Source organism: Mytilus trossulus, chromosome 10 (genome assembly GCF_036588685.1).
Source record: "Mytilus trossulus isolate FHL-02 chromosome 10, PNRI_Mtr1.1.1.hap1, whole genome shotgun sequence".
Taxonomy (NCBI): domain Eukaryota; kingdom Metazoa; phylum Mollusca; class Bivalvia; order Mytilida; family Mytilidae; genus Mytilus; species Mytilus trossulus.
In genome coordinates this window covers 76,695,648-76,767,736 of record NC_086382.1, presented here as the reverse complement: position 1 = coordinate 76,767,736, position 72,089 = coordinate 76,695,648, and the positions used below count along the sequence as shown (strand labels likewise).

Sequence of the window (72,089 nt, the reverse complement as noted above, 5' to 3'; positions counted from 1 at the left end):
TGGCATACAAAACTATAATCCTGGTACCTTGTATAACTATATATATTTTTAAAGTAATGAATAAAATTTGTAACGAAAAATAAATGTTTTATTTTTTTCTAAAATTGTTATACCCTCGAGCCTCCTTAAGCGATTTTTTTAAAGTTAAGTTGTTTGCATCCACGTTTTTTGTAAAGATAACTTCTGGATTTGGCTATTGGAAACTGCAACACCATATGGTTGCAATGACAAAATTGATGCTTTCGATATTGAATCTAGTCCTTCCTGCAGTTCGTCGGTGAATGATGAACATTTTCAACACTACTCCTTGACATAGAAAAAGATTAAAAGGACAAAAGATCCTTTTGTTCTCCATCAAAGGCCTTAATGCCATTGACTTGGGCTATATCATTCATCATTAATCAGCTCAAACGAAAATACCTCTCTATCTTAAAGATCAGCCTACCTTTTATTTCTTATACCTATGCCAAACAATTTCCAATTAAAAATTTCAATTACAAATATGTTTTACAGGATCTCAATATTGATGACTTCAAGTCTAAGCCTCCTGTTTGCACCTGTGCTAGTTCCCAACTTACATATATAACAACAAGATAGGTGCCACATGTGGAGCAGAATCTGCATACCCTTTCTAGAGTACCTGAGATCTCATCAATTTTTTTTTTTTGGGGGGGGGGGGGTCGTGTCACTCAGTTTATGATTTTTAATGTTGTTAGTTCTATATTTTGGGACTTATGAGTGTGGATGTCATTTTTGTTGCCTTCGTCTCTCTCTTATCACTTTGGCAATAAAACCCCACACTTTAAAATTATCTCATTTTGACAGGTGCTCCACAGGGTGCAGCTTTATATGACAGCAGAGGCCGAACCCTAAACAGTTGGGCAAGTATGGATCCTCAATGCTCTTCAACTTTGTTCTTGTTTGGGTTTAAAAATATTTTTGATTTGAGCGTCACTGATGAGTCTTATGTAGACGAAACGCGCGTCTGGCGTACTAAATTATAATCCTGGTACCTTTGATAACTATTTACACCACTGGGTCGATGCCACTGCTGGTGGACGTTTCGTCCCCGAGGGTATCACCAGCCCAGTAGTCAACACTTCGGTGTTGACATGAATATCAATAATGTGGTCATTTTTATAAATTTTCTGTATACAAAACTTTGAACATTTTGAAAAACTAAGGATTTTCTTATCCCAGGCATAGATTACCTTAGCCGTATTTGACACAACTTTTTGGAATTTTGGATCCTCAATGCTCTTCAACTTTGTTCTTGTTTGGGTTTAAAAATATTTTTGATTTGAGCGTCACTGATGAGTCTTATGTAGACGAAACGCGCGTCTGGCGTACTAAATTATAATCCTGGTACCTTTGATAACTATTTACACCACTGGGTCGATGCCACTGCTGGTGGACGTTTCGTCCCCGAGGGTATCACCAGCCCAGTAGTCAACACTTCGGTGTTGACATGAATATCAATAATGTGGTCATTTTTATAAATTTTCTGTATACAAAACTTTGAACTTTTTGAAAAACTAAGGATTTTCTTATCCCAGGCATAGATTACCTTAGCCGTATTTGGCACAACTTTTGGAATTTTGGATCCTCAATGCTCTTCAACTTTGTTCTTGTTTGGGTTTAAAAATATTTTTGATTTGAGCGTCACTGATGAGTCTTATGTAGACGAAACGCGCATCTGGCGTACTAAATTATAATCCTGGTACCTTTGATAACTATTTGACATTTAGTTTTGTATCAGTTGTATCCTGATTAAATTAATAAGATCTTTCATCTTTTTATTTTTTTTTAAACACAGTGTACTTTGGAAGTGTCATATATATTGTATAATAATGAAAAAATGAAAGTATAATACTTTTTACAGCATTTAACAAATATTTAATGATAGCATACACACATATATCTTTATATGTATATATCCATGTAATGTTTTACATTTATATACAGTTAACATTTTACCTTTTATATCAATATTATAATTTGTATTTCATGATTATCTTGTTTTGTTTGATTTATAGTTACAGAATTTCTAAATTGTTTTGACAGCATAAGTTTAACATCCTATAATGTTCATTTTATACAGCTTTCCCGTGTCAGAACTTTTTATAAATGTCATATCACATCCTATATATAACACTGCAAAAGGTCCTTCCATTGTAATGACCAGGGATCTCGGATATGCTATACCTCTGTCTTTGGTATTGTAGGTGGTCAGTAGATGACCAGTGTTGTCCAGTATATGTAACGTATGATAGTTATAGTCAGCTACAATAATATTGTCCATTGGTGTGGTTATAACTGACAAAGGAGTGAACCTTCTTTGTCTGTTGATGGAAGGATGTCCAGTGTAATTATTGATGACATCTCCTTTACCTAACACAACTACTTTAAGATTAGAATATGGCTGGGCCACAAAAATATTACCGTTCAGGGTACTGGTTATAGACCATATAGTTGCATCAAATATTTGTTGATTGTTTTCATCCTCTTCATACCTTGTTAGATGTTTACCATCTGTATCCATAACAACAACCACATTATCTCCACCTACTATCACTAGGCCATCTTTTGTCACATGAACACTACAGAGACCGGATAGATCGTGTATATCTTCACAGTATATAGAATCAGTCACTTTATTAGATCCAGCCTTAATCTGCTTCAGTCTTCGTCCCCCTGTAGCCAGTAGGATATCATTTGTAGGACTAACAGCTATATCAAATACCTCAATGTTAAAGCTGGATATGACCTTCACCTTATCCCCTACAAGTTTAACATTCTGTAGTGCTGTATATGATTTAAAGAGATGGAAAATTTCCTCCTCATCTCCATCACCAATCCATAATGAACTATCTAGGGATACTGCCAAAAACCTGATGTTTACCATTTTGGTCTTGTATTCCTTAATGTTTATTAGTTCAACATTAGTTGGAGAACTGGGTTCTCCTGCTTGTTGGTGACCAGATATTTCTTTATCCTGTTGGTCTACACCCTTGATCATGTTGCTTTGCCGGCCTACATCCTTTATGTCAATGATTGTATGGTCTTTATCTGACTTGAATTTAGAATGTACTTTATCCTTACATTTACTACACATCAATAAGTCACAGTCGAGACACTTCCATTTTACTTTAGGGTCTCCTTCACACAACTGACATTGTATCGGACATTGTCCTTGTGGTAGGGACATTGCCATATTCAAAACAGAATATGCAGCTCCTTTTCTTAAACTGTTATTCAGTAATAACTTACAACATGTATGAGATTAGATAATTTATATTAGTGTAAACATTTGATAATTTATCATTTGAATAAAACTAGATGTGGGTTAATGTCACTAAGATTACATGGACAAAACATATTTATGAGATAAGACAGATATTTATTAAATGAATAAAACTTGAGGTTGGTTTAATGTCAATAAGACAGTAAATACATGCACAAAACTTATCAATGATGGAATTTAGCTGATAAGTGTTTTTACACTTTGAGTTTACCTTTAACAAGTTTTCCAGTGTATTTATATCGATCAGTTACCTAAAATAATTATAGAATCTTGAATTGTTTTAGTTATTGTTTTTATATAGTTCATAAGTACTGGGGGCTTAATAGACGATTCTCCTTTAAAACTAAAACCATAATTAGGTTCAGTTTGTGGTTAAAAAATTTCAGTCATCAATAACTGTCAAACCTTCAAGGAAATTTAGACAGAAGCTTGTATATGACCAAAATACAGTTTCCATTATTTCCATTATTTTCATTATTTCGTACTTTACTGATAGGAGGCCTTTTACTGATTAAGAGACATACAAGTGACAGAGTTGTCAAGTCACAACTGGAGAACTGATTTTTATCAGCTGGAGTTCGAGTCACATAAGTGAAGATTTTTTATTGATAAACCTACCGCTGAATTCTGTGTTCATTTTAAATAACTAATCAAAGAATTCAAAGATCAAAATATATTTAACTGGTGACCAAACAACACTGCTATTTAACTCATGCACTATGTGCGTTCGTGAATTAAAGTGTTGTTATGTCATCTGTTGAATATTTTTCTCTATTTGAAATCCTCAATTAGTTATTCTATAAATATTTCCTTTTTTGTTATGATGATTATCAATCTATTCTATCTGAATTGTTACTACTGTGGATTCATTATTATCTGTGGATACCAATTTTCGTGGAATTCGTGGGTACAAGTGAACCACGAGATTAAATGTTCAACAAATGACATACTTTCTACAGGATTGTACACATACTTCATCAAAACCATGAAATTAAATATCCTCAGACGTGCAAGTTTTGTGTAATCCACAAAAATTAGTACCCATGAAAATAAGAATCCACAGTATGTGAAATATTTGTCCATTTTCTTAACTTTAAAATCATAGTGTAAACATTTTGACTAATTTTGATATTAATATACAATGTAGATATAGGGAGATGTGGTATGAGTGCCAATGAGACAACTCTCCATCGAAGCAACAACTTATAAAAGTAAACTGTTATAGGTCTAGGTACGGCCTTCAGCACAGAGTCTTGGCTCACACCAAACATGCATGCATGGTTGCATGGTTGAAAAAGTTATTTGAATAGCATATTTACTCCAAAGAGGGGTGGTGTGTTTCATTCAATGTTGAGTATAGGTACATATACATTGGGATATACTGCAATCTGAACATAGTGAACTTGCTTTATACAATTAACAAGGATTCTTTATATACTTTAATATGTTCTCTAAAGGAAAATAACTCTGTGCTAACAAAAATCAGGCTTTCGCAAACCTATATCATGTCTGATACATGTGATCCTTTTTTCCAGGTAAGAGAAGGTTTTATAGGTCTGAATCATACTCTGGATGGACAGTGGCCATATGGATGCTGTCCAGACGTGAATGATTTATGTTATAGTCTGGGTAAACATTCAACAGCACCGTGTGATGAGCTCAAGTGTGCAGTAAAATGGTGTTACTTCCTGTCTGCCGAGTAAGTATCCATGGTAACAGATGTGAATGATTTATGTTATAGTCTAGGTAAACATTCAACAGCACCATATGATGAGCTCAAGTGTGCAGTAAAATGGTGTTACTTCCTGTCTGCTGAGTAAGTATCCATGGTAACAGATGTCAATGATTTATGTTATAGTCTAGGTAAACATTCAACAGCACCATGTGATGAGCTCAAGTGTGCTGTAAAATGGTGTTACTTCCTGTCTGCTGAGTAAGTATCCATGGTTACAGATGTCAATGATTTATGTTATAGTCTGGGTAAACATTCAACAGCACCATGTGATGAGCTCAAGTGTGCAGTAAAATGGTGTTACTTCCTATCTGCTGAGTAAGTATCCATGGTAACAGATGTCAATGATTTATGTTATAGTCTGGGTAAACATTCAACAGCACCGTGTGATGAGCTGAAGTGTGCAGTAAAATGGTGTAACTTCCTGTCTGCTGAGTAAGTATCCATGGTTACATATGTCAATGATTTATGTTATTGTCTGGGTAAACATTCAACAGCACTATGTGATGAGCTCAAGTGTGCAGTTAAATGGTGTTACTTCCTGTCTGCTGAGTAAGTATCCATGGTAACAGATGTCAATGATTTATGTTATAGTCTGGGTAAACATTCAACAGCACCATGTGATGAGCTCAAGTGTGCTGTAAAATGGTGTTACTTCCTGTCTGCTGAGTAAGTACCCATGGTAACAGATGTCAATGATTTATGTTATAGTCTGGGTAAACCTTCAACAGCACCATGTGATGAGCTCAAGTGTGCTGTAAAATGGTGTTACTTCTTGTCTGCTGAGTAAGTATCCATGGTAACAGACGTGAATGATTTATGTTATAGTCTGGGTAAACATTCAACAGCACCATGTGATGAGCTCAAGTGTGCTGTAAAATGGTGTTACTTCCTGTCTGCTGAGTAAGTATCCATGGTTACAGATGTCAATGATTTATGTTATAGTCTGGGTAAACATTCAACAGCACCATGTGATGAGCTCGAGTGTGCAGTAAAATGGTCTTACTTCCTGTCTGCTGAGTAAGTATCCATGGTAACAGATGTCAATGATTTATGTTATAGTCTAGGTAAACATTCAACAGCACCGTGTGATGAGCTGAAGTGTGCAGTAAAATGGTGTTACTTCCTGTCTGCTGAGTAAGTATCCATGGTTACAGATGTCAATGATTTATGTTATTGTCTGGGTAAACATTCAACAGCACCATGTGATGAGCTCAAGTGTGCAGTAAAATGGTGTTACTTCCTGAGTGCTGAGTAAGTATCCATGGTAACAGATGTCAATGATTTATGTTATAGTCTGGGTAAACATTCAACAGCACCATGTGAAGAGCTCACGTGTGCTGTAAAATGGTGTTACTTCCTGTCTGCTGAGTAAGTATCCATGGTAACAGATGTCAATGATTTATATTATTGTCTGGGTAAACATTCAACAGCACCATGTGATGAGCTGAAATGTGAGAAAAAATGGTGTTACTTCCTGTCTGCTGAGTAAGTATCCATGGTAACAGACGTGAATGATTTATGTTATAGTCTGGGTAAACATTCAACAGCACCATGTGATGAGCTGAAGTGTGCTGTAAAATGGTGTCACTTCCTGTCTGCTGAATAAGTATTCATGGTAACAGATGTGAATGCTTTATGTTATAGTCTAGGTAAACATTCAACAGCAGCATGTGATGAGGTCAAGTGTGCTGTAAAATGGTGTTACTTCCTGTCTGCTGAGTAAGTATCCATGGTAACAGATGTCAATGATTTATGTTATAGTCTGGGAAAACATTCAACAGCACCATGTGTTGAGCTCAAGTGTGCAGTGAAATGGTGTTACTTCCTGTCTGCTGAGTAAGTATCCATGGTAACAGATGTCAATGATTTATGTTATAGTCTGGGTAAACATTCAACAGCACCGTGTGATGAGCTGAAGTGTGCAGTAAAATGGTGTTACTTCCTGTCTGCTGAGTAAGTATCCATGCTTACAGATGTCAATGATTTATGTTATTGTCTGGGTAAACATTCAACAGCACCATGTGATGAGCTCAAGTGTGCAGTAAAATGGTGTTACTTCCTGTCTGCTGAGTAAGTATCCAACGTAACAGATGTGAATGATTTATGTTATAGTCTGGGTAAACATTCAACAGCACCATGTGATGAGCTCAAGTGTGCTGTAAAATGGTGTTACTTCCTGTCTTCTGAGTAAGTATCCATGGTAACATATGTCAATGATTTATGTTATAGTCTGGGTAAACATTCAACAGCACCATGTGATGATTTCAAGTGTGCAGTTAAATGGTGTTACTTCCTGTCTGCTGAGTAAGTATCCATGGTAACAGATTTCAATGATTTATGTTATTGTCTGGGTAAACATTCAACAGCACCATGTGTTGAGCTCAAGTGTGCAGTGAAATGGTGTTACTTCCTGTCTGCTGAGTAAGTATCCATGGTAACAGATGTCAATGATTTATGTTATAGTCTGGGTAAACATTCAACAGCACCATGTGATGAGCTCAAGTGTGCAGTGAAATGGTGTTACTTCCTGTCTGCTGAGTAAGTATCCATGGTAACAGATTTCAATGATTTATGTTATAGTCTGGGAAAACATTCAACAGCACCATGTGTTGAGCTCAAGTGTGCAGTGAAATGGTGTTACTTCCTGTCTGCTGAGTAAGTATCCATGGTAACAGATGTCAATGATTTATGTTATAGTCTGGGTAAACATTCAACAGCACCATGTGATGAGCTCAAGTGTGCTGTAAAATGGTGTTACTTCCTGTCTGCTGAGTAAGTATCCACGGTAACAGATGTCAATGATTTATGTTAAAGTCTGGGTAAACATTCAACAGCACCATGTGATGAGCTCAAGTGTGCTGTAAAATGGTTTTACTTCCTGTCTGCTGAGTAAGTATCCATGGTAACAGATGTCAATGATTTATGTTATAGTCTGGGTAAACATTCAACAGCACCATGTGATGAGCTCAAGTGTGCAGTAAAATGGTGTTACTTCCTGTCTGCAGAGTAAGCATCCATGGTAACAGCAACATATGGTAACTTAAAATATCAGCCATTATATAAAGTAAGTATCTCCCTGCTAAGTCAATTTCTATAACGGTCTGACTCATTTCATGAAAAATTTCATCAGAAAAAATATTCTCAAGTCATAAACATCTCAGTATTTCCAATCAATTTTAGAAGTTTTAAAAGATTATTTGTGAAGATTCTGTTGATGGGGTTAACAGTATACTGGATACTGGAAAAAGACTCAAAGAATAGAGAATAAAGGCATCTAAATTTGTTTTGGCTATAATTAAGAAAACCATAAACCCACATAAGGGAAAATAAAGAATCCACAGAAAGTATGGTTTTATGGCAACAATACCCTGGTAAAAGATGAACTGAGCTCTACATTAACTTATCAATAGCTTCATCTTATCAGCAGTGTCTCAATAAAACAAATTTTAATTGTAAGATTTCTTTCTTATTTGTGATTAAGATATATTTCATTTAAGGGATTTTCTGAACATTTTAATGACCAGGAGCTTATATTTTCTGACTCTGCCAATTTAAACTTTGTTGGCGAAAGAATGATTAGGGCTCCAGGAGGGTACTCCTTTAGGTAACAATTGAAAATTGCCTCAGGTCATCACACCTTTATTATGCAAATAAATCATTTTTGAATGTAATCAAAGGTTCTAGGTCCCTTCAAATGAGAAATTTGGTTGTAAAGTCAGTTTTGATCATGTTAGAGCCACATGATTGAAATATATTTTTTTCTGACCAGCCAAGAAGAGAGTTTGTATACAGAGCTCTGAAGAGATATTATGATACCCCTGTCATGTCAACTACTGCATTTCCTCCAAATCTTAAACCTCATAAGTTCTACAAGGTAAGATATATCTTATACAGAGGAGAGTTTATAAACATAGCTCTGAAGAGATATTATGATACCCTTGACATGTCAGGTACTGTATTTCTTCCAAATCGTCAACCTCATAAGTTTTACAAGGTATTTTTTATCATGCACAGCTGGTATCATTATACCCGTCTCAATTTTATATTAAGTATGTCAGGTATAATGTTTTTGACCTTTCCGTCTGTCAGTATGTAAGTCCCCACATTGGTGTTTTGTTCTCTTACTTTAGTTTGCCTCAACCAAATGTTATAAAACTTATACTCAATGCTTATTACCACAAAAAAACAAATCTAAGTACAAATTTGGGTCAAGTCAGTTTTAATGTTCTTCTGTTATGTCACTTTATAACTTTATAAGATATTCCAGGGCATCTGCTGTGTCCCATGGACACATTCCGCATTCATTGTAATAACTACAAATACTCAAGAGAGTAGAGAAGACGTAATTAAGTTGAAAAACTTGTGTCTATATATAAAAAAGAAGATGTGGTATGATTGCCAATGAGACAACTATCCACAAATGACCAAAATGACACTAATCCATTTTTCTTTTTTGGAACAATAATAAAATCAACGGTACCAATTTTGTTGCACCAGAATTTAAAATATGTTTAAACTAACCACAATTACAATGTACTACCAATCTTATTAAAGGGGCAAAAAATCTGGAATGCCTAAAATCCATGGAATTGTAATATATTAGAAACCTTTGATGATGATGCTGATAACAGCAGCAATAAGTCTCATACTTCCTTCAACAATGAGCAAACCAATACCTAGTATTGATTAATTGGTGTTTTAACACTATTGTGTTATTTTGTGGTGGTCAGTTTTTATTGGTGGAAGAAGCCAGAGTGCATGGAGATAACCACTGAACTTTAGTATGACTGACAATCTTAGTCAATTACCTGCCTTATGTCCAACTCAGAACTGTCAGTTTTGACCGTCTAGTGATATAATAGTTTGACTACTAAGATGACTCAGCCACTGAGGCCCCAAGTTCCTACTAAATAGTAAGTTAAAAACTTTTCTTTCTATGGTTTGACAGTTAGATGAACACTACAGAAGAGATCATGCTAAATATGGTGAAACCATGACAACCTTTGGTGACTTTGGCAACGTGTACATGATGGATCATTTAACAGTTATTAAAAAGGTTATTAAATAAAATGATCTGAATTAAAATTGTTCATAAAAATGGATATTTTAGCTAGAAAATAACAAGCATGCAGCTAATACAACCTCAGATGTATTTGCCATATAATATAGATTGATTTAAAAAAAAATTCTGTTCATACTATAGTTTGTTATTCCTCTGCCCAAACTTAGAGGGGGGATAGGAAGGGTCCTGATCCCGAAATCCCAGGCTTAAAAACATGAAATACTAAAATCCCGGGCTTAAAAATACGGAATCCAGAGTTCCCGAAATTCAAAAAAAAAAAATCCCCAGATCCCGAAAGTGTCAATCCCAAAGTAGATGTTGTTGTGTCCTGTTAAATTGTTATACGATGATGACTGATGTTCCCGTATTTTGACTATTTTATTGATTGTGACTGTTTATTTAACGCATCATGTAAATGTAACGGAATTTGATGATACTGTTATTAAAGTGAGAGGGTTAGCGCTATAGAACCAGGTTTAATCCACCATTTTCTACATTTGAAAATGCCTGTACCAAGTCAGGAATATGACAGTTCTTGTCCATTCGTTTTAGATGCGTTTTGTTTTTTGATTTTGCCATGTGATTATGGACTTTCCAAATTGATTATCCTCTGAGTTCAGTATTTTTGTGATTTTACTTTTTCCCAAGCTTAAAAACACCCGATCCCGGAGTCCCGATAAAGGTCCTATCCCCCCTCAACTAACAGATAAAATTTTACAGTCTTTTCAATCAACAGGTAGAATGATTTTCATAAAATGATTAAATCAAAACATAAAAAATTGAACTTATTTTGTAGGTAAAATTCCAGAACTATGATTTTGACATTGACAATACAGTATATAAGAAATTGTTCAACAGACAACATAAACACATTGTAGATCATATATGGGCAGCTGTCTACAATGATATAGAGGAAATTCATATCTGTACCACATTCTTTAGAGGTAGGCAACATATTGTCACATTCAGTGTACAGTTAGGAAGGACATATATACATTAAGTTTTAGTTTGGCAATATATCGACCACATTCTTTAGAACTAAGTGTTTTTTCATGTTCAATTCTCCAATTTTCGTTCAAAATTTGATTGTGTTTTAACATAATTATATTTGGGTCATCATTAAAGGCGTGAGGAAGTTAATTGATAATTGGATAATTTCAAACAAATGGAAACAAGTTGTTGATACATATAGAATGATAGCATTATCAGCAAGAAAATATCAAGCGAGCCCTTAAGAGTAGGCTGATATACAAGCTGATGAAGTCAGTATAAAAAATAAAATGCAATTATTCCATCAGCAATTTGTCTTGAAAAAGGTTGATTTTTTTTAAGAGGGGGTGGGTGTTGAGAGATTATGAAATAAAATATCAAGCAATTAAAAAAAACTATTTTACTCATCCAAAATGATGTGATAATTGTATATACACAGTTGTATGAATGTGTATAATTAATTATTGAACATATGTTATTGCCTAATATTGTTGAGTATCAATTCCTGTTTATAATCTTAACAAATATTAAGCATTTTGAAAAATCAAAGTAAAATTGGACAAATTGCTGATAAAGTTAAACATTACACTAAAAAAAATGTTAACAAATGTTTGTAATTAAGGTAAGAGATGATTAAGTAAAGCAAGACCTGATGGTAACTTAAACTGTGTTTCTATTACAGGAGGCACATTAGAAGATTTACTGCAGAGCAGAATGTTATTAAACCCTGTAATTGTACAAGAATACCTTCTACAAATACTAGATGCTGTTATTTATCTACATGATAAATGTGGAATTATCTATTTATATTGGACTAGTAAGTTATATGTAGGTCGCAGTGACTGTTATAGTACAAGAATACCTTCTACAAATACTAGATGCTGTAATTTATCTACATGATAAATGTGGAATTATCTATTTATATTGGACTAGTAAGTTATATGTAGGTCGCAGTGACTGTTATAGTACAAGAATACCTTTTACAAATGCTAGATGCTGTTATTTATCTACATGATAAATGTGGAATTATCTATTTGTATTGGACTAGTAAGTTATATGTAGGTTGCAGTGACTGTTATTGTACAAGAATACCTACTACAAATGCTAGATGCTGTTATTTATCTACATGATAAATGTGGAATTATCTATTTATATTGGACTAGTAAGTTATATGTAGATCGCAGTGACTGTTATAGTACAAGAATACCTTTTACAAATGCTAGATGCTGTTATTTATCTACATGATAAATGTGGAATTATCTATTTATATTGGACTAGTAAGTTATATGTAGGTCGCAGTGACTGTTATTGTACAAGAATACCTTCTACAAATGCTAGATGCTGTTATTTATCTACATGATAAATGTGGAATTATCTATTTGTATTGGACTAGTAAGTTATATGTAGGTAGCAGTGACTGTTATAGTACCGTTTACAAATACTAGAAGCTGTTATTTATCTTTATGAGAGGCAAAAGACACCAAAGGGACATTTATACTCATCAGTCAAAAAACACCTTGGAAAAAGACACCAAAGGGACATTCATACTCATCAGTCAAAAAACACCATGGAAAAAGATACCAAAGGGACATTCATACTCATCAGTCAAAAAACACCATGCAAAAGAGAAAAATGGAAGAAGACAAACAACAATACACAAAACACAACATAAAAATTAATCACTGAGTAACAAGAAACCAATCAAAAATTGGGGTGATTGAAAGTGCACTGGAAGGGTGAGCTGATCCTGCTCCACTTAGGGCTCCTGTTGTGTGTAAAATTAGTGGAGACCAGTTATACCAATGCTTTTCAAACTTTGTTTAATACATGATGACTTTTGTATTTCTAAAACCTTTGTTTATTTCAGCTTCCAATATGTTGTTCCTTGACCCTATCAGAAAGCATATCCTGATATCAAACTTGTCTCTCTCTGTACCCAGTAATACAGACTTTGATGTTGGATATATCAAGCAGTCTTTGCCTCCATGTCTGACACCCCCAGAGGTTAGTCTATATTATTGTTATGTTTCATCAGCTTCAAAAATTGAAAAAATAGCATGTTTATTTAAGTGTATTTTCGTGAGGTAAAAAATTAAAAAAATAAATTACATGTTTAATTAGTTCAAACATATTTATACTGGATTGGGAAAGAAGTTAGTGCAACTTTATTTAAACCCTTTTGTGGGTGCAATTGCTGCCATGTAGTGGCATTAGCCTGCTCTTTTTCAAAATCTACAAATGTGTCTTTCACGAGCAAGTGATATGGCTCTCTCTTAACACTGGTCAGCAATTTATTGTCCCTTTCTGATAGACTATACTTTCAAATGGTGTAAAGGGAGAGCTAAAAATTCAGTCCCTGAATTTTTGTTTTATAGATAATGAATGGAGATGACAGCTTAAAGTTAACTGGAGTGACAGACTGTTGGGGATTAGGTTGTATGAAATTAGAAATGTTAATAGGAAAACAGATGTGGTATAATGAGAGACATTACCAGAAAACTAAACTTATGGAAAAGGTATGTTACCATAGAAACGTCAGGGTACAAAATTGTTGGGGCTTATATGTACAAAAAAAAATGTATGACATTAGAAATGTTGATAGAAAAACAGTTGTGGTATAATGAGAACTTAATGGATAGAATAGGTATGTTACCATAGAGATTGTTGGGTAAGCAGGGGGTTAGAAAAAAATATGAGGGGATAGATTTAGTATAAAGGAAAGGGTCAAAAGATAGTAAAATGTGTGAGAGTCATTAGTTCTCTATTGTCATTGAAACAATGGAGTGTGACTGTGAGAGGTCAGGTATTCCTCTGGTGCTACCATCAGAAATTAATAAATGTCTTAGATCAGAAATGCTTTAATCTAATCATACATTGTATGTAATGCTTGAATCATACATTGTATGTAATGCTTTAATCATACATTGTATGTAATGCCTTAATCATACATTGTATGTAATGCTGATGTGAGTATGTCAGAGAGACATAGACAAATAAAATGTCTAAAAGTCTAACTAGGAAATAAAAATCAATCCATCTTGAAAAAATTATAAACATACTACATACTTTATAGCTTGTTGTTCGGTGTGAGCCAAGGCTCTGTGTTGAAGGCCATACATTGACCTAAATGGTTTACTTTTATAAATTGTTATTTGGATGGAGAGTTGTCTCATTGGAACTCACACCACATGTTCCTATATCTATATACATTAATAGATTTGAATAACTTTCACTATAATTATTGTCACTAGAACAAGAAAATGTAATTAAAGGTTGGATCCAATTTATATCGGCTAATGACATTAAAAGTCAGACAGAAGTTCATCAAAGCAGTTGAAAAAACATACAGAAATTAAGGAATTTACAAACAGTAAAATGAAAAATAAATAGTTTTTTAATCTTGAAAATTCAGCAAATTGGTATTTTCACAATACATGTACAATATTACATTTATTGTGATACAATGTTAAAATGATATAACTATCTACTTTAGAGGTGTGTCATACTCAGGTACTAATACCGTAGTTATATCTAGCGTCTCATTAATCTCATTATTGTAACCTTTGCAGATAAACACTAAAGATATTAGTCCACAACAGTACATTCATAAACACAGAATGCCAGAAATTTTCCATTCTGTATTAAATAGATGTTTTGAGGTAAGCCTTTATTTATAGTTTGGTTATATTTAGTTTTGATTTATGATGTTTTAAGACACAGCATACATGGCTAGAAGGTGATGGTTAACTCATTCAGGTTTATATTTATTTTGAAACTATCTGATAAAATCGAGCTTTCAAGTGATATGTTTTCAGTAGGCTCAGTATTATTTAGTATTGTGTTACCTATTAAAGCTATTACACCATAACAGAAGACTGTGTACTTGCATTTTGTTTTGGTCAATACACATTTCATTATCTACTAAAGGTAGAATATAGAAATTGAAGTTTTAGAGTCTGTTTATACTAAAATTAAGTAATACAGGAACTTATGCCTCGTTTACACGGCCGTTTAATTTGAATTGAATTCGAATTGAATGGGAATCGAAATCGCTAATCATGGTCACACACTCTTCTTTTTTAATTGGAATTGATTTGAATTGGCTAATTCGCAATAGAAATACGCTTTTGTGAATACGAATTGAAAGTTAACATTGTTTGGACAGTAAAGCGAATTGACGCGGATTGCAATTCGAATTAGAATTGACATTAGGACGTAAAACGTTTCAAATGCGAAATTAAACTTAGTTAATGCAAATCAAATTCGAATTGCGTGTGAACTCAGCATTAAACAAGCTACAAGTTGTGTTAAAAGTACAAAGGCTATCATAAATAGCAAGGTTCAATCAAGCAATATAAAACTAAGAAGATGTGGTATGATTGCCAATGTGACAACTCTCCACAAGAGACCAAATGACACGGAAATTAACAACTATAGGTCACTGTATCGTTCGTATATAATAGAGAGCACAATATAGAAGAAGAAGAAGAAATAGTTATTATAGTGCAACCTGAATATACACATAAATACATGTTTTAAAATACAAAATAATCATCCAGCCAAATAGGCTTATGATGCACTTAAATGATGAAATATAATGAAAAGCACACTATATTACACAAACAATGACCTAAAGAAAACATACAAGCCTTCAACATGATACTCAACTTTTTAAGTAACTAACATACAACATTCCCCCCAGAATCATATACAATGGAGTACAACATTCCCCCGAGTAATATACAATGGAGTACAACATCCCCCCCGAGTAATATACAATGGAGTACAACATCCCCCCCAGAGTAATATACAATGGAGTACAACATCCCCCCCAGAGTAATATACAATGGAGTACAACATCCCCCCCAGAGTAATATACAATGGAGTACAACATCCCCCCCAGAGTAATATACAATGGAGTACAACATCCCCCCCCAGAGTAATATACAATGGAGTACAACATCCCCCCCCAGAGTAATATACAATGGAGTACAACATCCCCCCCAGAGTAATATACAATGGAGTACAACATCCCCCCCCCAGAGTAATATACAATGGAGTACAACATCCCCCCCAGAGTAATATACAATGGAGTACAACATCCCCCCCAGAATCATATACAATGGAGTACAACATTCCCCCGAGTAATATACAATGGAGTACAACATCCCCCCCGAGTAATATACAATGGAGTACAACATCCCCCCCAGAGTAATATACAATGGAGTACAACATCCCCCCAGAGTAATATACAATGGAGTACAACATCCCCCCCAGAGTAATATACAATGGAGTACAACATCCCCCCCCCCAGAGTAATATACAATGGAGTACAACATCCCCCCCAGAGTAATATACAATGGAGTACAACATCCCCCCCCCCCCAGAGTAATATACAATGGAGTACAACATCCCCCCCCAGAGTAATATACAATGGAGTACAACATCCCCCCCAGAGTAATATACAATGGAGTACAACATCCCCCCCAGAGTAATATACAATGGAGTACAACATCCCCCCCCCAGAGTAATATACAATGGAGTACAACATCCCCCCCAGAGTAATATACAATGGAGTACAACATCCCCCCCAGAGTAATATACAATGGAGTACAACATCCCCCCCAGAGTAATATACAATGGAGTACAACATCCCCCCAGAGTAATATACAATGGAGTACAACATCCAATTTTTTTTTTTTCAACATTTGTGTCTGGAAAGTTGAAATGTTTTAACTGAAGTGTTAAATTTAAATTAATTAAGAAAAACATCTCAAGGTCAAAATTACAAAATATAAAGTTCAAAATCATTGGAAACTAGGTAAGCTGTGGGTGAATTTAACACTAACACAAAAATAAAACTTTTAGCATTATGTGTGTTCAGTATTTCTTATAATCACAACAATAATTGATCTGTCATTTGTGTTGATTGACCAGCAATCAAAATAATAAATGCTGCCCAAATTTCTGAATTGACAGATATATAACACATATCATAAAACAAAATGGATTTAGACAAGAAAATGAAATCTAATAATCCTCATTTTTGTCGAGCCTGCAAATTTTTTGCAAAAGCGACACAGTGATCCTACATCCAGTTGGTGGCAGCAGCCTCGTCCACAAATATTCACTCTTATCTTTTTAAACTTTCCTGGATTTGTACCAAACTTGGACAGAAGCTTGTTTATGATCAAGAGCTAGTATGTAGAAAGAAATTTATAAATATTTATTTTCTGTTTTCTGTATTTTACTTATAAATGAGCTAAGATACCATTACATGCAGTTTTTTTTAAAACAAAGACAGTCTGCAGTTGAAGTTTTTAAAACATTTAAAAGTTTCATTAACCATCTTGGATTTTTACCAAAATTAGATAGAAGCTTCTTACAATCAAAAGTTAGTATCTAGAGGAAATTTTTAATAATCTTTTTCTGATTTTTGTTGGTTCTGTGTAACACTAATTTTTAAAGCAATTGCTTTCATGCCGTCGCGTATGGCCATCTTTGTGACCCAGATCAGAGACTCCGCCCAGATCAAGTCATAGTATTTTGTTAAACAGGCTCCTGGTCTGTCATTCTTAAACACCTATGTATGTTTTCTAATGCAATACATAGCTTGAAACTTTTGAAAAACGTTAGTGGATTTAAGAAGTTTCAGCATACGTTCTTGTAGATGTATTTTTGTATTTAGGGGGACAACCGTTTGACTATCAAAAAATATAGACGTCCGAGTGAAAAAAATGCATTTTTATACCTGCGATTCCGTTTTCCGTTCGTACGATGTTTCAACAAAATATGGAATCATTTCAGTTGTTGATTTAGTATTGAAAATTTGACTGAATTATCTTTTAAAATATACGGTTTTATATGTTTAATTGGTGGTTTTTTTAAGAAAGAGGTCAGGTGCTCTTGTTCATTCATAAAATTGTCGTTCATTCATAAATTTATCGTAAAATCAAAATCACTACACAGGTTATCAGGTTATACGTAGTGTCCAATGATCTCTAATGATTACCTGTAATCTAAAAATAGACAAAGTTAACTGACGTATTTTGTTGATTTGTTTGCGCAAATAATTTGGAGGAACGAAACCCTTGTTAAAAACACATAACAATAAGTTTGTTTTCCTTTTTTGTCATAACTCCGTAAGATTTATCGATCACCTTACTAATGAAATGGACCCGTCCAAACGTGATAGATGCCAAGTCCAGATGAAGAGATATTTACAATTTGGAATTTTCTAGTTTCACAGATTAAAAAAAGTACATCCTTTTTGGATATCATATTCAAAACTGGGTATGCATGACAAATGATGAAACCATTATCCTCGTCTTTCCAATGGACGAGTCTATTACGTTTGTTGACCCTCGACGGTCCACCGTGTTTGCAATTTTATTTCACATGTTTTCGAAATATTAAAGATCATTTTCACAATGTTTCCTGAAAATTGGATAGATATCAAAGCAACTTAGAGCTGTTTGTTCTTGTTCGTATAATGACGATTTAATGTCATGTTTGTCTGTGATGGCCCCTCTTTTCGGGATTGCATGAGAATTATAGTTATCTCGTACCGCATGAGGATGACACATATCAACTGAGCAATAACGTTTGGGACTTAGTTTTTAAGAAATGATGACAAAGTAACATTATGAAAATATTTTTAGTCAGCTGAAATATATATATTTATTTTTTACATGTTTATGTCTTGTAAAATATTTTGTTTCTTTCCCGTTTTTCAACATTTGTGTCTGGAAAGTTGAAATGTTTTAACTGAAGTGTTAAATTTAAATTAATTATGAAAATTAAATCAATAAAGGAAATTATTGCCCAGTTACAAACACTACTAGGGGATAATCCATAATAATTTCTCTTTGAGTTATATGTTTCAGCACATGTATATCTGAACCCAACTTTAGCCTGGTAAACGTGTTGTCTCCTTGTGAAATATAAAACATATTAAAAATGACTTTCTGCTAAAGTCTTTAATTGATATAAAGTTAAAACCTTCATAATTCTCACTAGACAACACTCCTGTCATGTTTAATTCTTAAATATATGTGGATGAAAAAAAAGTCCCCAAAACATAAACATGGCAGCAATTGCTTTTACAGCCTTTCAGGCTTTGATTTTAAAATGAAATGATGATTAAAGTGATATATAGTGTTTGAGTAAGTTGTAATTATAAGAAGATATTCTTATGGTATTTCTTTTCTTTTTTATAAAAATACATGTGAAGAGATTATATGTTTCTCTAGATCTCATTTTATTATTTATAGGGCTTTTATGTTTAAATTATTTGGCTTCTGTGTTTTAATGTCATATGAATGTATTTGTACATTATAATTGTATAGCTGGGTGTTTTTCTCAAAAGCTGTCTATGTTTTGCAACTTGTTCATATTTTCATTTAATCTGGTTAGTAACATCCTACCGCTGTAAGCCTCTCTTTGAAATTTGATTACTTTTCACCTTTTGTTTATTTTTTTAGAAATAACAGTGAAAGTTTCTATTCTGTATTTATTTTCAAAGATAAATTGATACAATCTTATTACCCTTTTTTAATTTATCAAAACATCTGCAGAATACTGCTATTTTTCAGTTTCGGATCCCTTGAAATTTGCTAGTGTTTACAAACATTGTATATATTGCTTGCTTTCTAGGTGCCTTTTACCTCTGTTATATGCAATTTTCACCAAACATTTTTCTCACACATATTTCTGGTTTTTAGCACTAAGAGGTTTAAAAACATTAATATGGCATTTTTTTCTTTTTTATAAAGAAATATGTAATTTTAGCTGTAATACTTGCCATTATTTGACATTTACTGTTTTTTTTTTAAATTAAAAAAAAAATCTTCTGTGAAACCATTGGTCCAATTGATATGATGTAATCTTTGTCATTATTTTTATGTAAAACCTTTTTTATTGCCATTGTACATGTTTATCGGAATGGTTGATCGACTAATTATCTAATTTAAGAAAGGGATGATTTTTTGAGCACACAGTTTATTTGTATTTATCCGTTTTCATGAAAAGACTTTCATCATTTATATCTTTCACAAATGATATCTGACATGTTCCTTGCGTCGTAAGTACAATCCACTTCCCTTTCATGAATTTGACCTACCGAATTAGACTATTTACCGGATTTGTAATCACATAAACAACACGACGGGTGCCGCATGTGGAGCAGGATCTGCTTACCCTTCCGGAGCACCTGAGATCACCCCTAGTTTTTGGTGGGGTTCGTGTTGTTTATGCTTTAGTTTTCTATGTTGTGTCATGTGTACTATTGTTTTTCTGTTTGTCTTTTTCATTTTTAGCCATGGCGTTGTCAGTTTGTTTTCGATTTATGAGTTTGACTGTCCCTTTGGTATCTTTCGTCCCTCTTTTATAGGAATCCAATGGTTGTATTTGGAGTGTGATAAATTGTTAACAGATGGCAAATCATGTTGTGAAAAATGTTAGTTTTGAATGGTTTAACTGGATAAATAAATTTAAATGAATCTGGTTAGGTTGGGTACAGGTTTGTTTGAATAGATTTTCATCTGACGGAGGAATTCAGTTTTTAGAACTTTACACATAACAAATCACCAGGCCTTATTTTTATCAAAGTTTACAGAATAGTTAGTTAAAAGTAATTTTATTTTTATGTTTACAATTTTTCCATAAAATATACATGGTATCAAGGGAAGTCACTTTGAAATGGGGTAACCATCTGTTAAAAATTACTTATACTCTTCCACTGTATCAATTAAAAACATATAGATAGATTTGAAGCGCCTTCCATTTGTGGCTATTATGTATGAAGCAGCCCTTAAATACCATGTGAGTGATAAAAATACTTATATTTTTAGGGTATTTATTGTAAATATATTTGGCGAATGAGTAAATTTTTGATAAAGACTCATGCTAATGCTCTTTAAGTTGTTCCTGATTTTTCCTTTTAACATGGATGTTATTTATATTGTGATTTCTATATTGGTGGTAATAATTCTGTTAGTTATATTGGAGGTTACTATTCCGTTATTGTTATTGCTATTTAGATCTATATGGTTCCATATTGTTCTTCGTTATTTTGTAAAGATTTTATTATGCACACCAGTGCTTTGTCTGCTCAAGATACTTTATTTACTAAATGTTAATAATATTATGTAAGTGCCATATTGTCAGTCTTGCGAAAGTTGTTTTCTTCATTTAAATCTTTATATGAGTTATTTTAAGTTTCCAATATATGTTTAATGTATTGTAGGAGTGCTTTTAAACAGTTTTAAAGAATATAGCTTTCAAATTTGAAGAAATATTTCCCCCACCCCTCAATATTTGTTTTTGAATTTATAACTGAAACCTTTCAGAATTAATTTTTCTCTAAATACATAATGAGATGTGGTATAATTGCCAATTGGACAACTATCCACGAGAATTATTAAATTGTCTGTGGATAAATTACAATTAAGTGAATCAGAGTAATAAGTGCTGCAGCAGATGAGATAATTTGTGTACTGCACTTCTTAGTAATAAATTTAGTATTTAAGATGGTACCTAAAACTACAGGGAGATAACTCTATAAAGTCAGCTAATCGTTTTAATCGTGTTGTATTGTTATGGAAATATTAAGCTTCTCAATGATCAAAATTAGTGTTTGTCAAACTGCTTTTATATATCAACTGAAATATTTCCAAGAAAGTGTGGTTCAAGGTTTTTGAAATTTTTATACTTTGGTCAAAGGGTCAAAGTAAATATTTTGTCCAAATTTTATGAAAATTAAACAGGCCAAATTAATTTTAGTCAAGGTGTTTGGTACCACCTTAAACATTTATATGATAGTATACATAAGTTTTAAATCATCATTTTCATTACACAATATTTTCTTCTCTTCATTCAGGTGTAGACAATTGGCATAATTATATTATTTATTCTTACACACAATTTGCTCCTCTCCATTCATAGATAGACAGTGTACAAAAGTTTGGTTGTTGTCAAAATTGGTTTTTTTATTGCCTTTGCACAAAATATGCACCTCTCACTTATACACAGACAGTGTATTATGTGCTTTCATTGTCACTACATAGCATATGCTTCATTTCACAAATATGCAGTGTACATAAATGCTTTCATTGTCACTACATAACATATGCTCCATTTCACAAATATGCAGTGTACACAAATGCTTTCATTGTCACTACATAACATATGCTCCATTTCACAAATATGCAGTGTACACAAATGCTTTCATTGTCACTACATAACATATGCTCCATTTCACAAATATGCAGTGTACACAAATGCTTTCATTGTCACTACACAACATATGCTTCATTTCACAAATAAGCAGTGTACATAAATGCTTTCATTGTCACTACATAACATATGCTCCACTTCACAAATATGCAGTGTACACAAATGCTTTCATTGTCACTACATAACATATGCTCCATTTCACAAATATGCAGTGTACACAAATGCTTTCATTGTCAATACAACATATATGCTCACTGAAACATGTACACAGTAAATAAAAGAGATTTCATTGTCATTACAAATACATGCTCCCCTGCACATGTACATAGTCCCAAAAAAGTGCATTTACTGTCATTACAAAATACATACTCCCTTGCTCCACAGGTATGCCGTTTACATGAGTGCTTTCATTGTCATTAGGGCTATGCCATTAAGAAAGATGTGGGAGGATAGTAAGGAAATAACTATACTTAAGGAATGACTGTTATACTTTTTCTGTCTATGGAGATCAAAATATCGTTATTTAATAGGCAGAAAAAATGTTAGTCATTATTTATAATTTAATTTTTAAAAACATGAATAACCAGTCACAGTACAAAAGTATGTCTATGAGCTGATAGACAGCACATTGTCAGCCAATCAGAAGATGTGTACCATTATCCAAAAATAATGTCCTGTCCTACCATCCCACATCTGTTTTAATGGAATAGCCCTAACATATGCTGATTATTATGGTTGTTATGTTCAACATGTTGTTTCTTTCATATTCTGTTAATTTACATAAAGTAGTTTTTGATGATTTCATTTTAAAATCTGTTTTTTTCTTAAAAATTATTGAAAAAAATCAGAAAAAAATAGAGATGTAAAAGTGTTTAGTACTTTTCAGAATTTTCCTTTAGCTGACCTTAAATTTTGTATTAGGTTTACATTTTATCACTTAAATCATGATATCAGAAAGTTGCCTTGAAATGAAAATAATTCAGAATCTAATAGATATTATGTATGGTCTTTTTACTTTCGAATCAAGAAATTATTAAGTGTTTTCTTGAATCCTTATTTTATCATATTTGCAATGTTTTTGTTATGTTTTATCATTTGTACACTGCCATTCCACTATATGCTAGGTTCAATAAAACAATCCAACAGAAATGTGTTTTCATAGTTACCAATAACATGCTTTTTGGAGGTTTATTGAAGCATGTGGTGTATGAAGCCCACAGGAAGGTATAGTCGTTGATTGTTTGCTGTCTCATTGATATATAAACCCAACATTTTTTTTATTAGTCCCCTACTAACGAAGTCAAAGAGGACTTAAGGTTTGTACTCTGTCTGTATGTACATCAGGTCAGTCAGGCAAATCTGTTTTCCACACTATTTTCCTTTGTGCTTGAAGATATGGTTTTGATATTTACTATTATGATTTATCTGGACAAGTTACAGATCAACTCTGAATGTTATTCTGGTCTGATATTTTTGTGCAGGGTTATGGTCCTTGGACTTAACAAATTCACTCCAATATTCAGCTTTCTGCACGTTATTGTCATGCTTGAAGATGTTACTAAGTAATTCAATAATTAGAATATTGTTTTATCATGACAAATTACAAATCAAATATAATTTTGCTCCAGTCTGATGATTTTTGTGCAGATTAGTGGTGCTTGGATTTCGAAAATTCATGCAAATAATCAGTTTTCCACTTTTTTTCGACAACGCTTGAAGGTTTTGATTTGATAATTGGTACATCATTTAATCATGAAAAGTTAAAGTTACATTTGGTTAAGATTAAGTTACCTGTTGAGGTCCATTTCTCAGATATTCATAAGATCATCTATATGTGGTGTAACGTGTACATTCTATCAGACAGGCTTTTTCAAGGTACTTTGATCAATGATAAGTTTTTGTAGTTGGTCCTTTTCTCAGATTTTGTAAGCATTGTGTCAACTATAGTTGGTGTATCATAGTGTGGATGATCATATTAAAATTGTTTGTCTGTCTGGAATTGATAGTGTTATGTTTATGCAAAGATCTAAAGTGTGCTCCTCTGCCATTAAATTCTAGAAAGAATATTGACATTGATATATAAACTTCCATATGTTTTATGGGTTTATACTTGTAATATGTTTTGTTGGGTTTTTTGTCTTTATAAATTATGCAGCACATCAATTAAAAATAAACAGACAATTGAAAACAAATGATGAAGTTTAATGAAAAATCTACAAAATGATCTACATTACATTCAGATTCACAATAAAAGTTTATTCTATGATGATAACACTAAAGTGTATTAACCTTTGTCATGTATATTTATGATCTATTGTGTTCAAGAAAATTTCTTAAATTTTAACCTGTGAGTCATGTTTATGATACAGAAATATTCTCAAATTCCTAAAGAGTTTAGTAAATATACAGAATTTTTTCAAATAAGTTCGTTGAAATGCAACTCATCTAGGAGTCTTCTTAATCACTGTTTAAAAGTCAAAATGTATTGCACTGTTAAGAATTGTGTGTAGTATATCTTATCTAGACCATATCTATAAAATCTAAAATAAACAGACTATGAAGTCTACATTTATTAATCAACTGCAAGAAGAAAATTTAAAGTGAATGTATTATGAACCATGCATGTTTTATGGAAAAACACCATTATTATTATGTAAAAAACAAATTTCAATAAAAACATGACGAAAATCTTAAAAACAATTTTATATTGGTCAATAAAAATAAATTTGAAAGATTTATAAAAACCAACCCTACTGCAGGCTTTCGTGTTAAACATTTGTTTTAAAAATAAAATAATCTGTGCACAAACATCTTGCAGTGATATAATATTTGGCTAGCAGACGACAACTTATTTCGTATTTAGTTTTTGGTCTAATATTTGAAAATGTCAAACTCATTTAAATTTCATACACAACACAATATGTCATTCATAATAATTTTTACTATTTCTATTGAAAAAAAAGGTTCTACATTTGTACAACATTTCATTCTAACATTTTGCACTTCATTCACAAAATTACTGCTTGACTTTTGACTTTAGAGCGCCATCTGTAGGACAATAGGACAATGATCACTCCCCATGACATCCTGTTGTATAGCATGCTCACACAAATCTTTCTTTAATCTGTCTGATAACACAAAGTAGTCCAACCTCCTGAAATACAAACATTAGAAATCTAAAACCTTTTAATAATAATTCTACTCTTTGGTTTAAATCCACCGCTACTCTCAATGATGAAGAACAATTAACCACTATAGTCGCCGTCAGCTGAAATTCGTAGCGGTTATCGGTAAAAATAATCTAAACTATCAACCACGTTCACTCGAAATATAGTTTTTTACGTTCCATTCATAAATCGCAAAAAGAAAATCCACTACTGACATACCTGTTAAGTGATTGCACTGTGATAATCCTGACCTTCACATTTTTCAAGACTATTTTGAATGGTGTAATCCGCCATTGTTTTTTCCGGAAGTGTTTCCGTGGAGTTCAATTTCATAACATTTGCATAAAGGGCAGGAAACCGCATCACATCAATGAAAAGAACATTTCAGGAAACTGCGCAAGTGACGAATTTCACATGTAAACAAATGATCCTCATAGAAACGAAGATGGCGGAATTACAATGTAAAATATTCTGGAAAATGTGAAGGTCAGGATTATTATAGTGTGATCTCTTAAAAGGTAGGTCAGTAGTGGTTTTTCTTTTTGCGATTTATGAATGGAATGATAAAACCTATATCTCGAGTGAATGCGATTGATAGTTTAGATTATTTTAACCGATAACCGCTACAAATTTTAGCTGACGGCGACTATACACAAAGAAGGTAGTTGTTTCAAACGAAAATAAATCATTTTGTTCATAAAAATGTCTGAAACAATTATCACATGATAAAAATATATTTAACTTAAAAATACAGACACACTGCATATCACTGTATCAAAGTTAATTACTTTATTATGTAATTGTGATACCCAAAACTGAAATATTTACCATCCCACATTTTTAGCTCTTGCATTCATCATATATGTCCAGAAGGACCAACATTCCCGGGCATTAGGGTACAATTCTCTGAAAGAGTCAAAGAATCCCTCAGCTAACAAGTCTGTAAATCCTTGCCTCTCGTCGTCATGGAAACCTGGGGTTTTGTTTCTGTTTGTCTTTGGATTCTTGAGATCTGAAATAAATCAAAACATTTTTATTGTAGACTGTAACATAAATTAGTTAGAGTTTCAGTGTTGTAAATTTGTTTCCTTGTTCAATTAGTGTTGTAAAATTTCATACTTTCTACATACTAAAAGTAGGTACACTGCAGATGTAAAAATATCTTTGTTGCTTCAACTCTACATCATCAAGCTGTAGATCAAGTATTAAATCATTCCCTTTCTTAGAAATTTCTTGGAAGGACGGATGAAGTGGAGCGATAACTAGACCTGCCTCCACCTGAGGCAAAGCAGGTAAGACAAGTGAAATTGCAAGCTACTGCTCACTGATGATACCCCCGCCGCAAGTGGATAATATTAATAGTGTAAAAATATGCAAGTGTTCGGTAAACAGGAAGTTGTCAAGTGATCAATCTGAAAACGCATTACACGATATAGCTGACTTAGATAAACCCTGAAACCAAATTTCAGAAATCCTTGTATTGTAGTTCCTGAGAAAAATGCGATGAAAAATATTCATGGGACGGACGGACGGACGGAAGGACAGACAGAGGTAAAACAGTATAACCCCCTTTTTTAAAGCGGGGGGTATAAATATATTTGTAATTGAACTACAATAGAATCAATAGAACCATAATGACTATAAAATATCATTAACTATTATATAGTCCTCATTTACCTGTTTCCTGGTGAGCTACATTTAAATCTCCACAATATATAACTGGCTTCTTAGCATCTAACCCTTTCATATAGTCTCTGAATGCTACATCCCATTCCTTAGTTCTGTATTTCAGTCTGACAAGGCCTTTACCAGAATTAGGAACATCTACAACAACATAAGACTCACACTATAGAAAGGTACACTGCAAAACCTGTAGAATCATACTCTATATTTTGTATGTCATATACTATATAGCCGGTTATTTTCACGGGTGTAAAATTTCGAGATTTTCAATGAATAAGGTATATGAAATATTTTGGCCGTTGTTATTTTGGCCGTTGTTATTTTGGCCATTGTTATTTTGGCATATTCAAGACTTTTTTCAATACCTTTGCATATACCCTTTTAAATTGGACTGATTTATTTTGGCACTTTTGTTCTATCAGTGAATATAAGCGAAAATTTACATCCCGGGAAAAATTTACACCCTGCGAAAATAACTGGATTTACAGCATTCCAAAGATCTTTTCAAAAAGTATCATGGTGTCAATGTTCTTTTTGTGTCTATTGTGGAAGAATAGTTAAAGATAGATAGGACATAAAGGGAATGTGTGAAGGTATGAAGGTAACTATTAGCTGTAAGGTACTATGTGTTTACAAAGCCATATGTTTTAGAATTTGATCATATCATTAATCAGACTATCATTTTTTGACTCTTAGCAGTCTTTCAATTTTGTTTACAACAGATTTGTGTGTTCTGAAGGAAACTCTGAGTTAAACAGATGTTATCACACAGACTTACAAGCTCCCACTAAGTAAAATGTATCATATTCAGCTGTAATTAGTCGTCCTTCGTCATCTAGCTTCTTTATACCTGAAAAAAACAAGTGAAAACCGATGGAGGAGATTCAACTTTGATATACTATTTGCAGTATTAGTAAAACAAACTGCATGATTTTAATTATTAATTGTTTTGGCTTTCAGACAGCTTTCAGTAACTGTGAGTTCTCTCAAATCCTATTTTCCTGATGATTTGACCAGTTGACACAATATGTAATGCATTTTTGAAAATTTGCTTGTTTTGTGTTACATCTTGTCTCACTATTTTCTTTTTTATATACCACCTATGGTTTTAGTATTAAGATAAATTTTTAGTTCTGTTCCCTTACAATGAACAACAAATTAATTTTGTAAAAAATACTTCCTTATTCTAATAACAAAATTATTATGTTTAAAGATACCTGTGTACGACATTTTGTCCGAGGTTACAGTTGTCTATTTGACAATTGTTTTAAATATTGTATTGATATTGTGTCATAGATCAAATTTATTCCTACAGTGTACAATGGTGTATGTTAACTTGTTTTTGTTAATAATTATTTTTGATAATGTTAGGCCATTTCAATTGATACCTTAGAGTGTGTCTATTGATGTTGTACTGTTATACTACAGTCTATTGATTCAGGTTAGAATGAAGGTGTTACATTCATTTTATCTTAGAGTATAGAGCAGTTCCCCGAGGAGAAATAAGAATGGTAGTCTGGGACAGAAAGTGTAGCAGGGAGTTTCTTCTGTGTATTTAATCCTTACCCATTCCATACGTAACATTGATTGGTTTTTCTTTAGAGTATAGAGCCGTCCCAGCGTACCCCTCAGTGTCCCCTGAGGAGAAATAAGAATGGTAGTCTGGGACTTTGAGTGTAGCAGGGAGTTTCTCCTGTGAACATTTCGTCTCCTGGATACAAAATATGTCTGGTTTATACTTCTGTAAATAATCTATACCATCTTTCTGAAATATAGAATTGATTTATTGATGAATCAACATCCAGCAGCAAATATCACATGGTATTGACTGTTATATTTATACACTATCTCTCTTACTGCACTATATTTTTAGTTATTCATAAAAACAGGAAATTATGACGAAATGGAAACATAGCTTAACAGTAAGTGTATTAAAAATTTAATTGTGTACAATCTTTTTTCCAACAATCTAGTATCTACAACTAAATTTAGTGGTTGTCGTTTGTTTATGTGTTACATATTTGTTTTTCGTTCATTTTTTATATTTAAAAAGGCTGTCAGTTTTCTCTTTGAATTGTTTTACATTGTCATTTCGGGACCTTTTATAGCTGACTATGCGTTATGGGCTTTGCTCATTGTTAAAGGCCATACAGTGACCTAATATTGTCAATTTCTGTGTCATTTTGGTCTCTTGTGGAGAGTTGTCTCATTTGCAATCATACCACATCTTCTTTTTTTTATATTTGTACTTCTTTCACTGCTTTGGTACACTATTCAAATACATGTCCATATAATTTACATACTGAGAATCCATCAGACAGATTTTTGAGAGAAATCTCACTGAGTAAACAACATTTAATACGTAATCTAACATGTCACCCATCCTTGACAAATTTTCAAAAATCTTTTACTTGGGAGACATACATGTACCTGTATGTACATGTAGGTAACATATATCATGCATATATAACAAGTGAAACTGCGAGCTACTGCTCACTGATGATACCCCCGCCGCAAGTGGATAATATAAATAGTGTAAAAATATGCAAGTGTTCGGTAAACAGGAAGTTGTCAAGTGATGAATCTGAAAATGCATCGTACGGTATAGCTGACTTAGATAAACCCTGAAACCAAATTTCAGAAATCCTTGTATTGTAGTTCCTGAGAAATATGTGACGAAAATTTTCAACTTGGCTATCATGTGTAAAATCATACAAATGTTCGGTAAACAGGAAGTTGTCAAGTAATCAATCTGAAAACGCATCACACGGTAAAGCTGACTAAGATAAACCCTAAAACCAAATTTCAGAAATCCTTGTATTGTAGTTCCTGAGAAATGCGACGAAAAATATTCATGGGACGGACAGACTGGCGGAAGGACAGACAGAGGTAAAACAGTATACCCCCCCTTTTTTAAAGCGGGGGTATAATGAAATATATATGAATGTTTATACATATGGTATATAATGGTATATCAGTACAAGTTTAAAATCTACCAGTTACTTAACTTAACTTAACTTACTTAAGAACAAAACACAGATTTGTTTCATGTTCTTGCCTATCATTCCACATACACATATGAAAGGAATAATGTACATGTAAGACTTAAATTAACTACTGAACTCTGTCCAATATCCAATATAGATGTACATAACATTGTCAATATATACATGTACATGATGTACATGAATGTGAAATGTTTGTGTCTGAGTTCATTAATTCCTTTAGAAAAGAACAAGCTCAAGTTTTGTTATTTCAAAGTATATAAAAGAATAGCAATACAACTTTACAATCACAGATGTTGTTCTACTTGAGTACAGAATAGTTATACTGCATAATTCTACATTGCTTAGGAAACCAAATGGTCTCCCAAAAGCTTGACATATATCTATTTTTAGTACCTTTAACCAAGCCCTGACACAATTAACATTCCACGACACAATAGTCTTGGTACATATCTTTAACCAAGCCCTGACACCATTAACATTCCACGACACAATAGTCTTGGTACATACCTTTAACCAAGCCCTGACACCATTAACATTCCACGATACAATAGTCTTGGTACATACCTTTAACCAAGCCCTGACACTATTAACATTCCACCACACAATAGTCTTGGTACGTACCTTTAACCAAGCCCTGACACCATTAACATTCCACGACACAATAGTCTTGGTACATACCTTTAACCAAGCCCTGACACCATTAACATTCCACGACACAATAGTCTTGGTACATACCTTTAACCAAGCCCTGACACCATTAACATTCCACGACACAATAGTCTTGGTACATACCTTTAACCAAGCCCTGACACCATTAACATTCCACGATACAATAGTCTTGGTACGTAACCTTTAACCAAGCCCTGACACCATTAACATTCCACGACACAATAGTCTTGGTACATACCTTTAACCAAGCCCTGACACCATTCACATTCCACGACACAATAGTCTTGGTACATACCTTTAACCAAGCCCTGACACCGTTAACATTCCACGATACAATAGTCTTGGTACATACCTTTAACCAAGCCCTGACACCATTAACATTCCACGACACAATAGTCTTGGTACGTAACCTTTAACCAAGCCCTGACACCATTAACATTCCACAACACAATAATCTTGGTACATACCTTTAACCAAGCCCTGACACCATTAACATTCCACGACACAATAGTCTTCATGGTCTTGGTACATACCTTTAACCAAGCCCTGACACCATTAACATTCCACGACACAATAGTCTTCATGGTCTTGGTACATACCTATAACCAAGCCCTGACACCATTAACATTCCACCACACAATAGTCTTGGTACATACCTTTAACCAAGCCGTGACACCATTAACATTCCACGACACAATAGTCTTGGTACATACCTTTAACCAAGCCCTGACACCATTAACATTCCACGACACAATAGTCTTGGTACATACCTTTAACCAAGCCCTGACACCATTAACATTCCACGATACAATAGTCTTGGTACGTAACCTTTAACCAAGCCCTGACACCATTAACATTCCACGACACAATAGTCTTGGTACATACCTTTAACCAAGCCCTGACACCATTAACATTCCACGACACAATAGTCTTGGTACATACCTTTAACCAAGCCCTGACACCATTAACATTCCACGACACAATAGTCTTGGTACGTAACCTTTAACCAAGCCCTGACACCATTAACATTCCACGACACAATAGTCTTGGTACATACCTTTAACCAAGCCCTGACACCATTAACATTCCACGACACAATAACCTTGGTACATACCTTTAACCAAGCCCTGACACCATTAACATTCCACGACACAATAGTCTTGGTATATACCTTTAACCAAGCCCTGACACCATTAACATTCCACGACACAATAGTCTTGGTACATACCTTTAACCAAGCCCTGACACCATTAACATTCCACGACACAATAGTCTTGGTACATACCTTTAACCAAGCCCTGACACCGTTAACATTCCACGACACAATAGTCTTGGTACATACCTTTAACCAAGCCCTGACACCATTAACATTCCACGATACAATAGTCTTGGTAAATTTCCTTCCATCCTTTGTTTTAGCATCAGGGTTAATCTGTGTTGGGAACGAAGTATCTACATCATCAGGTAGATCTGTACTGGCTGTGCTGGACTTCTTATCTATCTTTGTCTTCTTGGGGGTTGGTTCATCTTCTGCTTCTGTTGTCTTTTTGGTTGTTGCTTCAACTTCTGCCTTCTATAATAAGATAATCAACCAAGCGATTTTATTGGATAAACAAATTTAATTATAAAGCACATTTAATATTAAAATAAGGAGATGTGGTATGATTACCAATGAGACATGTGAGACAACTATCCACCAGAGTTTAAAAAATTAAAATGTTCTTTCTTTTATCAGTAGATTGAAGTTTCAAAAATATATATATACACCACATCTACTTGCTATTGTGTCTGCTTAAAAATATATGATAATGTAGTACTGAACTTACTAATTATTAATGCGGCAATGACTATGCAGTGTGGGCTTTCCTTATTGTTGGAGGCAGTATGGTGACCTGAAGTTGTTAATTATTGTGTCATTTGGTCTCTTGTGGAGAGTTCTCTCATTGGCAATCATACCACATCTTTCATTTTAAATTTACTCATACCTTTTTTGTAATTATCATATTACTAAGATAATTGTTTCCACAAGATACACGTACGTTTTTATATTTACTTAGATAATGTAAATCAGGAGTGCCCTAGGCCTCTATCTGAGATTTCTATTTAACAATCAATTTATATTCAGTTTCAGCATCTACATAACTTTTGAAACATTTTTTTGATAAATCATCATTACTAGAAAAAGTGTGATTAAGTTCTTTTTAAAGTTATAAAAGGTATATTTCTACCTCTCCTTCTTTTGAGCTGAGCTTTACTGTGCGTATTGTTGTGTGTGTTTTTTTTCTATATTGAGAGTTAAATGGGGAGGGTTGAGATCTCAAAACACATGTTCTACCCCGCCTCATTTTAGCACATGTCCCAATTTAAAAGCCTCTGGCTTTTGTTAGTCTTGTATGATTTTTAATTTCAGTTGCTTGTATACATATTAATATGATTTTCAGACACCCGAGTAAAGAAAGATAACTCAATCTGATTTTTTCCTAGCATTGAGTTACTCACTTAACATATTCTAAAATATGTCTACATACTTCTTGCCAGGGTTTCCCTTGGGTCAATTATTTTTTTCGCCACCTCTTTTGCCAAAACAATATATTTTTCGCCACTTTATTATTTTTTTCGCCAAGTAACACACATATACACATATATTTTTTCTTCTTCAAATTTTCCCTTTTTTCAAGACCCCCCCCCCCCTAAATAGGAAGTGTTTTTTACAACAAAACAAAGCATCTTATCACTTGGAATTGATCGCTCATGTAAGTTGTAGTCATTACATTGAAGGGTTATTCTCATGCCAACCTTTTGAATATATTTCTTCATAACGACAGTTTTCTTTTCTAGACCATCGTAAATAAGTAAAACAATATATATGCTTTAAACACTAGTGTAACTGAAACAACTTTGAAGTTCCAATTCAAATCAATTACCTATATGAAAGTTGAATGATAAAGTTTTAAATCAGAGACTTTTCTTGCTTTTGAACAGTTTTCGTCATAACAACAGTTTTCTTTTCTGGACTATCATTAAAAGAAGGAGAGGAAGCGTAAAAATTTTGCTTCAAACACGTGCGTCGAAAAGTGGTTAATAAATCCCTTTCGTGAAATGTTGTAAAGCAAATTTATATCCGAGTGAAATTTGTTCCGGAGGAAAAAATGTCGCAGTAGTTGTTGTTATTTTTTTATCCGGAGGAAACTATTCCACTGGGATATTTTTTCCTTTGCCGTGAAATTCTATCTGGGTAGTTTACTTATTGAATAGTTATTAGAAAAAAAATATCCTTTACAAATACTATGAAATAATAAAAGTGTATTTGAATTAAACCTATTTTGTAAAAAAAAACGTATTTTAATGGCAATTATTTCACAAATTATCATTGAAAAAAATTCCAAAAAAAATTTAAGTAAATATCATTCTTTTAAAAGAAAATTATCATTAAACATGTTAAACATAAGAAAGACAATCAGAAATAATTTCAAAGATCATTATTGTGAAATAATATCATGATTAAATAAGGTATGTGAAATACATGTAAAAGTGAGTTGTTTTCAGATCTCAGTACAAATATAAATTAAAACGTAAAGGTAAAAATATAGTTGCATTACTACTGTTAACAGTAATGGAAGAATTTGATCATGATAATATTTTTAACTATATATAAATAGTCTGGGGACAAAGATGTTGTTTTTAATTATATGGAAATCAGATAAATTATAGCATAACAATATATTGGAACAAAAGCAATTGTAACAGCTGGATAGTATTTACCTGTGAAATAATATCTGTCTTATTAAATATTTATGTTGTAAGACATCTTGTTATATGAATGAATATATAAAAAATAAGATTCAAGGAAAAATTTCACTATGAAATAGATTCAGGAATATATTATAATATATTAATATCTTTAAAATATAAATTGCTCATATATATTTACCTCCCTTTGATAAATTATGCAAATTTGTTCTACCTTTGTGAAACATTTTACAATTAAAGTCAGGTATATATTGATTGCGAGTAACTTACATACTAGTTAATGGGAGTATATTTCACAAGGTTCTGTGAAATATGATACGGCAAATATATACCGGTACATACTTTCCGCATAACACAGATAGATTTTCACTCCTCTGGAAAAAATTCTACCTGTGAAATACCATGCCTAGAAAAAAATTTTCGTGACAAATTATCCTCAGGATAAAATATCACAGAGGAAGAAATAAACCGTTACATAGTGCGTAGTGACAGAAGCCATTTAACAATATCATTTTGTCATATCATATAATGAACACCTTTATTAATTAGTCCTTTGATGTCGATAGCTATGAATGCAATCAGCTGATTATTGATTTTCTGTCAAATCTTAACGAGTTCAAGGTGAATTCCGAGTTTTGTCTGATCGGTAAAGTCAGAGAAACCCTAAAAAAGTAAATAGACAAGATGGCTGAAAATAAATCGTTATATATTTCTTTCGCCAAAGACGAATTTTAATCGCCACAGTTATATTTTTTTCGCAAATTGCGAAAATGGCGACCGCCAGCGGAAACCCTGCTTCTTGCTTAAGAATATATATATGTTTAGGTATTTCGAGTTATGGGAAAAGTTGAAGAGGGTCTTAGTAGCATTGGTAGGATGCCTTGGTCATCTTTTTCTGTATTCCTTATCTTTAATGCAATTTTTTTTACTGTAGCTATATCCTAACATTGTGAATTTACTGAGCACAGCTTTTTTTTTTAGCTGTATTGCTACGAAGCACAGCAGAGGTAGAAAGGTGAAACTGGTTTAGTGTGTCAGACCATAAAAACCAAATGAAGCAGGTCACCTTTCAACTTTGCTATGATCTAAAAACTTGTGTGACAAGCTGTTTGACAAGTTTTTCAGCCTAAAAAGTAGAAAGATAGAGTTCTATATGGGCAAATGATGTTGGTCCTGTATAACTAGTGATTTTAAGGAATAAACACAATGTTTGATTAATATCTTGATTAAAATATGCCTCAATAAAGGAAGTGTGGAGGGAGGATTTGTGGAAATACCATCTTAATAAAATATAGACACTAAAATATACTACTGAGACTTGGAAAGTCAGAGCTAAAAGAAAACATAGAAGAAAGTAAAGATTTTATTAAAACGCTGAGACAGTATGGTTCCCTTCAATTAATGAATGGCTATTATTTGTTTTGAATTTATTGACCCATAAAATTAATTTTTGACTCTTCACATTCATAGATTTTCTATAAAACTCTTGATTTATTTGCCACTAAGTCCTCTTTTTCTATCAAATGCAATGAAACAGTAAAAAATAATGCTTTGTATCAAGTTTCCCCTTGGAATATGTACTAAATGGCCTATCTCTATCATGTCTATTATTCACTATATCTGTAGTTTTGATACAATTGAGGTTTGAAAAAAGTTTGTACAAAAATGGCTACAGAAGGGTACATAAACCATAAGAAAAACACAATACTGGTATGATGCTGGAATACAATACTGGTACAATTTTTTTATACCAGTATTGTGCACAATACTAGTATACCAGTATTGCGATCACCAACTACAGGAGATCCGAACCATGGACGAAACGAAACATTTTGTTTCCCATTGATGGTCTGAGCACTGAAGATACACAAATTATTTTCTCAATTTGCATATAAAATATTTATTTCACAATAGATATAGGAAGATGTGGTGTGAGTGCCAATGAGACAACTCTCCATCCAAATAACAATTTAAAAATTAAACCATTATAGGTTAAAGTACGGCCTTCAATGTTTACATAAATAAGCCCATCGTCTTTTAATATATGTAATTGCGTTTTATACTGTGAAATAACAAAGTGATTTTAGCTGTATAAGTCCGTGTAATATAAGCCCATTGTGTATAATCAAGAAATTGATGTGCTCCTAACCACAGGAGGAAGTTACTGAAAGAAGAAGAAGACATACGCTTGCAGAGCTTAGTAAGTGACAAAATATATTTTAGCTATTTATTTTTGCTTTAGTTTACCTTTCTTTTTGGTGGCATGGTACTTAATTTCGCTGAACTGATGAATCTATTAAATGCCGGTATCAGCAAATTTCTGTTTACAAACAACATTCACAATAGAAAATTTCCCGCCATATGTTCAAATATTCCGAAACGAATTACTTTAAAAACGATGTAAAATATTTCAAGTCATCCTTGCTTTTTGCAGTACTTGATTGCTGAGCTTTAATTAATTTACAATTCATTTGAAAAACTTTTAATATAACATGTCTTTTCATTGTAAATAAACATAGGGTTTGATCTTAACATTGTTTCGTTTATATGCGATTCCGTATTTTTAATTGAACGGGCACCTGCCGGAAGTTTACATTTGCTAAGTTACGCATGGACGTTCTAAAAGCTGACTTTCTCCCTTGAGCATTTTTTTCTGATTTCACAAATTCAGTTCATTGTCATGGATAGTTTGCTATTCATATGTTTGAATTGATATTTCATTTATACTGTGCAAAATGTGGTACTATCTCAAATTATTAATTATGCATACATTTATTCCAAACAGTACACATAATTTCTTCAGCTGTTCCGAAATACCAGTACATAACTATAGGGGAGGAATAAAATATTAATTTGCCTCATTATGATTAAGAAGAGTCAATACATAATGTACCAGATTCTTCTGATCATTGATTTTATGACAGGGAGCACATACTGATTGAGGATGACTTAGGACACTCAGGCTGAGCAAATTTAGAATAGAAAATAACTATTTTTTGTGACAAAATTGAGAAACTATGGATTATTTTGAAGATGACTTACACCGATGTATTATTCAGGGTGATGCAGAGACACTACATGAATATTTGAAGAAAGGCTTGGATGTAAACCATGCTTTTAGAAGTAATGAAAGACCAGAAAGAGTGGGACAAACAATGGTGGAAACTGCAATAGAAAATGATCAAATTAATATTGTAAAAGCTTTAGTACAAAATGGATGTAACACAAATCTAAAATATATAGTGGATGTTTTCAACTATACATACATTTTGAAACCATATAAAAAAAGAGAGCGACTAAAATTAACAATTATGTTTAAGTGCATTGTAAAAGAAGATGTCCCAATGGTTAAACTTCTTGTTCAAGGTGGATTTGATGTGAACATTGTTGATGATCGTGGATGGTCTCCCTTGTTACATGCTGTTGATATGAATAACTATGAAATGGTGAAGGCCATTCTGATCAGTGATAATTGTGATGTTAATATAAAAGATACAGCCAATCTTAGGCCTCTTCACATGGCTGCCATGCATGCAAACAGTAAAATAGCTTCCCAGTTGGTACGTAGAGGGGCAAAGGTCGATGTTGTGCAAATCAGAGGCTGGACACCTCTTATTCTAACATGTCGTGCAAACTGTGTACAGACTACCCGCTTGCTACTGTTGAATGGAGCTAATCCAAATCATACTGGATTAAATGGTCATACCCCACTTTCTACAGCTCTCCAGTTTAGCACTTGTAAAGAAATTCCAGAAATGCTGTTAGAAGCAGGTGCATCAGTGGACATAACTTTAATTAAAAGATGCCAAAGTGAAAAGTTCCAGAATCTCATTCTTCACCCTGAGCTGATGGGACTGATTACGTATTGTGCTGAATCTCCTCAAACTTTGAGAACACTTTCTTGTCTTGTTATTAGAAATGCATTGATTCATTCAACACAAAACATTCATTTAATGAAAAAAGTAGAACAATTACCATTACCAAAACTCATAAAGGAGTATATCTTATTAGGACATTTGTAATTTGTTTAAATTGTTGATACTCCTATGTTTTGATGTACGATGGATCAAGATCTAGAGTATAATGAAAAAAAGTCTTTTAATGCTACAACAAAAAAAGTAATTTTTCAACTGAACACAAGGACTCAATTCATGCAATTAACATGATTAACCAATTGCAGTTTTGTACCTTTTTTATTTAAAGTTTTCATTATGGCTTTTAAAAATCTAAATAAAAATAATTAATTTATTTAAAACTATTTTTGTGTATCAACAATTAGTTAATAAAATACATGTCATGTTATCTGAAGAATATCAGTGTATATATAACTTATTTTATTTTGGATTTTTGCCACATTACATAGAATTTAAAGGTACACTAAACATTCACAATTACATTTGTGCTGATAAATTTGAATTCATCATGTTCATAGTTAATTTTTTTTTTAAATTTCTTACTTTAAAGTAATTGCGATGTTTTTTATAAAATCTACTGCATCTTTTGATAAGATATGAAGTATGTTTTATCTGATTTTATAATTATGTTGAGAGAAGGAGGTGAAAATGATGATGATAAAACACTATTAAATTATCTCTTCAAAATATTGTAGTGTGTCAAGAGTTTAAAAGATATAACCACAAATCACAGTGTTCTTCACACTTGTATGGTGATAAAACATCTAAAATTCATGATTTCTTTTGTTCAGAAATTCACTGAGAATAAACAAAACTTTTAATTTCTGTGTTTTTTTTTACCACATTCTTATTCAATTAATCATTGCTTAACTATTATCTTATTGCTATTGGTTATCTTTCGATTATTTATCCAAAATACTTTTTCCCATGACCACACATACATGAAACATGCTATAAATTGGGAATTGTGTATTGATTATGACATAAATTAATAAATAATTAATTCTCTTAGTCATAAAACACTTCCACAGAGGATACTTATATAATTAAATCAGTGTCTTAATTAACAAGATAAGCCTTCTTCAAACCTATATTGATTTATAATTAACAAGATAAGCCTTCTTCAGACCTATATTGATTTTTGTATATACATGTATTACTAGATTGATGTGTCAGAAGTTTAGTATAACCAACACTGAAGAGTACTTCATATCTTAATGTCTTATCATAAATATCAATCAATTACATAAAAAGTGGGTTTGTTTTTCACCATGTTCAGTATAAAACGTACGAACAACGATAATTTATTTATCAGGAAATTTTATAACATATTGTTTATCATGTTTATGTTTCAATATAAAACAATTTATACATGTTATTTGTTATGTTGTTTAAAGTGGTGTGTGTCCAAACCTAGCCAATCTTCATGATCTTAGTGGCCCATAAGTCTGTCAGTGTTCAGAGCCCCTACCCCCTCAGTCTATATGTCAACTTGTCTGTTGAATGACTACTTATGCTGTGATTCTTTTACTATGGAATGTGACCTCCACTTGTTTCCAAATTATATGTGATATTTTATTTCCTTCATCAAGCTAGTGGCCATCCAGTTTGTAGCTTTACTGCAGGTTGTTTTCTTTATTGGATTGTTCTTTAAGACATATAGTCTAGGAAGATAAAAGTGTAAACATAAAATGTGCCGTTGGTTTTCCCATTTGAATGGTTTTCCACTAGTAATTTTGGGGCCCTTTATAGCTTGTTGTTCGGTGTGAGCCAATGCTCCCTATTGAAGGCTGTACATTGACCTATAATGGTTTACTTTTTTTTAAATTGTTATTTGGATGGAGAGTTGTCTCATTGACACACACACACCACATCTTCCTATATCTAAAGTAACAATGTCTGTACCACATGTTATTCTATTATGTGAATGTCTTAAGGGGGAACTCTCCATCGATATGGTTATACCATACAGCAGGTTATTTTGGCAGGGTGTAAATTTTCGCTTATTTTCAGGGATAGAACAAAATCGCCAAAATAAATTCTGCCAATTTTAAGTGTAGATGCAAAGGTATTGATAAAATTTCTGAATCCACTTAAATAATAACGGCCAAAATATTTCGTATACATATTTCAATGAAAATCACGAAATTTTACACCCACGAAAATAACCCATTATTTGGTCATATGTCTGAATGTCTGCTGATCAAAGGATCATAATCTGAGAAAAATGCACCAACTGGGTGCTACACTAAATGGTGAACATTCTCAATGTATACACAACCATTGTTAAAGTTTGAAGGCTTTAGGAAGAAATCAAAAAGGAGTTTATTTTACAAGTTAGACACATGTTTCATCATCCACAAAATTTACCCTTTGTGCTACCAAGCCTATCACCAAGAACAATCAGGTATCATAAAACACATATGACATAAGATCAAAATAAAACAACACACAAATATTTTCCAATTTTATTCTGCTTCTCCAAAGCAGTATTATAGTTATACATTGTGGAATGTTAACTCTGTGAGCAACTAAATAAAAACAATCATAGCAAGTATACACTAAAACATAACACTTCAATATGTATATCACTCATACACATACATCATGTACATGGGGAGGAAACATGGAATTCTTAATATTAAATGCAGACAGTAGTTTTGAATTTACAGTATTTTTGTCACTTTTATAAACACATTTTTGTTAGATCTTTTTGCAATCAGTTTAGAAACAAATGCCCAACTTGAGGTATCTACATACTTTTGTGATTGAAATTTTTGATCATCAATGTCATGTTTTCAACTTGACAAATTAATTTTAAAAAAAAGGTAACAAAAGTTCTTTAAATACATGTGAAAATGAAACAATGTTTAGAATGTTAAAATTATGTTCGAGTAGCATGTGCAATTTTCAAAAAAGATGAACTACATGTACTTAGGCCACTTGGCCAGAATCACCCCGTAAAAGCTGAACAACATGTTTTATCTTTAATAGACTGAATTGACAACATAATATAAAACTTAAAATGATCAAAAATATTTTATTTATTATTTAGAATTTTAGACTACCATTACACATCTTTTTTTTTTTGATAATCAACATATCAATTCCACACAATGTGCAACTATTTGTGTCAAAATTCTTTATGAAGTCCCTAGGTGAGAATCTAATATTCATTTAACGTGAGCTTTGAACTGATCATTCATTGTAACAAATCAATTACAACAGAAAATCGAGCAAATTATTCAGAAGCTTAGATGGATACCTATTATTTTCATTATTTTGAGAGAAAGCTTTTGTTTATTGTTAACAATAATAATGAAATATAATACAACTAACATATATTGTATTGGAAGAATCCCACAAAAGTGAATTCAAATGGCAATTTGCAATGATGAGATAATTTTCTTTATATATTTCAATAGAAATATACAATTTAGATGAGGAACATATTGAATATTAAAATCCTTTACAATCTCCTTTATTCATCTGATAAATCTCTATCACTATACAACAAAGATGTTTAATAATTAATGGCAGGTTTGTAAGAGATTTCCCTATTAAATCTGTCTATATTATATCTACATTCTAATTTATCAGTATGTTATAACTGTATAACATCAAATGGCACAGTTGACATACTAATTACAAATTAATTTGGTTTGACCAGTTAGTACAGTTTGTCTGAAAGTTGAAACATCCTTATATTAACTTTGAAGGACTTCAGAGTTCTTTAGAAAAAAAAATGTAGACTCTTATGCAGTCAATATATATACCAAAGAAATCCTCTCTTATATATAGCCAACCTTGAATTTAAAGATGAGGTGCAATCCATAGTTTTTCATGCTGACTTTACATACAAAGAGCTTTATATGGCTATAACATACAATAGGCAATGTGTAGTAGTCTACTTGGTTTAATTTGATCAGCACCAAGGGAGTTCAATTGATGACATTATAAAATTGACCTGTATGAAATAAACAAATGATGGATGTATATATGATGTTGGACTAAAATTTAAGGGCAGTGAGAAGATGTTTGGGCATATTTCTATAGATACATCTTGGGGAATTTTTCACAAACTACAGATTTTGAGTTATAACAACATTTATACTAAGTCCAGATAATTATCATTTTTTCGAAATTTTACAAATATAATTTTAGTCACATTTCACCTGGCTGACATTTGTCTGTTAACTAACAAAATACTGAACAAAGTGTATGTGTTCCGACACAAATTGGTTTAACATCTATGTACTACTACTAAAGGTGCATGTTCTTGGTTTTTTGTTCTTCATAAAAATTTACAATGTATCTATACAATGTTTATAAATAAAATTTCTATACATATATGTACATAATAGAATAAATAGTTTTATATGTGCTACATATATATTATGTACAAATAACAAGATGGTAAAAATACTGATTTATAAAAAAATAAACAACAACTTATCACTCAAACTACAACAAAGAAAAAACTTACAACTAGTATAGGTTCTTTCACACTGCATCTTGGCAAACAATATGAACTGCAATAACCGTAATAGGTTCATACACACTAAATCTTGGCAACTAATAAGCAGGCATCTACAGGAAACATTGCCAGTTAAGGTGAGTGGAATTTTTAAATTTCTGTAAATTCTTATAAATCTTGGCTGTCATTTTGCTTTGGTTATGGGAACAATAAGTGGGCTGGGGAAGCTATTTTCTATAAGAAAGTAATATAATAACTCACTCATTGTTTGCAACATCAACCCAGAAACAAAATGTTACCAGAAAATGCCACACATCACCATAAACCTCTTCATGGTTAGGCAAGACTTTTACTAATGTCTAATTTAGTTTCACTGTTGAAATCGAAAATAAACAAATTAGACACAATAGTTTCAATGAATTTACAATCAATTCTATAATTACTTGTCTCATGAGTTCTTGCACTCTTTAATAGAGAGCTTGATGAGTTGATTTATGGAATGAACGAAATTTTTGTCATACATCTTGTATTATTCACATAGATGTTACCTACAATGTCCCTACTGTCACCAAACAGTATTTCAGTACACAAATTAAGCACTTATATTATAACATTACCTTTGTCTACAACAATGTTACATATGTTAATCATTCACAAGAGGATTTATCTCAATTAAATTATAAAGATTTCTAGATAGAATGCAATCTTTTATAAAGATGCTATATCAGGTAATGTTTTTATGACTACAAAATTGGTTAAAAATCTACCAGCACTACATCCTTAGTCATGTGAGAAGCTACCCTTGATGTGACTTCAGCAATTATGATATACACAGCAGTGCTTGGAAACTTTGACTTTTTACTGTAGTGGTCTCATTTTCTTTATCTACTCTTTTAAGACAAACATGTCTCTTGATCTAATTCAAAATATGGTGTTTGCAGCAACTTGAGAGATATTTTTCAAACAAGAAATATTTGAAAATAACAAATACCAGTAATTTAGTCCAATAAAATCCTGTTCTGAATGATGACACACAACTGACTTTAAGTCTTTACTTCTATGTAAACAGTGATATAAATAAAATGGACGGTTTCTTTAAAAGCTGAACACATTAACATGGTTTGAAACAGATTATTTATCACGATTCTGAGGGACTCTCGATTGGTTCTAAGTCTGAGGAGTAAGATTCCATTCTCTGTAGTAACTGTGTAGCAACAGGACAGAAGTCTTCAGACCAGGTATCGTGGAAAAAATGTTTCATCTCCTCATCTTCTTCGTCTAAGTCCTCAAATGCACATTCTCTGTCTGTAAATACAAAATATATTCATAATGAATATCATCTCAATTAAGGTGGTACCCAAAACTTTCACTAAAATTAATTTGGCTTGTTTAATTTTCATAAAATTTTGACAAAGTATTTACTTCGACCCTTTGACAAAAATATAAAAAATTTAAAACATTTGCACCAACCATTTTATCAGAAAAATTACACTGGTTATATAGCAGTTTGACAAACACTTATTTTGATCATTGAGAAGCTTAATATTCCCTTTACAACAAACATAATTAAAACGTTTAGCTGATTTTACAGAGTTATCTCCCTGTAGTGTTAGGTACCACCTTAAACAAATTAAATTTTCATGGTTTATGTCCCACTTTTGAAAATGGAGATGAAGTTTTCTGATCTTTTGAAATACCAGTAACTAAACTGTTTGAATAGTTTTATACTAGTAATTTGGGGGGCTCTATATAGCTTACTGTTCGGTGTGTGTCAAGGCTCCTTGTTGAACACTGTACTTTGACCTATTACGTTTTGTCTTTTACAATTTGTGACTTTGATGGAGAGTTGTCTCATTGACATTTATACCCCATCTTCTTATTTCTATGTATTAGGCATTTATAATATAAATTCTTGACTTTATAAGCTATATGATCTGACTGTTTTTTTCTTTACTATACATATCTGTTTTCAAAGACAATGCAGGGTTTTCCTTGTATAACACAAAAATGCATACTTAATTTACCTAATAATTCTAACAAAACATCATTTAAATCTTTAGATTCCTGTTCCCCAAAACATGAGTTAGTACTGGTTATCTTAACACTGTAATTCCACAAGATTTGACACACCATACTGGCTAACTCCCAGTCTGTTTTGGCAAAATCTCTTAATACTTCTACTAATCTGAAATTATAAAAGAGTCATTCATGTATAATGTACGATCAAGTTAGGTAAATAAAGTATAGACACACTTTCTTGTATAAAATCAAAGTCAAAATTATAGCTTTACCAATCCTAAATACTTTCTGATTTAATAGCTTCAGCAGAATCAATTTTTGACTTTTATCAATGTCCTCATTTAAATTTATTGAACATCTTATTTATGTCTAATGATGTCTTTTGATTTTTAATCCTGTTCTCTTTCTGTCTTATTGATATTTAAAATCCTATCCTGTCTTATTTACTGATTCTTTCATCCCTGAAAACCTATCATTAGTCTTATATTTCATTACATTAACTCACGATTTTTTTTAATTCTGACAATGACCAATTTTCTCACCATTAACTATGTTAACAACATACTTATATTCATCAAAGTTGTACATAAATCGATGCAAGTTTGTTGCGTTTGGTAAAGTATGTATGTTTATGCTATTTACAGATAGGTCTGTTTGATTGGATAAACAAAGTATGCAGGTAGAATTTCATGCATGGGTGGTTTGATAGTAGTTAAAGTCATTTGAGTCATTGCAGTCAAGTGTTCTAGAGGCTTTTTTCCAAATAAATAATTTAAAAAAATATTTGTTTACAGATTGATAATCCAAGATGAGTCGCAAATATTGATGTGCTAGATAGAGACGGACAATTTTCACACTTCTCATTGATATAAAATGAATTACGTGTACTTTTTATCTGAATAAAAATGCACTTGACTTTTGCAAGTGGCTACTCCCAAGTGAGAGTTTTGTGTTATATTGATAAATGTGTTATGCTCCGTTGAGGTTAGGAATTAGAACATAACTTAAGTTTAATGACTCTTATATCATAACACTTACTTTGCAATGCCGCCATCTTTTTTTAATACTGATCTATTCTCATCGTCCACCATAAAGTTGATAAGAACACCACATGCTATGTAAACCACTTCTCTGTTTCCAGAATCTAACATTGTTATCATCATCTGATCAACTGGAAATACAAGCAAACATTAATAAAAAATAACCAAATTTTTATCAATATACTTCGTAGTTTGGATTACATGTATTTCAATTATTGCTTTTTCGTCTGTTTAAACTTTGATCTTTAGTGTGATCATTTTTCATATCACAATACTCTATCTTTAACACAACTATTTATCATACAGAGACAATTTGATTTCCTCAATCATCAAATGTACTTGAGGTTGTTGTTTCAAACTTTTTATAGCATATTTTTACAAATAAATTATTGTTCGCATCCCAGTTTGTGCCTCTTTTTTCTTGAGAAAAGGTTTGTTAAGTGTTACATATTTGTTTTTCATTCATTTTTATATAAATGAGGCCGTTAGTTGTCTTGCTTAAAATTGTTTTACAGTGTCATATCGGGGCCTTTTATAGCTGTCTATGCTGTATGGACTTTGCTCATTGTTGTAGGCCGTACGGTGACCTATAGTTGTTAATATCTGTGTCATTTTGGTCTTAGTTGACAGTTTTCTCAATGGCAATAATACAACATCTTTTTTTCTATTGAACCACAAAGTGTTACCTGGATTTGTTATTTCAGTGACATGGCAATCATATAATTACTTTAATTTACCTTTATTTTCCACCAGATAGTCTCTGACACATTTTTGTCGAGTAAGATTTCCGAAAACTCTAGATGACTCAACCATAGCCTCCATATTATCAGCTAGTACCATTTTTAGTAAAACTAAAATGATCAATATCAGCTATAGTAAACCACTGTTTAGGATAATTAAATTTTCAATCTATTGGATTTTAGTACAAATATAAAGACAAACAAATACTTCTAGGAGAGCTTTTCAACTATTTAATTCTGTGTGTCTGTCATAAATCAGGAGCTTGTGATTCAATGGTTGTCCTATGATGCTTCATATCATATTTTGTTTTTTCATTCTTTATTGTGTGCATTATTAGGCCATTAGTTTTCTCCTTTGCACTGTTTTACAATTATCATTTTGGGTCTTTTTAGAACTGACACTGCAGAATGGGTTTTGCTTCTTGTTGAAGGCCAAACGTTGATCTATAATTGTTAATTTCTATGAATCTTACTCTTCTTGTTGAAGGCCAAACGTTGATCTATAATTGTTAATTTCTATGAATCTTACTCTTCTTGTTGAAGGCCAAACGTTGATCTATAATTGTTAATTTCTATGAATCCTACTCACCCTCTATAATTCTCATTTGCTGATCTGTTATTGCACTAGTTTTTGTGTTGTAAAAAGATAAATTATTTATAGTAGCCACAGTATTAAGTGATAACTCTTCACTAGACTGTACATCTTTACATTCTGAAATAGAATCAAAAATATTTAATAGGTATTCTAAGCAGTTCACTAATGTGAGTTTTGTGTCTTAATGTTATTTTCAGGGTTTTTGACATTTTAGATTTTTCAGCTCTTTTTACCTTGTATATCATTGTAAATTTTAACGGATTTCTACAATAAACTTTATATATATATGAAGTGAAAAAGTAATTGTATTACTTTCCAACTTTTTCTGCAATAAACTATACCAGATATAGAGGAGTATAGTGCTCACAAACATGTTAAACTCAGCCATATCTAGAGTGTGCCTGTCCCAGGTTATTCAGTGTTTGTGATTGGTCGTTGTCCCCCATATTTGTTTTTTGTTTAGTGTTGTAGTACAAAGAAACCTGTTGAGTACTTACCTAATATATTAAGTAAAAGTTCATTGGTACATTCTTCAATCTTATTAAAACTGATGAGAACTTACCTAATATATTAAGTAAAAGTTCCACAAATTGTTGATTTGATGCTAATACTGGTCCCACCATTTCATTGATGGACATGTTAGCAACTACCCGTACAGTTTTAATTAGCACATCTTCACAGTCGTTGCCTTTACTGCTATCCTGTTTACTGGTCTCTTTCTCTTTTTCCCTTGATTTTATCTACAGAATATAAGTAAACAAGAAATGAAATTGGTTAAGTATATAATTTTATAATTCTGCTTTTTTTTTAAAATTCTGATCATTTTTCAGAGGTAACTTTTGCTTCTCAAACCTCTGAATTTTAAAGGCAGTCATAAATGCTCTTTACTTCCATATATAACCCCAAAAAAATGTATGCTCTTTAAACCAAACCTACATACCTTGATATCTCGATCTAAATAATATTTCATTATAGCTAATAAAGCATCCATTGATTTGTTCTCCTGAAAAAGGCGAAGTCTGGCATCGTCATTCTTAGCTGTCATGTTACCCAATATAAAACACACTCGTACAACAACATCCTGAAAAACAAGTATTCTAATATAAATATAATATAATTCTACAGAGCTCCAGATAAGAATTCACAAATTGGGGTTTTTACCCACCATTTTCTTAAGTAATTGGGTGATAAAGTTTTTTAATTGCATTATCAATTCCAATTCACCCCTCAAGTGAATATCAAATTGGGTTTTTCACCACTAAGCTCCTTAATGTATTAGGTTTCATCAACACAATATTGAATATTTAGGCAATATCAACCTCAGATGTTTTTAATCTTAAATAGGATTCTTTCTTTGTATATGTGCTAGCCGCTGTTATTGCGTTTATTCACTAACGAGCAATTGTAGTTTTTTTTTGTCCCGTATCAAACCTTTTGCCAGTTTTGTATTTTCTCACAACTTATATAAACTGTAAAAACGGATATGTATATTCACAGGCACTTGTCTTAGAATATTTTTCCCTATATAAAGTTGTACCTTTATATATTATAACAAATTCTGAGACGAGTGCCTGTGTGTGTATTCGCTCATTAACCGTAAAATGAAGAAAAAAAATGTATATATATATAAACGACTCTAATTATACTTGAATGTTTTTGTTTTATTCAATTTACATAAATCTGGGTTAAGTTGTCCCTTATTAGAACTTTTGCTTTCCGATGCTCTCCAACTACATATTATGTCATAATTGATTTGGCCTTTCACTTTTTTCAAACTGATTTCGTTTTTGACGAAACCCGTGTTTATTAGTAATGTTCTCGTTAAGGTATGCAAACACGCCCATGGTTCGATGGACGCTTTCTAAAAACACTGGTTGAGTCTTGTAATCATCATAACTTTCCTTCAGCTATTCAAAAGAAGCTGAACACATTTTTCTATTCAAAATTTTTACCGGACATTCACTTTCGTTTTAATTCAATGTTTGTTATAATAAATCCCGAGCAATTCGAAAAATATATGATAAAATGATGCACGCTAATTGGATAAACGCAGAGAAGATCAAAATGTTTTCAAAAACACGTGTACCTTTTGAGCAAAGGAAAATTCCAACAGGGACCCATTTCAGCTAATAGACCACTTTCGAGTTCATCCGTCACCGGAAAAAACTCGTCAATTATATGCGCCTTTATCACCGTCATTTGTGCATTTAGGGGCGTCGTCACTTCCCTTCCAATGTTGAGCGAGTGGTTGGAAAACTTTAATTCTATATTGTACGATGTATTCGGCAAATTGAATTCTCTAAATTGACAATCAACACTGCTGTCATTAGGGAATTGTCAGTAAGTACCTACAGAGCAACCATTATTTCTAGTTTATCCTGCACAAAGACGATCACTAAAACGCTTGATGAACGTAAATAGTGCAGGGATACAGGCGACCCCCTCTATCTGGTAAATGACGTCATAAAGGCGTACATAATTGCGAGTTTTTGACGGTGACGGATGAACTCGAAAGTGGTCTATTGATACAGGGATCTATTTTTAGAACGAAAGGACAAATCCAATAATAAATATTATAAAAATAGATTTACGCGAGTACTGTAAACAGATAAGGGAAAATAATGCAAACGGTAGCCAATAAAAGGGTTGAGATCTCATGGTTTTGGCATATTATTGGGTTTTCCTTTGAATTAATTGGGTTATTGAACCCTGCAATGGGCAATTGCATTGGGTTTTTTATTATTTGTATTGCGTGATCACGCAAATATGCAGCTTATCTGGAGCTCTGAATTCTATGACTGCTTCTTATTAGATATTATAAAAACACATAAATTGTTTGCCTTCATGGTGATCATCAAAAAAATGTTTTGAGAGATGTTATATTGCAATGTTCTTGACCATGCTTTCAAACTGCTTATGTAATGTCATGGTTACCACACAATGAACTTCACTTCCTTGGATAAACTTGTAATATCTTCTATGTTAAAATTTTCATTTAATTACAGTCTCCTCTTTAATCTTTTAGTTTAACAGCTGTTAAAATTGACACTTTATCTTCTTGCCAGCCATTATTACAAAACCAAAAATTCAATGTTAAATCTTTTTCTAATTTCGTTTTGTGTGTTCTGTAACCATGGTAACAAGACTTAAATAAAACTTACTGCTTTGTGTTGCTGTTTGTTGAGTAGATGGATGAAAGACTTGTACGCTGACGGCTGTGTAATTAGAGCCATACAACAGTCTGTATGTAACGTCACTTTACTGAAATACAATAGAAAATAAATCACAGTTGTATCATACACTTAAATTGAAATCAGATAAAACAGAGTTTAGTGTAGAGGAAAGCTTCCCTTAGATGTCTTGGGAAACACAGCACAAAAAACTTCCAAAAATGATGTCAATCAGAGAGCATATAACTACTGTTTATTATTGCGATATGCTTAGGGAACAACTACTTTTGGTTGCTGGTCCAGTTGAAGACAAAAATCTGGAAAAATCGCAAATTCAGTATTCTTGAGACTTCCATACTTAGATCAGTCTCTATTCAGCACTTTTGAGTTCCAATGTGTTCACTTGGATCCATTCTACATGCATACAGTGAGACAAATTTTTCAGCATATCTAAGTCTTCCAGGTCAAGAAATATGACGAAAAATAATCAAAATTGAAGCTTTTTGTACCTGATGACAACCTTTGTTTATCTACTATGGATAAACCATCAATATAACAAACCTACCTGAATATACGTGATATATTTAACATGAGATCTCCATCAGCAGTATATGTGTCTATAACATAACATAAAGATTCCAGCCCTTTACTGTTCAATAACCTTTCCCTACTAGAACTGGCATCAGCTAGGTTTCTCATGGCTGCAGTTAACTGAAAAATATATATGTCTTTCTTCTAAATCCTTAATGTCAAATGGGTAATTCATAGAAATCAAGAATATTTGACCAGTCAGAAATCAACTTCTTGAAGAAGCTGGTCTGGAATTTCTCTAATGGAAAAATACTTTTGACATGTAATTTTCTTGTTTTGATGTCACATGGATGTGTGAAATAAGTTGCTTATTTTTTTAAAAAGGAAATTGCAGAGTCTGACAAATGTTTAACAGATTTACCAGGAATGTCATAACATTCGATGATTTTACTTGTTAATGTTAACATTTCTGTTTTTTGTCTATGTGTAATAATTATGTTTGTCCCTCGTGTTTTAGACACTGTCTTTCTTGCTTTTCTTATGGTTTTCGCTACCATTCCTATTGCCTTGTCAAACAAAAGGGAATTTTTAATTTTTAATTTTTTTTTTAGTGATTTTCAATTCTAATGACCTACAATACTTACTTGAACTAATATATGTCCTAACTGGTCATTTGGTTTGGAATTTTCTCTGTTCTGAAAAACAAAATTTTATTGGGAAAAATTAACATGGAGCTCAGTAGCCCAAGAATTGGGCAAGCTGGACCTTTAAATTTATAAGTTGAAAAAAAATTCACAGTGGTGATAGTTGATTTTTTTCATATCATCAGAGGTTTGGCACCAGAATTGAAAATGCTTAGTCTTTTTTCTGACTATAAATGGTTGAAGTATTTGGAATAGTTTTTTTATCACTTTTATTTAAATTATTTTTTGTTTTTTGTTATTAACTAATTTCTTTCTTCTGATTGGTTTTGTAACCATAAGCCCTGATACTGTATATGTTCAATGTTTAGGTCTAAATTAAACAAGAGTGCACACACTGAAATGTTTCGCCTTCTTTACTAATCATTGATATTATGTTGACAGACCTAAATATAAAGCTTTATCACAACTGTCACATAAACTCAACATTAACCAAAGAAAACTAAACATTGATCAATGAACCATGAAAATGAGGTCAAGGTCAGATGAATCATGCCAGGCAGACAAGTACATCTAACAATTCTTCAATACAACAAATATAGTTGACTTATTGCTAATAGATTAAGAAAAACAGACCAAAACACAAACACTTAACACTAAGCAATGGACCGTGAAAATGAGGTCACGGTCAGATAAAACCTGGGTAACAGATATATAGATCATAAAATATTTCCTTACACCAAATATAGTTGACTACGGTAATGCATAAAGTATTAGAAAATTAGACCAAAACTCCAAAAAATTAACTTTGACCACTAAACCATGAAAATGAGGTCAAGGTCAGATGACACCTGTCAGCTAGACATGTACACCTTACAATCATTCCATACACCAAATATAGTAGACCTACTGCATATAGTATAAGAAAAACAGGCCAAAACACAAAAACTTAACTATAACAACTGAACCATGAAAATGAGGTCAAGGTCAGATGACACCTGCCAGTTGGACATGTACACCTTACAGTACTTCCATACACCAAATATATTAGCCCTATTGCTTATAGTATCTCAGATATGGACTTTACCACCAAAACCTAACCTTGTTCACTGATCCATGAAATGAGGTCGAGGTCAAGTGAAAACTGTCTGATGGGCATGAGGACCTTGCAAGGTACACACATACCAAATATAGTTATCCAATTACTTATAATAAGAGAGCATTTAACATTACAAAAAATCTTAACTTTTTTTTCAAGTAGTCACTGAACCTTGAAAATGAGGTCAAGGACATTGGACATGTGACTGATGGAAATTTCGTAACATGAGGCATCTATATACAAAGTATGAAGCATCCAGGTCTTCTACCTTCTAAAATATAAAGCCTTAAAGAAGTGAGCTAACACCGCCGCTGTAGCCGCCGCCAGATCACTATCCCTATATGGAGCTTTCTGCAACAAAAGTTGCAGGCTCGACAAAAATTGTTTGCTTCCCCAATCCCGAACCTGGGTAGGTATGTAGGGAAATAATTTTAATTTTTCCAAAAAGCTGGAACAATATTGGTCGATCTGGCAAGCCTGAAAATTGGAAATGTATAGAATAATATTGACTTAAATTTGACAATAAAATTTTGAGTCAGAGTGTTTTTACAGGTTTGGTAGGGATTGGGGAAACAAACAATATTTTATTTTAGGCCTTATTCATCACTGTCAATATCAAAATTAGCTAATGCATTTTTGTAACTATATGCACAGATATTATTTAAGCTTTGTTTTTATTAATTCTTGGATAATTCTAATCAGGGCCTTATTAGTGTATATACTTACTGTTTTATTTATCCCTATCAATAAGTTAGCTAATTTCCTTATTCTACCCTTTAGTCATTGTAATCAGGGTCCATGTTACAGTATATATACTTACTGTTTTATTTATGCCAATCAATAAGTTAGCTAATGCCTCTATGCAATCCTTTTTGACTAGTTCTTTGACTATTTTGGTATTTCCTGTCATAAACTTGATGGCCCCAACACAGTATATTAAAGCCTCGGAGGATGACACAGGGTCTGTGTTCCTAACAGTCTCTAATAATAAATCTAAAAAACAAAAGAATGAAAATTTACCAACAGTGTATGTTAAAGATAAATTTTAACATCCCTTTAAAATTTTGTTGTAATGTAATATGAGACTTTTCTCTTCCCACTTGTCAATGTAATAAAAAGAATAACTAATCAAAAAATAATTCAAATAGTCAAAAGTATTCAAATCATGATCAAACAACAATTATCTTATGAATATTTTTCTTTATTTGAATTATTGGACTTGTTGTTCTATAATAATTTGAAAGGCCTTCATAGTTATACCATATTAGTGATTCTGAAGATCAATAATATCGCTTTTAACACATCCCTACTTCTTTTCACAAATGTTATCACAAATGCAAATTTAAGAAGGAATATTGAATCGGATAACTTACCTAAAATATCCCCTCTGAGAAACTGTGGATCATTCTTCTCATTTCTACTGACTTTGAATACAAGTTTACATACACTGGTTAAATTATTTCCACTAACTTTAAACTGAAACAGAAAATTATAAATCATAAATTCACTGCATTTTTTTCCAAAGAAAACTTTAATACATATGTTAACTTACCTAAAAGATTGATGTAATTCATTCTTCAAACCTTTCTTTGGTTAGAATGACCTCTTTTCTGCTCACTAGTGTGCTTGTGTGTTATTTTTCATTATATATAATCAAGATTCTAACATGACGTCCTTCAAGCGCTTTGAGTACACACCCGTGGTAAAATTTGAATATATTGCATGGGCTGTTCCGATCGTACTCCCACTTCATGTTTTTTTATGAATGAGTTTCGCGACCTCATAAAACGATGACGTTAGAATATGAGCATTTTACGGGAAAATACACGCTTTTAAACCCAAAATCATCACAACATGGAAACGTAAACAAACGGTTCTTAAATGTGTTATAAGCCACATCTTTTGAAACATTTAAGACATATAAGTCAATTATCATTTAAATTAATCAAAAACTATCTATATATGTTATTTTAAATAGTTTAAGCATGTCACTAATTCAGTTTGCTCCGTTCTTTTACGCCAATTTGATAGTGCGTTCATTTATGGGAATGGAACATATTTGCCTACACCTGGAGCACTTCGATCCAAAAGAATTGTCGTATTAGACCTATTAGAATCGAAATAATTCATGGGGGCTTGAATATATCTAGATTTTACCACGGGTTGTCCCTTTATGCCGATATTGTACCCCTCGCTATCGCTCAGGGTAAAATATTTGTCATAAAGGGCCAACCCGTGGTAAAATCACAATATATTCAAGCCCCCATGAAACATTAAACCAAAAGGCTGTACAGTGACCTATAGCTGTTTATTTCTGTGTCATTTGGTCTCTTGTGAGGAGTTGTCTCATTGCCATTTATACCACATCTCCTTTCTTATATAAAATCCTGTTTAAATTCAACTATATATGTGTTGAAATCTTTCATATCTATATTATATTGACCTACACTTAATATCAGTCTAGCAAGTCGCAGTAATACTTTAGGGTCATCCAAATCTAATATTTTGAAAATAGTTTTTAATATGACTGAACGTCGTTTACAATTCTTGCCCAGTAAGTTTTCTTTCAGCAGTATGGCATAAAGTTCATCTGTAAATTTAACCACATGGTCTGCCTCTTTCTCTGTTAATAAAAAAAATAATTACAAAATATAGTGTATTGTTGATTTTTGTACTATTTATAGTAATTTTAATTTCCGGTTAACCAGCAAAGACTAAATCATATTTTTTTAGTGCGTTAATATGTACATAAATAAGAATCTTGATTGATTTTTGAACATTCTTATACTAATTACAATAAAATAGACAATCAAGTTTGGTCAGTTTTGTAGCATTCGATTAACAATGCAACTTGAAAACAGTCCCAACCTTTCCATTCATTTGCACGAGGTCGATTTCTATGCGACACAGCTTACATATAGAGGAATTATTTCTTTAAAAAAAGAAGCATTATAATCTATCAATTTAATTTTTAATTTGGTTTATGATAAAACTATCTATTGACACAAAATCTAGTAGAGTCTTTTAAAAGACAATCTTTACAAGTACACAAGGAAAATAATGTATGTTTACCATATGACATCAGACCAAACAAAGTATGGAACTAGACTTACTTTTAGCCGAGACAGTCATTTTCTCCAGCAGAGGAGCTATGTGATCTGTATAAGACTTACTTTTAGCGGAGACAGTCATTTTCTCCAGCAGGGGAGCTATGTGATCAGTATAAAATGAAGCTTCCTCAGGTGTTTCTTCAACTTCTCTTTTACCAGCACTACCTGTAATTATATATATACATTGTTATCTCACTTGAAAACAAGAATGTGTCCCAAGTACATGGTTGCCCTCCGCACTATCATTTTCTATGTTCAGTGGACAGTGAAAATAGGATAAAATCTGTAATTGTGACAGATGGACAAACGAACAGACGCACAGACCAGAAAATATAATGCCCATAAATGGGGCATTAAAATATACACATTGTCAAGACAAATTTCGTGGCTGTCGAGTTTATCGTTTTATTGTGATCTTGAAAAAGCTGGACAGAACGAAACAATTTTGGTGTTAAATGCTTCATCAATTTTTGTTTGTTTACAAAAACAAGAAATCAGATATTTTGGTAACTTGTGTAGCTTATTTGTCATGTTTAAATTTTATTTGTACCACGGAAATAACTGAAGATCACTGAAGTTTGGACAACAACATTTACGCCATCTCATCATGCTAGTCTGTTGATCTTTACATTGTAAAGCAAATTTCCTAAATATCACAGGTACATTTAAAAGTCTAAATATCACAATGAATGATCACATTTATAGTGGAAAAGTTCTGTCTATAGGTTTTCACTTTATAAATGCAACTGCTTCACATCTTTTTTTTCCATCATGTTCATAGATATTTTGTTTTGTTTACCTACTGGTTTCCCAATATTTCAATGTTTCATCTTGTAGAAAAAAAACTTGGGAATGTAACCAGTATAGCATCTAATGGATAGCAGTTAAATTGAATTCTGATGAAGACCCAACATGAAGGGTAGTACAGAATTTTAGTATAAGTCTAAACTCTCAGATGTTCAAAGCATATAAATGTTGAAAATATGTCACACAGACCTGTGTTTTGACATTTGAATAAAATAAAAGTGCATATCAACTTTCCATCTATAAGATATAATATTACATGGTAAAAGTGCCACAGATTTAGTTGTAACAGGAGTTCCTATGGGTAATTGTCTATATTACAGAAGTGCCTAATTGACTTACCAGTTCTGCCAGTACTCCCAGCACTGGATGTTCTTTTACTTCCACCACTCCCAACTCTACTCTCTTCTCTACTGCCAGCACTGAAAAAGACAAAAATCAAAATATTAAACACTGAGAAAAAATTGTAAATGGCGACTGCTGAAATTGTTAAATTTTTGTTTACACATTTAGTTTTGTTCAAAGTGTATCAGGTTCATATTTTTATGGTTTCCTCATATACCTTTCCTTTTCTGAAACACATTTATACAGGACAACAGAAGGACATCACTGTTGGATGCTTTCTGATGCTGTAAAATAACTTGAAATAATGTTCACTGTTTCCTCTAGGTATATACATATGCCCATGACTCTAATCATGCAATAAATAATAAATATAATTTACCTTCTGGGAGGACTCCTAACAGCTGCAGAGCTAGGTGCTCTGTGTGGCATTTCTTTGCCATCTCCCTCTCCCCTCTCTTCTAGAGGTAAAGGTTGTGTTTCATCTCGACCCTCTACTGGAGTTCTCTCCCTTGGACCACTGTTTACTCTCTTAGGGGCTTCAGAATCTGGAGATTTTACTTGTTTTGACGCTACAATTATAAAACAATCAAAAATTAAAATAGACACTACACTTATAAAACAATTAAAAATTAAAATAGACACTACAATTATAAAACAATTAAAAATTAAAATAAACACTACAATAATAAAACAATTAAAAATTAAAAATAAACAGAGCTATACTGAGCCAGTCCCATGTATGTGCTTTTTAATTATATCTATGTGTGATGTATTTTTGTCTCTTAAGGAAGAAAGTTTTTAGGGCAGAATTAACTTTGAAAAGGACAGAAGTTGGGTGCTCTCTGATGTCCCCCCTCCAACACACACACACTCATATTGTCTCTTAAGGAAGTAAGTTTTTAGGGCAGATTTTTAATTTGAAAAGAACAGGAGTTTGGTGTACTCTGATGTCCCCCCCTCCAACACATACACACTAACATTGTCTCTTAAAGAAGTAGGTGTTTATGGCAGATCTTTTATAGTGTGATCTTTTGTTTTACAACTTCTATAAATTAGGAAGATTAAGAGGTTGACATATTGCGTATATAAATGTGTCTGTTGGATAAGCAAGTCAGCTGACCTGTAAGAGCAATCATTATACTACACTCAAGTTAAGTTATAATAATACTTTATTTCTGTAAGCAAATACAGCTTATTGGATTTTAAGTAAGTTATGATGTTTTGAAGTTAATACAATTATTATATAAAGATTGTTTGACTATTATGGACTTAGTTTTGACTGATCTAGACTAACAGTCATTGAGTGTTGAGGTTTTGACTGTTCTAGACTAACGGTCATTAAGTGATGAGGTTTTGACTGTTCTAGACTTACGGTTAGTGAGTGATGGGGTTTTGACTGTTCTAGACTTACTGACAGTGAGTGATGAGGTTTTGACTGTTTTAGACTTACAATCAGTGAGTGATGAGGTTTTGACTGTTCTAGACTTACGGTCAGTGAGTGATGGGGTTTTGACTGTTCTAGACTTACAATCAGTGAGTGATGAGGTTTTGACTGTTCTAGACTTACGGTCAGCGAGTGATGAGGGTTTGACTATTCTAGACTTACGGTCAGTGAGTGATGGGTTTTTTACTGATCTACACTTACAGTCATTGAGTTAGGAGGGTTTGACTGTTCTAGACTTACGGTCAGTGAGTGATGAGGGTTTGACTGTTTTAGACTAACAGTCAGTGAGTGATGAGGTTTTGACTGTTCTAGACTTACTGTCAGTGAGTGATGAGGTTTTGACTGTTTTAGACTTACAATCAGTGAGTGATTAGGTTTTGTCTGTTCTAGACTTACGGTCAGCGAGTGATGATGTTTTGACTGTTCTAGACTTAGGGTCAGCGAGTGATGAGGTTTTGACTGATATAGACTAACAGTCAGTGGTGTAGTGGTTAGTGCATCGGACTACTAACACAAAGGTTCCTGGTTCGATTCCCGTTTGGGATGGAAATTTCAGGAACTCAATTTTCGGCTCTCCCTTGACACCATCTGCGAGTATGGTCTTGAGGAAACGATGATAGTCCGTCGGAAAGGGACGATAAATGGCTGACCCGTGTTAAGAGATAGCCACATCTCTTGCACGTTAAAGACACCCTTGTAGATTTCGAAAAAGAGTAGGCTAATGCCGCTACAAGGCAGCACTCGCACCCGCAAAGTGGAAAGGGATTAATATAAGTTGCAAAAACTTGTTTCCCAATCCACTATAAATAAATATGTTTAAACTAGGTCAGTGAGTGATGAGGTTTTGACTGATATAGACTTACAGTCAGTGAGTGATGAGGTTTTGACGGTTCTAGACTTACGGTCAGTGAGTGATGAGACTTTGACTGTTCTAAACCTACGGTCAGTGAGTGATGAGGTTTTGACTGATCTAAACTTACGGTCAGTGAGTGATGAGGTTTTGACTGTTTTAGTTGACTCCTCCACACTATTTCCAGAGTAAAGTCGACTGTTCCTGGTATATTTTCTCTGTGTTTTATTAGGGTCTGTAGGAGGTTTTGGAGGTAGGGGACTAGATGTACTCTCTGAACTGTCCAAGTCTAGAATCTGTGGGGTCTGAAAAGTAGAACATTTTATTATCATACATACATCAATAGACTAAAGATTCAATGGCTGGGTAGCAATTCTGATTAGAAATTTAAATACTGATTAATGATGCAATGAGTACTTTCTTGCATAAATGATACAGAAAGTCAAATCAAATGAGTAATAGGGCCATACAAGTATTATATTTTGACTTCACAGGCTTTCTAAAAACCTTACATATTACACAAATATAATTTTTATCCATGTAAAGTGAAGATTTACAGACTTTCTCGTCTAGTTCTAAAATAAGTACAAAATAAATTGTTCACATATTGTTTTTGTTTCCTATGGAACTTTAATAATTCTGGTAAATATTTCAGTTTGTCACAAAACAACTTGTTTGAGTGAATCAGGTGGTAGTGTATTTAGCAGTCAATGGTTGATGAGAAATATGAAAATAGACTGAATATGTACTGAAGGACGCCTCCGGGTGCGGGAATTTCTCGCTACATTGAAGACGCTGTTGGTGACCTTCTGCTGTTGTGTTTTTTTATTTGGTCGGGTTGTTGTCTCTTTGACACATTCCCCATTTCCATTCTCAATTTTATCAATATGTACTGTATTGATATCACTAAAGTTATCTAGAAATTCTTATGTAGGTAGATTTTACTTTACCAATCAACCACAATTTGGTATTTCCAATCAAAAGTCCTTAGGGACTCAAAAATCATTTCATATATAACAATTGTATTCGAATGCTTTAAACTAATGCAATCAAAAGATAAACTTCTGTTTTTTTTCCAACTGTGGAGGCAAAAAAAATACATCATAAGAACTATAAGGGATTGGCAGAATTTTAATACACCTGAGCCACATATATTAACATAAAGAACACTGAATGCTTACTTCTTCAGGAAAAGACGTAGATATAAGACCAGGCTTCTGAAAATGTAAGATGTCATGTGAAGGATGTGATCAAGAAAAAGTCAACTGATTCATTCCTGTTATACATTTACATAAAAAGTCAATGTTCAAATTTAATTTCATTTATTTTTTTCTTACAAAGTTTATACTGCTAACTCTTTCTCTTCTTGTTATTAATAATTCAAATCAGAATACCAACTTCCATTTATAAAATAAATGTGAAACTTTTGATGATAATCAGGAATTCATCATAATAAGAAAAGAGTGTATATATTCACATGCTTGTTATTATCAGTATGAAGAAACAAATATAGATAGCAGAGTTGTATGATAGATTTTTTATATTTTCAAATAACATTGTTGCTAGAAACACAATCAGTTGTTGAGTTGGTACATGTTCAATCCTATACAATTAGGATAATGTTGGTGTGATCTGTTTCCTATGATGTCATCATTTTAATTTTTAATTTTACACATTCACTTTCTGAACTACTTTTGTTTGGATGAGCATAAAATGTTAGCATGTTCAAATCCAATTTTCTAACTTTTATACTTGTAGCTTCTGGAGAAATTTTTAGAAATCAGACAAAATAAAGTTAGTCTAAGGGGTAACATGACCAAATAAAGGATTACTATATTTTAAACAGAACGTGTGTCTGCAGGTGCATGTACATGTAAAATGTTACGTCCTGATATAACTCAATTTTTTGTTATATATGAATGTTTCACAATTTTTTTTACGAAAAACCTGATTTTTCACCTATTTTTAACACAACATCATGTACGTCCACAGATTGTGTTTACATTGTACATGTACATTTTATATAAAGAAAAGCATGCATGGAAAGCTCACAAGAAAATGTGCATCAATATATAGGTAACATTTCACCATAAACTCACATGGTCCAATGGTATTAACCTGGCCCCTGAAACAGGTCTGGATTCTGGTCCATCAAAATGTTTGGATGAAAGGCTAAAACAAAATAGAATTCGTTTCATGACTCATACAATCTTACAAAATGTATTTTCCAGAAAACATTGATTTTTTATGAAAACATATAGATATATTTTCTATATTCACTAACAGAAACTATTCCCCCTCTATCATATTTATAATTCTGGAGTTCAACCTGGGTTGTAGGTTCCTAATGTTATATCCTATAATTCTAGAGTTCAACCTGGGTTGTAGGTTTCTTATGTTATATCTTAATACTTTTGAGCTATTGTTAACTGTTGTTGGGTCCTTTTGATCATTTTATAGTTTTGTTGATTGTTGTTGGGTCCTTTTGATCATTTTATACTTTGTTGATTGTTGTTGTCTTTCCATGACTTTTCATTGCCTCCTTGATATCATCCCCTTATCTTTAACATTACATAGCTTTAGGTGATTTATGAAAAGGACATAAAATATAAATATAAATTGACTGTTCCTTTGGTATCTTTCGTCCCTCTTTTACATACAGTTACTTGCAAAACTCCATTAATATATGAAAATTCCAAAACAACATAAACAAAAAAAAGGAGGATTTGTTCATTGTTATAGAGAAATGAGGAAATATTACACAAAGTAGGGAGTAAACGCCCGTTATCATACATCATGTACATGTAGGAAAATTAAATCCACACTGTAGGGGACACAACTCCATTTTCATAGAAATTTTGTATCATTCAACATTAAAGTTTAACCAGTAATACTAATTGGACTGTCACTGATATTAGTATTATTATTACTTTTTCAATAGACCCGTCTAATAAGATCTATAGATTGCAGGAATGCTTGATCTTATAACAAGTAATTAATAGTAAACTTTGTAACTCTATTCCGGAAAAAAAGTATGAGGGTGTTGGAAGGCAGTTTTTGTCAGCACCCGCACCCAGACAATTGTAATTCAGAATTATAGTGCATTATAGTGTGAAAAGTTGCTCTGATACCCATTACCCAAGTATTATTAATACAATGTGCCTTCCAAACCCCCCCCCCCCCCCCCCCATCTAAGAGAAAAGTTCCTAAATATGATTATATGAAGATGAGACATTAAAGTGGTACCTAACACTACAGGGAGATAACTCTGTAAATCAGCAGAACGTTTTAATGATGTTGTGTTTTTAAGGGAATATCAAGCTTCTCAACGATCAAAATAAGTTTTTTGTCAAACTGCTATATAACCAGTGTAATTTTTCTGATTAAACGCTTGGTCTAAATTTTTTGAGATTTTTATATTTTCATCAAAGGGTCAAAGTAAATACTTCTTCAAAATTTTGAGAAAATTAAACAATTCAAATTAATTCTAGTTCAGGTGTTGGGTACCACCTTATATCACCTGAATGCACCAGGTGGTCGTGACATGACAGTTTACATGATCAAGATAAGATATTAAATCACCTGAATGCACTGGGGGGTCTAGAATCTGGATTTCTACATGTTGTCGTGGGAAACAGACTTCGACGTTCATCTCTCGGAGTAAATGGCCTCTTTGTTGGAAGTGACCTTGGGTTTTTTATACTTCTCTTAGCATCACTTATTATTTCTGATGGTGTTGGTACATTTTTAGGAGGAATATAAAATGGTCTCTCTGGTTTGTTCTTCTTCTGATCCATTGCTGTTGGAGTTTGTGATTCAAGTCATTATTTCGTCCTGAAACATAAACACCATATATATTAAATCAAACTATTAATGCTCTTAGTTGTGACTGACTGTGTCAACCATCTTATATCAAATCAAATTATTAACGCTCTTGGTTGAGACTGACTGTGTCCACTTTGGATTTATCTTAAGAACTTTTCTTTTTGATCATTTTGGCAAGTTAAAGATTCACCCTTAGGCTAGATCTTTTATGAACTGTGACAACTAATATGACTAACACGGCTAATCTCACCAAATTACCCAACATTTTCAAATATTTTAATATGCATTTGCATTCCATTAATTTTATATTTAATCCTTTGGCGAAAAGAAACATAAATTTAAGGAATATATTGTGAACAGGTGATAAATAAGGGGAAATTACTCATTTTGTTGATAGACACAAATTATGTTGTATGACCTAAGGTAATTGGTGTTAATTTACAATGTGTTTAACACTAAAGTTGTTCAGAGAAGACATGCACTTAATGGGTTACTTAATTTGACAGTTTGCATAGGTAGCTGAACTTCATATGAATTTACTGGTATTTCAAGGGTAGAAATTGCCAATTGCTGCACCCTGTTCAATCTTAGTAGCTGGAACACTGATCATGAAGGTACTCCCAATTTATGGCCCACTAAATTTAACTGGATCTGAGAAGAAAAAAAACAACAACACTTTTTTTAGAACTGATTTTGGTTACCAGTGGCAGTGTAAGGCTAGTTGGTTAACAAGAGTGGGTCGAGTCACAGTGTGGAGCCTTCAAACAGAGATTCAAATTGTCTATTCATGAAGTAATATTTCACCATAGTCAGCTGAAAATAATTTACCAAGGAAAAGTCTAAAGACAACTATTGGTACTAAATGAAAGACAATACAACTCTATTTTTGGAGCACTACAGAGTACAAGAGCAGCTTTTAACCAGAATCAAGTAGACCCTACACGCCAGCTCTGCAACTTAAGAGTCAGAAACACTAGAGCACTTTATCTTCAATTGTAGCGCTTTATCATCTATATGCATGTCTTTCCTGCTTGAATATGATAATCTGCTTAAAATTTCTGTGTGTACTAAGTGTTCCACCAATAATAAAACAGTAGATACACTATGTATTCTGAACCCAAGTGCTGTATTTTGTGGTTGTGATTTTAAATGTAACTGTAAGCAAAAACTAAACCTGCTTGAACACCTCGTAGACTGCTTTTCTTTGCACGTAGCCAGAAATAACATTCTGAACACTTTGCCTAGTAGCAATAGAAAGGGTTTAAGGGCAGCCCCCCCTCTGTTAATTACTGTTCCTTAACAAATACAAGAAAAGAATACAAGAAGAAGATACTCCAATACTTCACTTGCCTGTTGTCATCCATCATCGACATTTTTTGCAATTTCCGTTTATACTGTTCAAATTTGTCGAAAAATCCTCCATATAGTGAATATAGTTTATTCATATTTTATAATTGGGCCGGATCGACTTGGGGCCGGAACGACCGGATACCCAAAGGAATAGACCACTTTCGAGTTCATCCGTCACCGTCAAAAACTCGTCAATTATACACACTTTTATGACGTCATTTACCAGATGGAGGGGCTCGCCTGTATCCCTGCACTATTTACGTTCATCAAGCGTCTTAGTGATCGTCTTTGTGCAGGATAAACTAGAAATAATGGTTGCTCTGTAGGTACTTACTGACATTTCCCTAATGACAACAGTGTTGATTGTCAATTTTGAGAATTCAATTTGCCGAATAATTCGTACAATATAGAATTAAAGTTTTCCAACCACTCGCTCAACATTGGAAGGGAAGTGACGACGCCCCTAAACGCACAAATGACGGTGATAAAGGCGCGTATAATTGACGAGTTTTTTCCGGTGACGGATGAACTAGAAAGTGGTCTATTACTACAAGCCAAGAGGGCAAGAATTAAAAAAAAGAAGTAAAATATCTTAGTGTGTACAATATATTACTTTACCTCAAAATAAGTAAAGAAAAGACCCTTGTAAAAGTAAGAGATTGGTCCCAACCTGATGAAACAAGTACCTGTATCTGTGACAGGCCGTGTCTGTGTCAAGAAAAAGAAATTCTTTAAACAAGATTTGTGCTATTGTTATGGTACAGTTCATTTCTTCGGATTTTGACGTGTAGTAACAAACACCTTTTTAAAGATATGTTGATTTTATAATAGACCTATATGACTTTAATTTTACCTAAGATAATTTCAAAAGGCGAATCCAAGGAATGTTTGGGTTCACAACCATCACGCATGCGCAATGCTCTACCGGAAACACAAATAGAGAGGGTACACCTAAAATATGGATTGCTATATCTGAAAGCATCTGAAAGTTTGTCGTACAGCTTGATAATTAAAAAAAATCGCAAAAAGTCGGATATCATGAAAAAAAAGAAGAGAAGACCAATTAAGCAAGATTTAGATTGATACATGAGCTACTTTGAATACCAACTAACCAAGCCAATAATCAATTATGTCCCTACATAAATAAACCCAAACGCACAAGATAAAGAAATACAAAAAGCCCTTATTGAAGTCCTAATGTCACACTCGATCTCTCAGATCCATGAAACGCCAACAAGAGGTGAAAATCTACTGGACATAGTGTTAACCACCAACCCATCACTAATCAAAACATCAACAAATGCTCCAGGTATATCTGACCACGACATGATCATAACAGACTGTGATACAAAACCACACTACCAGAGTATACGGCCACGTAAATGCTACATTTACTCGAAAGCAAAATGGGAAGATCTCCATGAAGAACTGGATACATTATCCAACAAAATCAGGGATATGAACCACAACAATGCCACAGTTTAAGAATTATGGGACACATTTAAATACGAACTCTACGTAAATTTGGACAAGAAAATACCATCAAAAGTCATCCGCTCTAAAGCAAGCTTACCCTGGATAAATCACAAAATTAGAAAAATGTTCAAAAAGAAAACCAGGCTATACCATCAAGCAAAGAGAACAAAGAACTGGTCAAACTACAGGCACTTTCAAAAAGAATGTAAAAGACAAGTCCGTAAAGCTGAATGGGAATACATCAACAACACCATAATGGAGGGACTGGAAAACAACAATCCAAAACCTTTTTGGAAGTACATAAAATCTAGGAAACAAGACAACATTGGAGTATCACCTTTGAAAAGCAATGGCCAATTAGTGAATGATAGTAAAAGGAAGGCAGAATTACTGATACAACAATTTAAATCAGTATTCACAAGGGACAACGACAAAACATTGCCGAAAACAACAAAGCACATAAAGAACTCAATCCCATTCCTCGAAATAAAACATGAAGGAGTCGAAAAACTACTTGGGCAACTAAATCCTTCAAAAGCTTCAGGACCAGACGGTATACCTAATAGAATCCTCAAGGAGTGCTCAAAACAACTTGCACCAGGACTCTCAATAATATACCAAAAGTCAATAAATACTGGAAAACTGCCAAGAGACTGGTTAAACGCTAACATCTCGAGCGTCTTTAAAAAAGGAGATAAACATGCACCAGAAAATTATAGACCGGTATCACTAACATCTGTGCCGTGCAAAATACTTGAACATATCATCTGTAAACATATACTAAACCATCTAGACAAGCACAGGGTACTAACATCACTCAACCATGGATTCAGATCAGGATACTCGTGTGAGACACAGCTACTGGTCACACTGCACGACTTCATGAAATCACACGATGCTGGAAACCAAATTGATGTTGCTATCCTGGACTTTTCAAAAGCATTTGACACAGTGCCACACAACAAACTCCTACACAAACTAGACGAATATGGTGTGATAGGACCACTGAATAAATGGCTAGAAATGTTTCTAACTCAGAGAAAGATGAAGGTTGTCATTGATGGAGAGGAATCGGAAGAAGCTACAGTGGACTCAGAAGTGCCACAAGGAACTGTACTCGGACCCCTTCTCTTCCTCTGCCATATCAATGATCTCCCGGACTCGGTAAAATCAACTGTTAGACTTTTTGCTGATGATTGTCTACTATACAGAAATATAAAAACTCAACAAGACCACACACTGTTACAACAAGATCTGGTTAGCCTAGAAAAATGGGCCAAAGACTGGGGTATGCGATTCAACGCAAAGAAATGTTACATCCTGAGCATTAAGAACAAAAGTCAGAAGTTCTATACCCTTGATGGACACATACTCCAACAGGTCAAACACAATCCATACCTGGGACTACAGATATCAGACGATCTGAAATGGACCACCCACATTTCAAATGTAACTAAGAAAGCGAATTCCACACTAGGCTTTCTTAGACGCAACCTAAGATTTTGCCCAAAAGACTGCAAGAAAACAGCATACATTTCATTGGTACGATCTACGATGGAATATGGGGCAATTGTACGGGACCCTTATACATCAAACAACATCAACCAATTAGAAAGAATCCAAAGAAGAGCAGCTCGTTTCATCACAGGGGATTATAAATCAAGAGAAGAAGGATCGGTCACCAAAATGCTAACAGTGCTGGAACTTGAAAATCTACAGTCCAGAAGAACAAGCCAAAGACTGGTATTTCTGTACAAAGTGGTTGAGGGTTTGGTCCCAGCTATCAAACCTGACGAATTTTTGGTGAAAAGCAAAACCAAAAGGACAATCAAACCGACACGTTTTGTAGACTTTGAGAGCACAAACATAGTTACCAACTCAGTTAAAAACAACTCAAAGGCAATTGATACTACAAACTGTAAAACTGAACAATTTAAAAACTCGTTCTTTGTCAAGACTGTCATTCATTGGAACCAACTGGAAGAAGCAGTAGTGTGCGCCAAGTCAGTTGAGAGCTTCAAAACAGCTCTCCAACGTCGTCAATAGGCGCTCTCTCTCCCGTCGAATAAAAGCCAGTATTGGTACCTTCGACGTAACGATACAGATACTACATATATAGTTTTTGTCTTAAACGAAATAATAAGTTATATATTAATATGTTAGTACAGGGACGTATATAGATAAGTCCTTGGTTAGTATAATAGTCCCAGATTGTGGTGAAATATTTTAGGGTCCATAAATAAATAATGTTAGGTATTTTTGTTATATTTCTTTTTTTATGTAGTATTTTGGTAATTCACTTTTATAAATTTTATTTCATTTATTATAGATTCGTTGTTTCAGTAAGACTTGCCTAAGAATCATACTTATCATACAAAGACCAGAGACATATATATGTCTCTGCATAGACAAACATCCGTTACCCCTTAACAGACTCTTTATCCTTTAAAGCTTTATATAGTTAAGAGGCTAGCGGCGATATACAAAAGATCAAACGTCTAGATTATCCACTATTATATCCATGTATGCGTAATCGCCATTATAGAAATCTGCGTCTACTTCAAACATTGCTATATCTCAGTGGTGATGGAATTTTAAAATTTGGAAACTGACCATGTTAAAAAAAAGATTTTTTTTCTTCGGAATACTGATTTATAAATTAAAAAAAATCATAGTAAAGAATTAAGAATAAGAGAATATAAGTATTATGTCTTACCTGAAGCAGATAAAAAATACATTTAAAACAATTTATCTTTTGTGTTCTTAGTTCTATGTCATTTCATCTATTGAAACCACCTTTAAGCCATGTCAACACTTTGAGTAAGCTTATTATAAAGTATGATTAATAACAATGGTGAGGTGTTATTTTATTTGAAAGCGTGAATACAACTCTTGGACTTATTGTATGAACATTTAAAACTTTCGGCTACGCCTCGGGGTTTAAATCTTCATAAGATATGACCGACCATTGTTTATCCAAGAATTAATTTGACTATTAGCTAGTCTATCGTTAATTCAATGCTTGTCATGCTATTTCTAATACAACTGCTTAACCTCGAGCAAAACCATATAGAGTGAAATGTATATTTAAACAATGAATTTGTATTTATTGAGCGTTAGTTGATTATTCTGAGGCAGGAAAACAAAGAGACAATTTTTAAATTAAAAATGTTTAATTTCTTAAAATACATAAGTTAAATCAAGTTAAAGTTTTTGCTTCACCCTCGGCTGCAACTACATGTTATTCTAAAATTGAAAGAAAAAAATTGTTTTCGACTTGTCGCGAAAAAATATATTGTTTTTCGTCGCAGGTGAAAAAAAAATTGTCCAGAAAAAAACCATAGCCCCCCCCCCCCCCCAGAAAATCAAATGGTTGCTGCCTAAAAATAAGCAACACATTTCGAATGAAGTAAAAACATACTTGACCAGAGCAACCAAAAGTAGCATAAATAATAAACAGCTCAAGAATTATCTGCAAGCAGAACAGCGACATTCCAAACTGTTCCAGGACCGAACAAGACTTTTAAAATGTGAAAAACTGTTTTCTGTCCTGAAATGGTTTGGAAGGCTGGTGAATAAAGTAGCAGCAGCAAATTTGAACGATTCTTTTTATCGTAACGGGTTGACTTTCATGGAATTTCAAGAATATTTACATACCTGAAAGAATATTTAGAATTTTTGACATTCACCAAATTGTGTAAGCACACAGGAGCTATGTTGTTTATAATTTTAAAAGTTTCTAGAGCCATTGATCTTATCCGTCTGATCTGCAAGGAGGGCACCTAAGCTTTAAGTAAGAGGTCATCGTAGGAGCTGGTAAAATCCTCATACACAAAACGGAGTGCTCTTTCCTGCACCTTTTCTAGTTTTTTGGATTTTTTCTCAGTGCAAAAATGCCATGCCAAAGGTCAAAAAATTAAAATTACTAAGAATAAAAGTACATGTATGAAATATAGTAAGTTTACTTAGTCTATCCCAAACTGAGCTTTAACGCTTTAAAACATTTAATTGCTGTGAAGCCTTCCTACAGATTGAGCTAATATGAACATCAAAATTTAGGTGGTAGTCAATTTCAATGCCTAATAATTTAACTGTTTTTTTTTCACATGTGAGTTTCGAATTTTGAATTTGTATAGGGGTGGGTTCTTTTCAAAGGTCTTTTTGCCAACACCCAAAACTTGAAGCCCAACCAATCAGAACATTGTTCATTTTAATTTGCTGTTTTCGATTTAGATAAATAGGACTTTAAAACAGCTACTGCATTGGAGGTTAAACCATATGCTTATAATTTATCTAACATAATATTGTGAGGCAGGCAGTCAAAAGCCATAGAAAGACCCATTAACACTGCTGCAATGTACTGGTTTTTATCAAGAGTTTCACGCCAATCTTCTAACACCTAGAAGTGTACTCTGACATCCATGTCCAAGTTTAAATGCACACAAAAATGGATTAAATATTTTATCAAAATAATCAGTTAATTGAATGTCATATATTTTTTCAAAGATTTTAGAAAATATTGGTAAGACACTAACTGGTCTATAATTTGTTTTAATAATGGGTCACTCTTTTTATGAAGGGGGGTCACTTGGGCTTCTTTAAGTTTATCGGGGAAACAGTTATTATCAATTGACAAATTTACAAGAGTTGTCAGTTGTGGTGCAATATAAGATCTACAATTTTTTACTATTTTTGCTGGAACACCATAAGCTCCTGTAGCCTTCTTTATGTTTATTTTATTCAAATTTTTTTCGACATTGTCATTTGATACTTTTTTAAATTCAAAATCAGAATTATACTTTCTGTTAGATCAATTACAAATGTAATACAATTAAAAAGAGAAAACTAACACCCTGATTTATGTACAAAATATAAAAAAAATATTATAAACATCAGGCTTAACTCATCAGATCAACACATAGAAAAAAAAAACAAGTAAAAAAACAACACAAACCGGACCTGAGAACAGTATAGGTATCTAACATATGTTCCTGCAACAAACAAAGACACTAAGCACAGTCTTGAGAGTGTTGACATTACTTACAGTTTCCAACACAATAATTCGAATGAGAATGTACATATCCTTTAGCTTAATTAAGTAGAGCATAGAGAATTACGATACCAAGACGACACAAAAATAAAACCAATAAGTATAGAAAAACTGACAACGCCATGTCCTTTAAAACACTAAGACAATATTAGCAGTCCACACAACACTAGTTAAACGATCACTTCACGTGGCTCGGTACTTGTACATCCCGTCATTGTGTTTATTTTCTAAGGTAAACTTTTGTATTCTTGTCGTTTTTGCTAGTGTGCTTTGTCTATATGCCTTTTTGTTTTTCTTTGTCATGTTTGTTGACATGTTCGTTTGTTTTCATAGTGATTGGGGTTTTAACACAATGTTGACTGCTGTACCCCTATTTTTGACATTTTTACCTATAATGTATGTTTGTGTACACATCGTTGTCTTTATAATGGAATTTTAAGCGACTCTTATTAAAGTGAGAAGTTTAGCTAGCTGTAAAACCAGGTTTAATCCACAATTTCTACAAAAGAAGACGCCTATACCAAGTCAGGAGTATGACAGTTGTTATTCATTCGTTTGACATTCGATGTGTTTGAGCTTTTGATTTTGCCATTTGCTTAAGAACCTTTTGTTTAGAATTTTTCTTGGAATTCGATATCTTTGTTATTTTCCTTTCTACAGATTGAACAGTAACAACCTCATCCATCCCAAAAACAAAATGGGAGGAAAGCAATTTGTATGACCCGAAAGTGAAAGCAGCTCAGAATCCACCGAAGATCAATAAAGGGCAAATTAGAAGTGTAAATCAATGGAAACGTTTCAACACATTAATCAATGAAATCATGTTATTGTAGTTTCAAATTGCTAATGTATTGTTTGGAAATAGAAATAAACCGACATAAAATTTTATTGGATGTACATGACTAGAAAGGAAAATTACTAACAGACAAACAGACAGACAAACAGACAGACAAAACAACAGTACAAAAAACCCAAAACATGGACAAACAAAGCCTGAGCAGCATGA

The 72,089-nt window shown here is 32.9% G+C and overlaps 4 protein-coding genes across 4 annotated transcripts; 1 reads left to right on the top strand and 3 right to left on the bottom strand.

Annotated features, from left to right (window-relative positions):
• Positions 1–2,071: 2,071 nt before the first annotated feature.
• LOC134688191 (uncharacterized) lies at positions 2,072–3,214 on the bottom strand. The gene has a single exon (XM_063548661.1). The coding sequence runs from the start codon at positions 3,212–3,214 to the stop codon at positions 2,072–2,074; it is 1,143 nt and encodes a 380-aa protein (XP_063404731.1).
• A 21,295-nt stretch (positions 3,215–24,509) lies between these two features.
• Positions 24,510–32,856, bottom strand: LOC134688190 (DNA-(apurinic or apyrimidinic site) endonuclease-like). Its single transcript, XM_063548660.1, has 7 exons — positions 32,839–32,856; positions 32,196–32,426; positions 28,743–28,941; positions 27,955–28,026; positions 27,171–27,317; positions 26,322–26,505; positions 24,510–25,480 (listed from the first exon to the last, which is right to left on the bottom strand). The coding sequence occupies exons 1-7, from the start codon at positions 32,854–32,856 to the stop codon at positions 25,363–25,365; spliced, it is 969 nt and encodes a 322-aa protein (XP_063404730.1). The 3' UTR covers positions 24,510–25,362.
• A 4,329-nt stretch (positions 32,857–37,185) lies between these two features.
• Positions 37,186–39,661, top strand: LOC134688586 (ankyrin repeat and SOCS box protein 8-like). The gene has a single exon (XM_063549394.1). The coding sequence runs from the start codon at positions 37,621–37,623 to the stop codon at positions 38,623–38,625; it is 1,005 nt and encodes a 334-aa protein (XP_063405464.1). The 5' UTR covers positions 37,186–37,620; the 3' UTR covers positions 38,626–39,661.
• A 1,312-nt stretch (positions 39,662–40,973) lies between these two features.
• Positions 40,974–65,508, bottom strand: LOC134688585 (armadillo repeat-containing protein 2-like). Its single transcript, XM_063549392.1, has 21 exons — positions 65,411–65,508; positions 62,965–63,216; positions 61,482–61,554; positions 60,564–60,599; positions 59,513–59,687; positions 57,468–57,657; positions 57,086–57,165; positions 56,003–56,104; positions 55,277–55,452; positions 54,203–54,305; positions 53,650–53,822; positions 51,734–51,784; positions 51,124–51,269; positions 50,550–50,649; positions 48,329–48,469; positions 47,951–48,128; positions 47,383–47,505; positions 46,791–46,904; positions 46,052–46,184; positions 45,019–45,179; positions 40,974–44,299 (listed from the first exon to the last, which is right to left on the bottom strand). Exons 2-21 carry the CDS (start codon positions 63,177–63,179, stop codon positions 44,133–44,135), a joined length of 2,637 nt encoding a protein of 878 aa, XP_063405462.1. The 5' UTR covers positions 63,180–63,216; positions 65,411–65,508; the 3' UTR covers positions 40,974–44,132.
• Positions 65,509–72,089: the final 6,581 nt, after the last annotated feature.

Coding starts and splice junctions, on each gene's coding strand:
- LOC134688191 (XM_063548661.1), bottom strand. CDS start 3,214: ATGGCAATGTCCCTACCACAAGGACAATGTCCGATACAATGTCAGTTG.
- LOC134688190 (XM_063548660.1), bottom strand. Junction 28,027..28,742: donor CAATGTTACGTATGGAATGG/GTAAGGATTAAA, acceptor TGTTTTTTTCAG/GTATAAAGAAGCTAGATGAC. Junction 27,318..27,954: donor ATTTTACTTAGTGGGAGCTT/GTAAGTCTGTGT, acceptor ATGTTGTTGTAG/ATGTTCCTAATTCTGGTAAA.
- LOC134688586 (XM_063549394.1), top strand. CDS start 37,621: ATGGATTATTTTGAAGATGACTTACACCGATGTATTATTCAGGGTGAT.
- LOC134688585 (XM_063549392.1), bottom strand. CDS start 63,179: ATGGATCAGAAGAAGAACAAACCAGAGAGACCATTTTATATTCCTCCT. Junction 57,658..59,512: donor AACCTCATCACTCACTGACC/GTAAGTTTAGAT, acceptor TTATAATTGTAG/CGTCAAAACAAGTAAAATCT. Junction 44,300..45,018: donor TGTTTTGTTAGAATTATTAG/GTAAATTAAGTA, acceptor TTGTATTTACAG/ACAGAGAATGTGCATTTGAG.